Consider the following 70,354-nt stretch of genomic DNA (forward strand, 5'->3'; position numbering starts at 1 on the left):
ATGGTCCTGTCCACCATTAAAATCACCTTTCCAAGCACTCTCCATATTTCCAGTCTCTTTTCCCCCCACCTGGCACTGAACCCAGAAGGAGGAAATTTCTTCCAACAGGGGTCTTACGTACCCCTCCCCCCAAAAAACATCCCCCTCCCAATGAATAAGCACAGACCAAAGCCGAAGACGTGTAACTTTTTCCCCAATTCAACCTTGTTTAAAACCGGCTCCCTCCACCCAGCGCTCTCTGGCACCGGGGTAAAACGCTACGCCTCCCTTCGGGGCTCCGCCGGTTCCCCCTTTTCCGTCTCAAAAGGGATCGGAGGCTGGGAAGGCTCGGAAAACAGCTGTAGGCGTGCCGAAATAACCCCGGAGGGAGAAATCGCATGCAAAGGGGGCAGAGATTTGGGGGGTCCCGGGCGGGGTGGGGGTGGGAGGCTTGATTCTTCTCACCTGCTGTTTTCCCTTCTCCCCCTCCGACACCCCGCACTCAAAAGGCCTCCATGCATTGTCTCTCCAAGCGCAGCTGGACCGCGCCTGGCTTCCCCTCCGCCCTGCTTCGCAGATCGATCTATCCACCCCCCCAACTCTCCCCATCCCCCCCAAAGGCAAAGCTGAAGATCCGGACTTACCGGGGGGCCCCCGCCCTTCGGATGGGGAAACAAAGGCCCGGGGAGACGCTGAGCAGGTGGGCGGGTGGACCCCAAACCCAAACTCAGCCCCCAGGCCGGCTCCCACCTCGCCCCACCCTTTTCGCATCCGATTCGTCCTTCTTCGCTTGGATCCCTCTCTCCCTCCACCACCTCCCCGTCCGGCGCTGCTGCGAAGGATAGGCTCGCCAGTCCGGATGGGGAGGTGGCTTGGTCGTGGAGGGCCCCCCTCCCTTCCCCAAACTTTCCCTCCCTCCCTCCCTCTTTCTTTCCTTCCTTCCTTCTTCTCTAGGAATCCCCTTCCCACCATTCCTGTAACCCTTCAAAAGCCAAGAGGCAGATTTGGGCTGGGGGAGAAAGAGGGGGAGGGAAGAAGAGTGGGGAGAGAGGAAAGCGTGGACATTTACGCAGGTGGATGCGGAGATATGATGATATAAGATGAGATTAATACAATTGTATTAATGCAATTAATACAATTGAGAGGTGTTCCACGGGAAGAGTCCTCCGCTCCTCTGCTCACAATAGAGTCTCTTATGCCACCAGGCTTGAAATTTTTGGCCTTGGACAACCTTGAATTACGTCGCCTAGGTCACATTACACAAAATTGTCTGCTACAACGTCCTACCTGACAATGACTACTTCAGCTTCCACCTCAATAATAAGTATAATATTTATTGTCGTCATACTTAAATACAACGAAATTGGTTTTAACCTCACTGGTGCAAAATTATAACAGAAACGAAAAAAGAAAGAAAAAGAAAAAGAAAAACCTAGCGTGTGCATGGAGTGATTGTGGTTGTATTTAAAAGTCGCCCAAGGATAGAAACTATCTTCACACCTGTTTGTTGGGCTGGCTATGCTTTGATGTCTTCTGCCTGATAGTAGAAGTGCAAAGAGACACTGACCAGGGTGTGAATCATCTCCGAGTATCTTCCTTACTCTGCTAAAGCAGTGAGATCTGGCGATGTCATCCAGTGGTGTCAGAGGGCAACCAATGGTTTCTTGTGCCGAATTGATCACTCTCTGTAGGGCCTTCCTGTCCGCAGCTGTTAAACCAGCATACCATACTGTAATGCAATATGTGAGGACACTTTCTATGGTGGACCGATAGAAAGAGGTCATCGGCCGTTGTTCCACCTGATTTTTTCGCAGGACTCTTAAGGAAATGAAGTCTCTGTTGGGCCTTTCCAATCACCAGAGACGTGTTGTTTTTCCAGGTGAGATCTTGACTACCAAGAATTTAAAAGAGGAAACCCTCTCCACACAGCCCCCCTCAATATACAGTGGGGCAGGCAACTCTCTGTGCTTCCGGAAATCTAGCACCATCTCCTTTGTCTTACTAGTATTTAGATGTAGGTTGTTTCTAATACACGGGCAAACAATAGATAACAAACTCAAGGTTAACTGCTCTAATCTCGATTGCAGAAAATACGACTTCAGCACCAGAGTGGTCAACGCCTGGAATGCTCTACCTGACTCCGTTGTTACATCCTCAAATCCCCCACAGCTTCAACCTTAAACTGTCTACTGTGGACCTTACCTCATTCCTAAGAGGTCTGTAAAGGGGTGTGCATAAGGGCATCAGGGTGTCTACCATCCCTGTCCTACTGTCCCCCATTTATTTGTACTCATGTCCTTTGTTCATGTCCATGTTCATACTTATACCTGCTATCTTGTACATGTTTGACAAACCAAATATGGGGAGGGGGGGAAAAAGAGAGATGATGATAGAGATATGAGAGATGTAATGATGAAGTATTAGTACCACTTTATAAATCCTTAGTAAGGCCACACCTGGAATACTGCATCCAGTTCTGGTCACCACATTACAAAAAATATGTTGAGACTTTGGAGAAAGGGCAGAGAAGAGCAACTAAGAAGATTAAAGGCCTGGAGACCAAAACATATGAAGGAACTGTGGCAGGAATTGAGTATGGCTAGTCAAAAGAAGGACTAGGGGGGACACGATAGCAATATTCCAGTATTTGAGGGGTTGCCACAAAGAAGGGGAGGTCAACCTATTTTCCCAAACACCGGAAGGAAGACAAACAATGGTTGGAAACTAATCCAGGAGAGAAGCAACTTGGAATTAAGAAGTAGCTGTCTAACAGTGAGGACAATTAACCAGTGGAACAGCTTTGCCTTCAGAAATTGTGGGTGCTTCATCACTGAAGGCTTTTTAAAAAAAGGCTGGACAGCCACCAATCTGAAATGGTAGAGGGTCTCCTGCTTGAACAGGGGGTTGGACTAGAAGACCTCTGAAGGACCCACCCCTCTACTAGAAAAATGAAATATCCTAGGAAATATTAAAAAGTCAGAATATATTTTATTTCTCTGGATGAGAAATGGAGAAACATGTTTCTAGACAGGAAACAGACTCACTCTTAATAGCCCCCCCCATCTTTGTCACTGGGCCATTAAGGCTTGGGTCAGTCTATTCTACATAACAAAGATTTACCCCCTTCAGGCAGAGCCATTTCACTGCTTTTCATTGCCCCATCCACCAAACTTAGCACACAGACAACCTATTGTAGGAAATTAGCACCCAACCTTCTCCTAGAAAAATGAAATATCCTGGGAAATATTGAAAAGGCAGAATATTATATTTCCCTGGATCAAAAACGGAGAAAATGTTTTTAGGCAGGAAGCAGACTCACTCTTAATAGCCCCCATCTTTGTCAAAGGCATGACAGTATTAGCCCTTTACCCATCTCACCACAGGGCCCCTGAGAAGAAGCAAGGCTCAACCAAACTTGGACTCAAAACACAGCCTAGAGAGTTGCCCCTGCATGGTCCCATGGTGGTCTGACAACCAATCAGAATACAAGCTCAAGATCGAGAGGGCATAAAACCAGGAACTTTCAGCATCTCTCTCTCTCCCTCCCTCCCTCCCTCCCTCCCTCCCTCCCTCCCTCCCTCCCTCCCTCCCTCTCTCCTTCTTCTTCTTCTTCTTCTTCTTCTTCTTCTTCTTCTTCTTCTTCTTCTTCTTCTTCTTCTTCTTCTTCTTCTTCTCCTCCTCCTCCTCCTCCTCCTCCTCCTCCTCCTCCTCCTCCTCCTCCTCTTCCTCCTCCTCCTCCCAACATCTGGAAGCATGTGATCCCCCTTTTCTGTTCAGGACCTCAAACCATGTGATCCTGTCCACCATTAAACCATCTTTCCAAACAGCATCCATGTCTCCAGTGTCTTTTTTCCCACTTGGAAACTGAACCCAGAAGGACATTTCTTCCAACACTACAAACTTATCTGTGACCTCTGACAGTAACCAATCAGGATACTTTTTCTGTGCCCCAGGAAGTTCAAAGCCCAGAGAGGGCATAAAATCCAGGGACTCTCAGCATCTCTTCCCTTTTCACCCAGGAGCTCCAAGGCATGTGGTCCTGTCTACCATTAAGCCATCTTTCCAAACAGTCTCCATGTTTCCAGTGTCTTTCTCCCCACTTGGAACTGAACCCAGATAGGCATTTCTTCCAGCACCTCCAAGGTCCCTTCCAGCTCTATTCTGATTGCTTGATGGCTTTTCAATCTTGGTTAACTAAGATGTGTGGACTGCAACTCTTTTGCACCTGGCACCATCTATGGTTTCAATGTCTGGGATTCCAAGATTCCAACCCTCTCATCCTGCATAGTTTTGGACTACAAGTCCCATCAATCCAACCCTGCAGCTCAGCCTTGGGGCTGATGGGAAGTGCAAACCTGACATGCCTGCAGAGCACCCATTTGGAGGAAGTTCGCTGAGGACCTTGAAAGGCAGGTGGGGTCGTATTTTTCCTCCGTGCAGAAAAATCCTGATTCTGGGGTTATTGTTACAGTCAGCCAGATATCTGGATTGGATCTGTCATTTTCATTCACTGAGAGTCCTTCCCAAGCACCCTTTCTGGCTAAGAAACATTGGAAAATAACCACCCCCGGCTTTTATCCAAATTCTGGTATTCTGCTTGCAAGCTCCCAACATCCCAAAGATGCTTTAGAAGTGTGGGTTTTTTCTTTGAAGATGTTTCGCTTCTCATCCCAAAAGCTTCTTCAGCCCTGACTGAATAGCTCCCAATAAACCCAATTTGTGGCATTGTGCCCCCCTCATTTCCAGACCTGAATGGGGAGTTGTGTCTTGTCTGGTTTGGGCTGACCTCACCTTTCCTCCTCCTCCTCCTCCTCCCTTGCTTGGAGCTTCTATCCTTGTGCCCTCACCTTTCCTTTTGCCTGCTGTCCCAGAAGTGCTTTTTTCCAAGAGGCAACTGAACTTTCTAGTTTTTCTTTGAAGATGTTTCGATTCTCATGCAAGAAGCTTGTTCAGCTCTGACTGGACAGTAGGGAATGGAAGGACCAGCTACCTGCAAGAAGTATAAATCCTTCCATTCCCCACCATCCAGTCAGAGGTCTGTAGAGATTCTTAGTCATCCAGTTTATGGTTGTCCCAAAGGTACTTTTTCTGGACTTTCTTATTTTTCTCTTTGAAGACGCTTCTTAGGTGAGAAGCGAAATGTCTTCAAAAAGAAAAACAGGAAAGTCCCGTTGCCTCCTTTTTTCAGCACCTTTGTGACATCCAGTCAGAGCTGAAGAAGCTTCTTAGGTGAGAAGCAAAACGTCTTCAAAGAAACAAACAAGAAAGTCCAGTTGCCTCTTGATAAAGCATCTTTGGGATCACCATGACCTTGGATGACTGAGAATCTCCATAGACTTTTCCCTGCTGGCATATCCGCATATCCTGAACCTCAAGCCTCGCAGCCAGCAGGAACTTCCCTATTGCATCCCCGCTGTCCTTCCCCGGAGTAATTCTCTGAGTCCATTCACACGAGACATCTCTCTCCCCAACCTCCTGTTTTCCCTTCCTCTCTTGGCATCTTTCAACTTCACATCTTTTTAACCCATCTGGAGGGAGGATTGGTGTTACTGAAAGGTTTTGGAAGGAAGAAGGGAATTCGGGTCCAAAGGGGCAGGTAGGGGCTGGGTTCGTGGCTGGCGTGTCGCCAAGATGGCTTAAAAAAGTCAGAGGCTTGTATTCACCCGATGGTGTCTTAATTGAGGATTGGAGATGAATGGGTTGGATGAGTAACCAGTTATGCCCAGCAAACCCAGTGGTCTAGTCTGAATCTTACTCCCCGTGTAAAGTGGGTCAGCAGAGGGCTGCCCCTAATGTGGAAATCCAGCAAAGTGGCTTGAGTCATTGATAGCTGCCAATAGCCAAGCTTGGGTGATTCCTTACGGCAGTGCTTTTCAATCTTGGCTGCTTTAAGAAGGCTGGACTTCAACTCCCAGAATTCCCCAGTCAGCATGAGAATTGAAGTCCATCTGTCTTAAAGTGGCCAAGTTTAAAAAGCAAACCCCCCCCCCCCGAGTGATAGGAGCAGTGACGTGCAGTCAGGTGAGGCAAGTGAGGCACAGCCTAACCTCTCATCATCAGGGCAGCGAGTCATTCGATGGGAAACTTGCCTTTTGGGAGGAATGACCCAGCTTGGCTCCCGCTTTTGATCTGCCGCCCAACGACTGAACGGAGAAGCGAAGAGGCAGGAGAGACAAAGCAGGAGCCAAGCCGAGTCATTCCTTCCAAGAGGCAAGTTTCCTATCGAATGACTCACTGCCCTAGACTCGAGGGGGGGGGAGAGGCTTCTTCCGCTCTGTCCGCTCCCCATCTGCGCTGCCCTTGCCTGACAAGCGCGCCCCGGATTCTGCGCAGCTCTGGCAGGCGGTGCCGTGGCCGAATCCCAGGGCAGAGGGCGGCAGGTCGCAACTGAGCATGCCTGACTGTGGAATTCTGGGAGTTGAAGTCCACAAGTTTAAAAAAATTGCTGCCTCACCAGGTATAAACCTCACTGCACGTCACTGGATAGGAGATGGTGGGGAATTGGGGGAAAAAAGAATCTGGTGTCAGGGTTCTGACGGATGCCCTAATTAACTCATGAGCCTCGAGCCAAGTTTCAAAAGAAATCTAGTTATTTATTAGGAGTAACATGTCCGCACATATCCGAGTGAAGTCAGCTCTGCCCCACATAATTTACAGCTCAACTATGACCCTGTTTCCCCCCTCCCCTCAGGGTGTGTCATAAATAACATTCACTTTCCCGGGCTGTAGAAAACACGCCTCTCCAACTGGCTCTGGTAACCTGAGATACAGCCTTGAGAAAGATATGCGTGTAATGTGCTTCTGATTGTAGCTGCGGATTTGCTCCATCAGTTCTCCCACCTCCTGCCTATGGCAACTCGAGAGCAGGCCAGGAATGCTTTACGAGTTGACAGCTGGCTACTTCTGCATTGCTCCAAAGACAACTTCGGGGAGCTGTCCATGACGTCGCAGGCTGAAGTGACTTCAAATGAATTTTACTGCTCCTACTAATTGGTGATCTGACTTGGAAAGGCATTTCCCAGTTCGTTAGGTTCCTTATTTTAAAAACTTGGGTGTTTCTTATCTAAAAGAAAAAATTCTGACAATGAGGATGTTGAATGAATCAACTAGAGAAAACGATTTTTCTCATTTATTTACGAACACGCCCAAATACACAAGAATCATTTGAAATGTCAGTACAACAGTTATCTTGATAGCTCCACAGTCCAAGAGGGATGAAAATGTCACAATTAGTACTAACATTAATGACAGCAATTTCTATCTCACAGCGGCTTTAATAATTGGTTCAAGAGAATTCCTTCATATTATGATGTCTATGGAGATTCTCAGATATCCCAGGTCATGGTTGTCCCAAATGTGCTTTTTTTCAAGAGGCAACTGGACTTTCTGGTTTTTCTTTGAAGACGTTTCGCTTCTCATTAAAGAAGCTTCTTCAGCTCTGTTTTCTTTGAAGCCGTGTCACTTCTTATCGAAACGCTGACGAAGCTTCTTGGGTAAGAAGCGAAACGTCTTCCAAGAAAAATCAGAAAGTCCAATTGCCTCTTGAAAAAAAATCACCTTCATGTTATATTTAGATATGTATCCTAAATTCCACAATTCTTGTATTTGTCTCTTTAAGTGGATGCCACTCGCAAAGGTTGTTGTTTTAAAGCCACTGCTGAATGGAATTTATATGGAGTAGCAAAACTTCCATTAGTTCATTAGGAAAAACTCATGATATTTATCTATAATCAGAATAATTACGTTTTTGTCAACTCGTATTCCCAACATGCTTACCTATCCTAATTCATTTTGCTGTTGGTAACAGAAAAAAGCCTCTTTGTTATCTATTATTATTACCATATTTTTCAGAGTATAAGACGCACCGGAGTATAAGACGCACCAAGATTTTGAAGAGGCAAATTAAAAAAAAGGTTTTTACACTCTATAGACCTCCCCAAAACAGCCCGTTTTTCATGAATGCATAGCCTTTAGGAGGCTTATAGAGTACTCCTGGAGGCTGGGGGGGGGGGATGAGCAAAAAACAGCCAATTTGTCGCTCATTTTTGCCCTCCCCAGCCCCCAGGAGCACTCTGGAAGCCTCCTAAAGGCTATGCACGGCCCTTTTTGCAAAAGGGGCAGTGTTTCGGGAAGCCAAAAATGCTGTATTCAGTGTATAAGACGCACCCAGATTTTCACCCTTTTTTTTTGAGGGAAAAAGGTGCGTCTTATACTCAGAAAAATACGGTACATCATATAGCATGAAATCACAGCTGCCAGTTCTTTAGCTAGTGTTGGCCTTTATTCTCATTGAGTTATTCCCAAGAACCAAGAATGGCATAGTGCATCATATGTGTGCATGCAAGCAATGTAGCCTTTTGCAATTGACAGATGCAAATTTTGTCAATGCCAAGTGTCATCCCAAGAATATTTTTTTGCAGTGGCATCCAGTATACCGATATCCGCTGAGACCATGATGGCCAGTTTATGCCTTAATCTTTCAACCTTGATTTTCAGATCTTGATACTTCGTGATCTTCTCCACTTCTTTCTCTTCTCTTCTACTACCCCGTGGTATTGCCACATCCATTATCCACCCCTTCTTCTTTCAACCACAGTTACATCTAGTGTGTTATGTGCATAGTCAGTTTCTACTTGGGAATCCCACAATATTTTAATAACAACATTACGGCATTTATAACACACCCTGATTTTCGAGTGTTCATGTACAGTTCAGGGTAACTGGCAGCAACTTAAACCAGGGGTGTCAAACTCGCTGTGTCATGTTGTCGTCACGTGACTTATTGTGACAGCAGAACTTAATGCATTTGGTCTGCGGGCCGTGAGTTTAACACCCCTGATTTGAACTAATACAAGAGTCATCTTGAAAATGACAAAGGACTAGTGTTCTGTAGCAAACACAGGCAGATAAAACACAAAGCAAAACATCATCTAAAACTAAATCTACATGGAACGAATCACGCCATACATAAAGGTATAGTCACATTTGGTGAAAGAACATGAACAAAGGGCGCAGGGAATCCTATAGATGTACAGAAGGGCTTTCTTTTGGTTCTGTTCAACTGCAGGTCTGTTGTGGCCTGTCGGCTACCGCCCCCTCCAGCAGCCAATTGGAAGAGAAGGAGGCGTGGGAGTCAGGGTCAGCATCAAGGCAACCTGAGAGCTCCGAGGGGGAAGAGGGAAAGGAGCTGGCAGAGTGAGAAACAGAGGTGGAACCTATGCTGTCCGTCAGCCCTCAGTTGGAGAGTCAACAGACCCCAGGTCTGGAGGGGGATGATGAGGAAGAGGGGGAACAGCTGGGTCCAGTGCCTGACACGTGGATGTGCAGAAGGCAGAGGAGAGGAGAGCAGTGGAAATATGTGGGCCGATCCTTGGGACAGAAGAGCCACTGCTGCTAGCGAAGCCCCACCCTAGCTCTGGGGATAAAATGCAGGACCTGTTCCCAGTGGGCACAGCGGTGCCAGACGAAGGGAACAGCTAAAGAACAGGGGTCAACTTGGGAGTGAGGCCACAGGTGGACGGTGAGTGGCCCCTCCCAGAGGAAATAAAAGAGGAGCGAAGGGGGAGTGGAGTTTGCAGGAGACAATTAGTTCTCTTAATTGGTTCGTGACTCTGTGAGACTCTTTTGCAGATATCGGCCTGGCAGCTCTCCAAGCCAGATAAGGTCTGTGGTTGTAAATCCTCCCTTGAGAGACTTTGCTGGATGTGAATGAGCAGAATTCACAGTAAACCAATAAAAGGGGTTTTTTGTTGGGACAAGGAGTTTGCTTCATGCTCTCGAGAAGCCTCGGTGGAACATGGGTTTCTTGTCTGGATTGCAAGTAGACCTTGACACGCTTAGCGACCATTCAAAGTTACAATGGCACTAAAAGAAGTGACTTATGACTATTTTATACACTTTCATCCGATGCGGCATCCCCATAATCATGTGATCAAAATCCGGATGCTTGGCAACTGTTTCATATTTATGACCGTTGCAGTGTCCCGGGGTCATTGGATTCCACTTTTGCGACCTTCTGACCAGCAAAGTCCAGGGGAAGCCAGATTCTCTTAACAACTGGGTTACTAACTTAACAACTGCAGGGATCCAAACTGTGAAAGGAAAGGTTGTAAAAATGGGGCAAAAGTCCCTTAACAACGGTCTCACTTAGCCACATAAATTTTGGGCTCCATCATGTTCGTAAGTCGAGGACTGCCTGTACCTCAAAGAGAGGACTGTTATCCCTTCCGCTTCTCCTCTCAAGGAGGATTCACCAGTGAGTCCTTCGATGAATGTCGAGTTGCAACTTCCGGCGAAAGCTCTTCCCGCAGTCCAAGCACGCGTACTGTTTCTCTCCGGTGTGAATCTTCTGGTGGGAAAGGAGGTATTTGCTGCTGGTGAAGCATTTCCCACATTCGAGGCATTTATAGGGTTTCTCTCCCGTGTGGATCCTTTCGTGAGTGATGAGGTACACCTTCTGGCTGAAGGTCTTCCCGCACTCCAAGCAAGTGTACGGCTTCTCCCCGGTGTGGATTCTTTGATGGGAAATGAGATTTTTGCTACTGCTGAAGCTCTTCCCGCACTCCAGACATCCGTACGGCTTCTCCCCGGTGTGAAGTTGTTGATGGTGGGTGAGGCTCGCCCCGTGGCTGAACCTCTTCCCGCACTCCGGGCATTCGTAGGGTTTCTCTCCGGTGTGACTGATCTGGTGGGAGTTGAGGTTCGACTGCTGAGCGAATGCCTTCCCGCAGGTGGGGCATTGGTACGGCTTCTCCCCCGTGTGGATCCGGAGATGGGAAGTGAGGCTGGCGCTCTGACTGAAGCCTTTCCCGCACTCCTTGCATTTGTACGGTTTTTCTCCCGTGTGGATCCTTTTATGGGAGCTGAGGTATTTGATGTCGCTGAAGCACTTGCCGCACTTGAAACATTCGTAGGGTTTCTCGCCCGTGTGAGTTCGGTGGTGGGAAATCAGGATATCTCTCCGCTTGAAGCTCTTGCCACACACTTGGCACTGGAATGGTTTTTCCCCTGCGTGGGATCCCATGTGGAGATAAAAGGAGGATTTGCAACTGGAGATCTTCCCGCACACCACGCATTCGTTTTTGCCCATTGTTTTCTCTATTCGCCCTTCGCGGGCCTCACTGTTCAATTCAGAGTTTGTTATTTTCTTTTTTCTCTCTACTTCACTTCCAATTCCTTCAAAAACCAGATGGCTTGGCTCTCCTTTAGATTCACTCTGCTGTCTCTCAGCCTCTGGGGAAAAAAAAAAGAATTCAAATTAAGAGGTAAAAAATCAAAGAAGGTGCACAAAGAAGAATGACAAGGAGCCAGAGATGAGAGAGAATTTGACAGGTTTTTTTTAAGCAAATAGGCAAGTCTGGAATTGTGTAACTAATAATAACTCACAATAATAAGTCTTATACTCCGAAAAATACAGTAAATACAGGAAGTCTTTCTGGATAGGTTGTCTGGAACTCAGAGACAAATGGCTGACTGTTCAAAAAAATAAACAGGATGGCTTTGACACACTGATTTTGAGAAATAGCGTCGGAGCGGGGGGGAGGGCTGCTTACCGAGAGAAACCACGATTTCCTTAATCTCCTCCATCACTTCTTCATGCAAAGCTTTCTGCTCAGGATCCAGAAGCCCCCATTCCTCCTCCGTAAAGCCCAGAGCCACCTTCTCCAACATCAACAGGCCCTGAAAGGAAAGAAATGTTTCCCTTGTACCCATCGCCATGCCAGGCTTTTCCTACTGGGCAAAGTCTTGGTCAAGCTGCAGTGAGCATTATTCCACTAAGTTTCCTTCGGCAAATTCGGTGCCCGGCAGAGAGGCTGTGACTACAGCACCAATCGTTCAGAGCCGGTTTAGTTGCCAAATCTGAGGGGGTTCAGCCCCAACACATCAGTGGAGCTCTAGCTTGGTGAAAGGCTGCAAAAGAGAAGGTAGGGATAGCAATAGCCCTTGGACGTATATACCGCTTTACAGCTCTCTCTAAGCGGTTTACAGAGTCAGCCTATGGCCCCCAACAACAACCTGGGTCCTCATTTTAACCACCTCGGAAGGATGGAAGGCGGAGTCAACTTTGAGCCAGTGAGAATCGAACTGCCGGCATTGGGCAGAGTCAGCCTGCAATACAGGCAAGTCCTCAACTTACAACACTTCACTTGCTGACCAAAGTTACAACGGCCCTGAAAATAGTGACTTGTGACCATTTTTCACAGTTACGACCTTTGTCACGTGACATTGAGTTGGCCCACCCACTGAGATCTTGTGGCTCCCGGTGTTTTGTTTTCTGTGGGAAACAGGTCCAAATGGCTCTTTTGAGTGCTTAAGGTTGCAGATCTTAATGGGAGCTAAGAGAGTGGGCGGGACAGATAAGAGAAGAAGCATTCTAGCAACTGCTGGACATCTCTCCAGTTGTTTATCACGTACCTGATTGTGTGACGAAGGACAGCTTTCTATCAAACCACCAAGAGAAAAACTAGAGCACGGCAGCTTTGGTGAACTTCCTAGAAAGGGCAAAAATATAAGAGGTATTTATTTTAATTAGGGTCAAATCTTCTCACATGCCTCCTATTTTTAGACAAAACGGCCAACATTTCCTATGATATGGGTAGTCCTTGACTCATGGTTGGTCACTTTATGACCTTTTGAAATTACGATGGATGTTATGCACCTTTGTAAAGAGTCCCAGAATTTTGATTACGGGATCCTGGGGACGCTGGAATGAGCGTAAGTGTGAAAATAGCAATAGCACTTTACAGTGCTTTACAATGCTTTACAGCACTCTCTAAGTGGTTTACAGAGTCAGCCTCTTGGCCCCCCCAACAATCTGGATCCTCATTTTACCGACCTCGGAAGGATGGAAGGCTGAATCAACCTTGAGCCTGGTGAGATTCGATCTGCCAAAATTGCAGGCAGCTGGCAGTTAGCACAAGTAGCCTGCAGCACTGCGCGCAGGGCCGGATTTTCCTATAGGCTAACTAGGCTTCAGCCTAGGGCCTCAAGATCAAGAGGGGCCTTTTATTTTTATTTATTATCCATGCCACATTTTTTATAAAGGTTAGTACCAATTACAACATGTTTCATTTAATATATTGATATATATCACAGTAATGATGTATTTTATTATCTCTCATGTAATTTACAAACTTAAAAATGGGAGGTGAAAGGGCCCCATAAGTAGAATAGCCTAGGGCAGTGGTGGGCAACCTTTTTTTTCAACTGAGCCAAATCTCGCCAAAACCACGATTGAAATTTATTTTGAGAGCCGCATTTTTAAAACCGAAAATACATAGGATGGTACACTGTTTTTAGTTTCAAGAAGTTTTTATTGAGAATATTCTGCATGCAAGTATCCACATAGGTCGGGAGGATACAAATAACACAACTAATAAAACAAAAACTTTAGAACGATATTATTTATCGATAACGTTAAATTCCATAAAATTTGCCTTACAATGTAGAGAAAATTACATCCTGACAATGACTGACAAAGTCACAACCACTAATGTGAACATTGGCCTTGCATTTCCTTGGATAGTTTGAGTAAGTCAGGTTTGTATGTTGTTGTTTTTCATTTCATCTCTCTCTCCCACTTTCTTTCTTTTTTTTCTTTTTCTTTCTCTCTCTCTCTCTGGCTCTTTGACTCTCTCTCCCTCCCTCCCTCTCTGTCTCCCTCTGACATTTTCTCTGGGTGTCTATTTGTCTGTCTGTCTCTGTATCTCTGTCTCTCTCTCCTCCTTCCCCCATCTCTGTCACTCTGTGTGTGTGTGTGTGGGTCTGTCTGTCTCTCACTCACTCTGTGTGTGTGTGTGTGTCTGTCTCTCCCTCTGTCTCTCTCCCCTCCCTTCCTCTCTCTCTGTCATTCTGTGTATGTGGATGTGTCTGTCTCTCACTCATTCACTTAATCACTCACTCTGTGTGTGTGTCTCTCTCTGTCTGTCTATCTTTCTCTCCCTCCCTCCCCCTCTCTGTCTGTGTGTGTGTGTGTGTCAGTCTCTCTCTGATTCCCTCCCTCACTCCCTCTCTGTTCCTCTCTCTGTCTGTCTGTCTCATTCACACACACACACACACACACACACACACACACACACACTGTGGTCACCTTGTTGAGTGTTCCAATCACATTTGAAACACTCAACAACTGGCCTGCATTTATGCTGCAAAATACCATAAATGCAGGCCAGTTGTTGAGTGTTTCAAATGTGATTGGAACACTCAACAAGGTGACCACAGTGTGTGTGTGTGTGTGCGTGTGTGAGTGAGACAGACAGACAGAGAGAGAAACAGAGAGAGGGAGTGAGAGAGGGAATCAGAGAGAGACTGACAGAGCTGTACGCGCGCGCCTGTTTTCCACAGCGTGGAGCAGCGGCGAGATTCTGCGCGGCGAGTGATGATTCTGGGGGCCATCAGTGGGGGGGCAGGGTCTCCCCTCGCGTTCCTCATCTTCCCGGATGGCCCCTGGAATCATCGCTCGCCACGCAGAATCTCGCCGCTGCTCCACGCCGTGGAAAACAAGCGCATGCGCACAGCTCGGAAAATTACAGCCTGGGAGACTTCTCACTCGGCTTTTGCAGAAGCTTCCCTCCGAAGCGCGGCTCCCCTCCCTCCTCTCGGGCTTCGGAGGGAAGCTTCTGCAAAAGCCGAGTGAGAAGTCTCCCAGGCAGTAATTTTCCGAGCTGTGCGCGCGCGCCTGTTTTTCACAGCGTGGAGCAGCGGCGAGATTCTGCGTGGCGAGCGATGATTCCAGGGGCCATCCGGGAAGATGAGGAACGCGAGGGGGGACCCTGCCCCCCCCCACTGATGGCCCCTGGAATCATCGCTCGCCGCGCAGAATCTCACCGCTGCTCCACGCCGTGGAAAACAGGCGCGCGTGTACAGCTCGGCAAATTACAGCCTGGGAGACTTGTCACTCGGCTTTTGCAGAAGCTTCCCTCCGAAGCCCGAGAGGAGGGAGCAGAGGGGGCGCCCGGCACACTGAAGAGCCGCATTAAAATGTGTAAAGAGCCGCATTTGGCTCGCGAGCCGCGGCTTGCCGACCACTGGCCTAGGGCCTCTTTTCATCTGAATCCGGCTCTGACTGCGCCATCGTGTTTCAAAATGCTCGTCATTTTTTTCAGTGGCGTTGTAACTTGGAATGGTGACACTGAACTGTTGTAAGTCGAGGACTACCTGTATTTCAATCCAACGGGAAAAGAGGTCAACAAAATCTTTCTCTTCATTTAAACTCTTTTGAATGCGGTGGTATGGGTAGACAAAATCCTAACAGTATTTCCCGGAAGTCAACACCACCAAATATAACAGTTATTTTTAAAGAAAGTCTAGGAAGGGGGGGGGGAGAGTGAGTTAGAAAATTGCTCCATATTCCTTACCCAGTGATGTATCATCTTGGTGGTCTCCTTCTAAAATCCACTGTGGAGCCACTTCAGCAACATGGATCTGCACCCAAGAACAGAGATTAGAAAGAGGACAAGATTGGGGGAAAGGATCTTCACAATCTCCTCCAAAGGCAAAGTTTTTTTCCAGAAAAAAACTGATGGAATTAAGGAAGGGGTGACTGTTCTGACCGAGGCTTCCCGAGAGCATGAAGCAAACTCCTAGTCCCCCCCCACAAAAAAACACCTTGTATTAATTTACTGTGACTTCTGCCCTTTCACATCCAGCAAAGTCTCTCAAGGAAGGATTTATAGTCACAGACCTTATCTGTGCTCCCGTTACTTGTCCCAGCTCCTGCCAACCTAGCAGTTCGAGAGCATGTAGAAATGCAAGTAGAAAAATAGGGACCACCTTTGGTGGGAAGGTAACAGCGTTCTGTGCGCCTTCGGTCTTTAGTCTGCTGGCCACATGACCACAGAGGACGTCTTTGGACAGCGCTGGCTCTTCGGCTTTGAAACGGGGATGAGCACCGCCCCCTTGAGTTGGGAACGACTAGCGCACATGTGCGATGGGAACCTTTGCCTTTACCTATAGTGTTAAAAAAGACACCTAAGAATACATAGACAGCCATGAAAAGACCCAGAAGGCACCGCCTCCCACCTGGACCAGGATGCATTGAGCTGCTCTGCAAGCTGGTGCTTACCAGATGCTCGTCGGAGAAGCAATCAGAGGCTGCTGCTGCTGCTGCTGCTGCCTGTCAGAGTTTGCAGGCAAAGGGTGCAACCTGCACCGAGCAGTGACACCGCCCTCGCCCCTCCTGTATTTCTGCCAGAAGCAGGGCGGGCCTTCGCTGGAAAGATCCAGTCCTCCACTTCCCTCCGACCCTATTTCCTTCCTCTCTAGGAATCCATCTTTTGTTCCCTTAACCCCTCCACCACCGAAGAGTTCTAGGGTGCAATATCCAGTATCCTATGCATGCTTAAGGCAAGCTCCATCTCAAGAATCGGTGGCCGCAAGGAATTACAGAATGGCAGAGTTGGCAGGGACCTTGGAGGTCTTCTAGTCCAACCCCCTGCTCAAGCAGGAGACCCAATACCATTCCAGAGAGAGTCTCCTGCTTGAGCAGGGGATTGAACTAGAAGACCTCCAAGGTCCCTGCCAACTTTGCTATTCTGTAATTCTGTTATTTTTAGACAAATAGCTGTTCTTTAAAAATCTTCAATGATGATTGTATTTTATGATTATCCCCTGCTGCTCACATGAGAGCTTATGCATCAGAGACAAATTGCTCATATGTGTCCAATCACACTTGGCCAATAAAAATTCTGTTCTGTTCTGTTCTGTTCTGTTCTGTTCTGTTCTATTCTATTCTATTCTATTCTATTCTATTCTATTCTATTCTATTCTATTCTATTCTATTCTATTCTATTCTATTCTATTCTATCCTATCCTATCCTATCCTATCCTATCCTATCCTATCCTATCCTATCCTATTATTTCTATTCTATTCAGTTATTCTGTAACTGAGTCCTTGCTGCTGGTCATCCTCTTCTTTGTTTTCCCTTCCATCTTTCCCAGCATCCGAGTCTTCTCCAGAGAGCTGAGTCTTCCCATGATGTGTCCAAAGTAGATTAAATTGAATCTGACTGTTTGTGCCTTGCCTAACTCTTGCTATCCCTTTGTTTGTTTTCATGGTTGTCTATGTGTTCTCAGGCATTGCACAGCAGATTTGGAAGGGACCTTGGACCAACCTCCTGCTCAGGCAGGAAACCCTATATCATTTCGAACAAATGGTTCTTCAATCTCTTCTGAAAAACTTCCAGTGTTGGAGCATTCACAACCTCTGGAGACAAGCTGTTCCACTGGTTAAATGTCCTTATTATCAGGGAATTTCTCCTTAGTTCTAGGTTGTTTTCTCTTCTTGATTAGTTTCCACTCATTGCTTCTTGTCCTGCCCTCAGGTGCTTTGGGGAATAGCTTGACCCCCTCTTCTTTGTGGAAATTTGCCTGAAGTGGTCTCCTGCTTGGATGGGAGATTGGACTAGAAGACCTCCAAGGTCCCTTCCAACTCTGCCATTCTATTCCATTCAGAATTAAAAGTGTAGCAGGGGTAGGCTGCTACGGGTTTGCCCAGGTTCGGGAGAACACGTAGTTAACATTATGGCTGGTTCGGAGAACCTCCAAATTCCACCCCTGGCTGGCCCCGCCCTCAAGGAAAGCCTCAGGAGCCTGGGGCGGCAAAATGGCCTCCCCGCCATGGTGCAGGAGGCTGGCCATGCCCACCATGGCCACGCCCACTCAGCAACCTGGCACTGAAATTTCTGAAGCCCACCCCTGTAGATCTTTAAGTGGCTTTAAGAGGGATGGTTGGTGTTAGATCTGGGCAACGAGAGAACAGACTGCGGACACGAAGTGACTTAACAGCTCTTTATTAGTAGTAGCAGTAGTAGTGATCCAGCTTACTCTGTGGTCGGAGGGTTCCCCTTTTATAGGGATCGGGTACACCCCTCGACCAATCAGAACGATACCTGTTTCCCGCTGTAGCAGCGGACCAGAGAGGAGACTTCCTACGATATATGCTAATATCTAACACCCCTCCCCTCTTAGACGGAACATTGCGGTTGGTTATGTAGTCCTTAAGGTATGTTGGAGTTTGCCTTACTCGAGTGGAGCGTCGCAGTTCGGGTTGGTCAGGAGTAGTTGCAGGATCAGTTGCTTTCTTTGCTTCGAGTTCTGGTGTTTTCAGATTTTCGTTGCTTGGGCGTTCGGGGGTCTGCTCGCTTACGTTGCTTGGGGGTTGTTCTGTTTCGCGCTCAACCTCTTGCTCTGTCCTGGGCTCGCAGGTGTCGTAGTTCTCTGTGTTGGGCCTCTCGAGTGGCTGACTTTGCATTGGTAGGTAGCTCTCGTCCTCGGCTCGTAGGTCTGAGTGCGCCAGGCGACCCCGAAGTTGATCGATGTGCCTCTTCCAATTCCGCCCATCTTCCAGTTCTAACAGATACGATCGTGGACCCGTGATGCCAATGACCGTTGCCGGCATCCACAATGTTCCCCCTGCATAGTTGTGGGCGTATACCGAATCCCCTATGCTGAAACTCCGAATTTTGCTTGTGGAGTCTGGGGGTGCTGTGGCAGAGTAGTTGGGGTGAAGACGGTCCAGGTGAGACCGTAGACGGCGGCCCATGAGCATTTCAGCGGGGCTCCTTCCCGTCGTTGCACTGGGGGTAATGTGCTGAATGAGGAGGTAATGGTCTATGCGTGTTTGCCAATCACCTGGACCCATCCTAGCGAGGGCCTCTTTTGCGGATCGCACCATTCTCTCTGCCTGTCCGTTTGATGCCGGATGGAATGGCGCGACAAGGGCATGCCGAATTCCCTGACCTGCTAAAAACGTTTCGAAATGCATGGCCGTGAATTGGGGCCCGTTATCGGAGACCAGGAGGTCGGGCAGGCCATGAGTGGCGAAAAGTCGCCGTAGAACCTTAATGACTGCCTCTGCCGTGGTTGAAGTCATTAGGACTACTTCTAGCCATTTGGAATATGCATCCACAACTATAAGGAAAGTCTGACCTTGAACTGGCCCTGCGAAGTCGATGTGTATTCTCGACCAGGGTGCTTTCGGCTTTTCCCATTCCGTGGTGGGCGCTTCCGGGGGTGCTGGTCTCGATTCTTGGCATGGATCGCAAGTGGCCACCCACTCCTCTATCTCTTTGTCCATGTTTGGCCACCAAACGTAACTTCTCGCTAAAGCCTTCATCCTAACGATCCCCGGATGCCCAACATGTAATGCATCTAACACATTTTTACGTAAAGCATAAGGAATAACAACTCGATCCCCCCACAATAAGCAACCTTGTAACACTGAGAGTTCGTCCCGTTTTGACCAAAACACTTTGAATTCTGGGCCCACGTTTCCCTTCGGCCACCCCCTCCAAACCCAAGTTTGAACTTGCTTTATTAAACTGTCTTTAGAGGAGAACCTTGCAACGTCGCAGGAAGAAACCGGTCCAGAGTCCAAACAGTCAATGAGCAACACCGGTACTTCGGGAGTGGGGTCTGGCAAAAGGTCCGGTAGTGGGCAACGGCTGAGTGCGTCTGCGTGTCCTAGAGTGGAGCCCGGTCGATGAATTAACTTGTAGGAGTACGCAGCCAGGAAAACAGTCCACCTGGTCATGCGTGGAGAAAGGGAGACCGGGGTGGGGCGGTTTCCCGCCAAAAGTCCCAACAGCGGTTTGTGATCAGTAATTAGTTCAAAATCGCGGCCGTAGAGGTATTCATGGAAATGTTTTACTCCAGCTACTGCAGCTAACGCTTCCCTGTCCATCTGGCTGTAGTTCCTCTCAGCCGATGAAAGAGTTCTAGAGTAGAAAGCGATGGGTGCTTCTTTTCCGTCTGGCATCCTGTGGCTAAGGACTGCGCCGACTCCAAAAGGTGATGCATCGCAGGTCAATACTAGCGGTAGTGTCTGGCTGTATTGGACTAACAGCGAGTCAGTGGTGAGCAGGCGCTTTACCCCGGCAAAAACTGCTGCTTCGGATCGTCCCCATCTCCATGGTGCATTTCGCTGGAGTAGTCGATGTAGCGGCTCAGCAACGGTTGCCTTCTGTCTCAGAAAAACGCTGTAGAAGTTAAGTAGTCCGAGGAAGGCCTGCAGCTCGGTCTGGTTACGTGGTGTGGGGGCGTCCTGGATCGCTTTAATTTTCTTTGAAGTGGAGTGTATTCCCTGACCATCGATTCTATATCCCAGGAATTCTACGCTAGGCACGTTAATTTGGCATTTTTCCTTTTTAAGGCGGAGACCCTTCTCTCTGATTCTGGCCAATTTTATTTAATTGCTCCTCGTTTGCAGTGGACACCAAGATGTCGTCGAAATAGGGGACGACTCCCGGTATCTCTTGCAAAAGCCATTCCATGACACTCTGGAACAAACCTGGAGCAATGCTCACACCGAATTGCAGCCGGTTGCATTTGAATGCCCCTCTATGCGTCACTATAGTTTGGGCCTCCGCTGTGGCGCTATCTACGGGCAGCTGCTGGTAAGCTTGTGCCATGTCTAATTTAGCAAATACCTTTCCTGGCCCCAACGAGTGCAATAAGTGCTGTACTACAGGCACAGGATATGCGCTTTGTTGTAGCGCGACATTAATTGTGCATTTATAGTCCGCGCAGATGCGGACTGATCCGTCTGGTTTGACTGGGGTCACAATGGGAGTTTCCCAACGCGCGTGATCCACCGGCTCAAGGACTCCTTGCTCTACTAATTTATCTATCTCCTTGTCTATTTTTGGGCGGAGTGCAAAAGGCACTCGTCTCGGCTTAAGTCGGATTGGCGCCACTTTGGGATCTAAATTAAATGATATTGGTTTACCCACATACTTACCAAGACCGGGGCTGAACACATCCTCGAACTCCTTAAATATCTGCTCAGCGCTGCTGTTCTCCACCGCGTTTATTCCGGTGACTTCTAACCCCCAGGCTTCAAACCAGTCTAGTCCCAGAAGGTTCTGTAATGGCGCGCTGGCGATGGTCACGGGCAGCTGGGCTACGATGTCCTTGAAACGGATTTGGAATGTGCCTTGGCCCACGATGGGGACTTGGTTCCCCTGGTAGTCTCGTAGCAGGATGTCTGGGACGCGTAGTTGGCTCTTTTTGAGGCTAGGGATAGCCTGTTTCATGGATGCCCATGAAATGATCGTTAGGGACGATCCCGTGTCAACTTCCAGCTCGCAAGGTGAGCCCTCCAAGAGGACTGTGACTTTCAGCTTTTTGGGCCGCTTGGTGCGGACCTGACTTATTGTGGTGAGATACGTTCGCAACTCCTCTCTCTGGGTCAACTCTATCTCAGCATCTGTATCCTGAAAATACTCCCGTTGAGTGTCTTGATAGAACGCTCTTTCAGCTCTTTGTGTGTAATCTCTCTGGGGATACGCTCGCTCAGCTCCTTGTGTGTAATCTCTCTGGGGATACGCTCGCTCAGCTCTTTGGGAATTTTCTCTCTGAGTAAACACTTGTGGATTTCTCTCTGAGCGCCCTTTTTGGTTTCGCCAAGCCCCTGGGTTGGGCTTCTGTTGGCGGTACATGGGTGGCTGCCGTGAGACAGGGACTTCGCTCCGGCACACTCGTGCGATGTGCCCAAGTTTGTTGCAGTGCGAACAAACAACGTTCCTGAACCTACAGGTAGACCGGGGGTGATTCCCTCCGCAGCTTGCGCAGGGCGGCAAACGGAATCCGGGTCTCCCCCCAGGTCTCACGTGACTGCTCCTCATCAGGTGACTTTCCTCGAGCTCGGGATCCTCGAAATCTGGAATGGTGTCCTTGTAGTGGACTCTGGTGTGTCTTGGCGCTGGCTGGCCTGTGTTGAATCCGCGTTGAATTGTCTCCGCTGATCTGTCTGCTGCTTCTGAAGCTCTTGCCTCGTCGAGTACAATCTGTAGGCTTAAATTGGTTTTGGCTAACAGCCGTTTTTGTAGGGAAATGTCTCTCAGCCCGCTAACGAGTCGATCCATAATCTGCTCATCCAGGTCTCTGAATCCACAATGTGTGGCTGCTTTTCGTAGAGCTGCAACATATTGGTTGATAGATTCTCCCGCCTTCTGGTTCCTCGTGTTGAATGCTTGGCGGCAAACATGGCGGGAAGGTTTTGGCGCGTAATGAGTCTGTAGAGCTTGTTGCAACGCCGTCCATGATACTGCCTGTATTGGAGTAGGCGCGGTGAGGTCTCTGGCCGTGTTGAAGACTTCTTTTCCGCAGTAGCCAAGGAAGATGTTTTTCTTCCGGGCGTCGGTGATCCCCGTGTATTCGTTCGCTTCGAGAAAACACTCGAAACGAATCATGAAGGCTTCCCATTCGTCGTTCGCTGGGTCGAATGGAGCGGGGGGAGCGTGCATCGCCATCTTCTCTTGTTTGAATTTGCCGCGCTGTGTGGCCTAAGATGGCTGCCGGAATTTCCGCCGAATTCCTAGGCTGGATCAAATCCAGAGATTCTGGAGGTAGCGTTCTTCGTCCTATCTGTCTCTCGATCCCATCCTCGTCGCCAATGTTAGATCTGGGCAACGAGAGAACAGACTGCGGACACGAAGTGACTTAACAGCTCTTTATTAGTAGTAGCAGTAGTAGTGATCCAGCTTACTCTGTGGTCGGAGGGTTCCCCTTTTATAGGGATCGGGTACGCCCCTCGACCAATCAGAACGATACCTGTTTCCCGCTGTCGCAGCGGACCAGAGAGGAGACTTCCTACGATATATGCTAATATCTAACAGTTGGGTCCTATAGTTCTAAGTGGAAGGCCCATCTCTCCACTGGTGTTGTTGCTGCTGGTTGTGGTGCTAAAAGCAGCCTCTGTATATATAGTCTCAAAATCCCCATTTCCCCAGTACAGATAAGTCTTCAATTTACAACAGCTCATTTAATGCAGGGGTGTCCAAACTTGAGAACTTTAAGACTTGTGGACTTCAACTCCCAGAATTCCCCAGCCAGCATGGCTGGCTGGGGAATCCTGGGAGTTGAAGTCCACAAGTCTTAAAGTTCCCAAGTTTGGACACCCCTGATTTAATGACCATTCAAAGTTACTGAAAATAATGACTTATGGCCACTTTTCACACGTACGACCGCCATTGCATCCTCATGGTCCCGTGATTGGCAACTGCTTGGCAACTGGTTCATATTTATGACGGTTGCAATGTTCCCTGGTCACGGGATCCCTTTTTGCGACCGTCTGAGAAGGAAAGACAATTGGGGAAGATGCACATAACAACCTTGGGACTCACTTAACCACTGCAGCGATTCACTTAAGCCAGGGGTGTCCAAACTTGGCAACTTTAAGACTTGTGGACTTCAACTCCCAGAATTCCCCAGCCAGCAGAGCTGGGGAATTCTGGGAGTTGAAGTCCACAAGTCTTAAAGTTGCCAAGTTTGGACACCCCTGGCTTAAGCGCTCTGGCGAGGAGGGTTGTAAAAATGGGGCAACTCTCACAATAATTGTCTCGCTTAGCGGCATCAATTGTGGGCTCAATTGTGGTCATAAGACGAGGACGACCTGTATCCATGCCTTGAAATTCTGCAAAGCATTAATTTAGAGAACAAGAGAAAAAAAAATTCAGCAGAAAAGAAGTATAAACAAGCCACTGCCCTCCAAAAGGTTTCCTAAATGTGTAATCATTCAAAACACAACACAATTCCATCCTGAGGGACTCAGAGACCTGTGTTTTTTTTTAAAAAGGCATAATTTTAATATGGATGACATCTTTTGTGTTTTATTGAAATATAGGTTGGGGACTCACCAACTCAGTCACCAACTCATTGTTAATACAAACTATGGATTAAATGGGATACACCAATGTGTTCTGACCCCCCCCCCCTCTTCATACACCAAAGCACTCTGAAACAAGGATTCTGCAAGATGATTTATTAACACATAGACTAGACCTTGGCAGCAATCCAGCACAGACTAGACCTTGGCAGCAATCCATCCTGCCAAGATAGGACACAGACCCGATAGCGTCTCCAGCTCTGGTAAACACGTTGATTCCTGCAAACAGCTTCCGGAAAGTCATTCCTTATATACAGTCTTGAGAGGAGCCTAATTGCAACCACCTGGGTCCAATTATCTCCTGTAACTGCGTAGCTGTTCTCTGCGTCTATCAGCGCTCCGCTGCCGAGCATCCAGGATCCACTCCCTTGTCTCCTCCTCACTGCTCCAAGGCATGACGTCTGGAGCACACTCCCTTTGGCTTTCACCACTGCTCCATGCCTCAGACGCCTCCTGGTGGTCAACCAGCCTCTCTGATCCCTGCTCAGAGTCGGAACCCTGTCCAGGGTCCTCCACATCTTCCAGAGCCGACTCATAGGGCCCCTCACTGTCGGAGTCTGGTGGCAGCTTCAACGGCTCCTGCTGGCCCACAACACCAATGTACTTCTACATTTAGTGGAGGGATATTAGTATTAATATCCACGCTAAGGGGACAGGTCCCAAAGGTGGTTTTTGAAGAGGCAACTGGACTTCCATTGTTTTTCCTTGGAGACATTTTGCTTGCCCTGAAGAAGCTTCTTGAATGAGAGGCGAAACGTCTTCAAAGAAAAACAAAGGAAGTCCAGTTGCCTCTTGAAAAAAAAGCACCCTTTGGGATAACCATTACCTGAATGACTGAGAAACTCCATAGATATTAAGGGGAGGGGGTGGATGGGAAATTTCTTGTTTTTTCCTTCTACAATTGAGTGGGGAGATTTCTTCATGAATTCTAATAAACTTCAAAACATCCTTAGAGAGAAACCTTTTCTGTACGCCAGTGTCAGGCCTGGAAGCCATCTTTTGCATTGGGCCTTGGGGCCTGCCACAATTTCTACTGGGAAAATGGGAGGGGGGAATTATGTGGCGTATGGGAGATATATAGTCTAAATAACATTCCTTTCTCACAGAATCAAGGACATCTTGCTCTCCACCTGGAGTGGTGTGACTGGGAGGCATCACCAGTTGGGACGGTGCTTGATTGGATCATGTGATGGACAAGTCGGTTCTGGGCAGGGACTTGAACTTTCACTTGGGTGGGGAAAACCTAGAACCGGGATGGCGAACCTATGGTAGCTGTGCCCTAGATGGCACGTGGAGCCGTTTGTCAGGGCATGCGAGGCGTTTCCCTGTCAGCTGTCCAGTGTGCATGCGCGCGCTGGCCAGCTGAGTTCAGCCTTTTTAAAAGCCATTTTTTGCCCTCCCCAGGCTCCAGAGGCTTCATAGGAGCCTGGGAAGGGTGAAAACACCCTCCACCATCACCCCGGAAGCCCTCGGGAGGCTTCAGGAGCTTCCCTGAAGCCTCCAGAGTGCAAAAAAAAAAAGGGCCCTACTGGCAAACCGGAAGTTCAGGAACGGACTTCCGGTTTGCTCGTAGGGCTGGTTTAAGCCCTCCGGAGCCTTCAGGGGCCTTCCGGAGGCTTCCCTGAAGGCTCCGGAGGATGAAAAACAACCCAACGGACAAACCGGAAGTCACTTCTGGGATTTCTGCCCTCCGGAGCCTTCAGGGAAGCCTCCTGAAGGCTCTGGAGGGCTTAAACTGACCCTACGAGCAAACTGGAAGTCTGTTGCTGAACTTCCGGTTTGCCTGTAGGGCCGGTTTTTGTGCTCCGGAGGCTTCAGGGAAGTTCCTGAAGCCTCTGGAGGGCCTCTGGGGGGGGCTGTTTTTGCCCTCCCCAGGCTCCTATAAAGCGAAAAAAGCATGCAAAAATGGGGGGGGGGTGTTTGTGCCTGTTTGTGCTGGGGGAGATTGTGCATTGCATTATGGTGCGGCAAGACCGTGCACAACCCCCCTGCACTCCCCCCACTTATGGCACGCGAGCCAAAAAAGGTTTGCCGTCGCTGATCTAGAAACTTTCAGATTTGGGTTTTCCCAGATGTGTCAATATGATATCTGTAATCAATAATACAATAATACAATAGTAGAGTTGGAAGGGACCTTGGAGGTCTTCTAGTCCAACCCCCTGCCTAGGCAGGAAACCCTATACCGTTTCAGACAAATAGCTATCCAACATCTTCTTAAAGACTTCCAGTGTTGGGGCATTCACAACTTCTGGAGGCAAGCTGTTCCACTGATTAATTGTTCTAACTGTCAGGAAATTTCTCCTCAGTTCTAAGTTGCTTCTCTCCTTGATTAGTTTCCACCCATTGCTTCTTGTTCTACCCTCAGGTGCCTTGGAGAATAGTTTGACTCCCTCTTCTTTGTGGCAACCCCTGAGATATTGGAACACTGCTATCATGTCTCCCCTAGTCCTTCTTTCTCTTAAGCTAGACATACCTAGTTCCTGCAACCGTTCTTCATATGTTTTAGTCTCCAGTCCCCTAATCATCTTTGTTGCTCTTCTCTGCACTCTTTCTAGAGTCTCCACATCTTTTTTACATCGTGGCGACCAGAACTGAATGCAGTATTCCAAGTGTGGCCTTACCAAGGCATTATAAAGCGGTATTAACACTTCACGTGATCTTGATTCTATCCCTCTGTTTATGCAGCCTAGAACTGTGTTAGCTTTTTTGGCAGCTGCTGCACACTGCTGGCTCATATATAAATGGTTGTCCACTGGGACTCCAAGATCCCTTTCACAGTTACTACTACTGAGCAAGGTACCACCTATACTGTACCTGTGCATTCCATTTTTGTTGCCTAAATGTAGAACCTTACTCTTTTCACCATTGAATTTCATTTTATTAGATAGTGCCCAATATTTAAGTTTGTCAAGATCCTTCTGTATCTTAAGCCTATCTTCTGGAGTGTTGGCTATTCCTGCCAGCTTGGTGTCATCTGCAAATTTGATGAGTTCCCCAAACGGAACTTTGAGGAAACTCAAGCCTCAGAGTCTTCTTTCGTTGGGGGTATTACTGTCAGAAGACTTCTCCTTATTTCCAGGTTGAATCTCTCCTTGGTCAGTTTCCATCCATATTCCTTGTCTGCCCTTCAGGTGCTTTGGAAAATAGCTTGACCCCCTCCTCTCTGTGGCAGCCCCTCAATATTGGAAGACTGCTATCATGCCTCCCCTGGTCCTTCTCTTCACTAAACTAGCCATGCCCAGTTCCTGCAACCATTCATTGTATGTTTTAGCCCCCTAATCATCCTGGTTGCTCTTCTCTGCACTTCTAGAGTCTCAACATCTTTTTTTATAGTGTGGTGAGCAAAACTGGATGCAGTACTCTAGGTGTGGTCTTACTAGGGCTTTATAAAGTGGTATAAATACAGAGGTGGTATTCACCTGGTTCTGACTAGTTCTGGAGAACTGGTAGCAGAAATTTTGAGTAGTTCGGAGAACCGGTAAATACCATCTCTGACTGGCCTACCCCCATCTATTCTCTGCCTCCCGAGTCCCAGTGGATCGGGAGGAAATGGAGATTTTGCAGTAACCTTCCCCTGGAGTGGGGAGGGATTGGGGATTTTACAGTATCCTTCCCCTGTCACTCCCACCAAGCCACGCCCACAGAACCAGTAGCTAAAAGTTTTTGAATCCCACCACTGAATACCTCACTTGATCTTGATCATACGTGATTAATGTCTTTTCTCTGAAAAAAAAAAAACACCCCAATAGCAGAGCTTTCAATGATACAAACAACTTTTTATTGAAAGGTAAAAAGTTTGCATTTGGCATGCTTTTGATTAATGTGACTTTTGCTGTTGCATGCCCACTGATAATTTTTCTAACCTTGGCTCATACTTTGTAAGTTTGAGAGCAACACATGCAGCACTCAGGTCATCTGTTATTCTGTTTCTGGTGTCAGATTTGATGTAATTCAAAGCTGAAAACAGCTGCTCACAAGCATAAGATGATCCAAACAAGGTAAGGAAAGCAATCCCAAGTGCTTTCATTGACTTGAAATTATTTGGCAGAGAATTCCACACTTTAAGGATTTTATTTTCAGAAGCACCGGTAACTTTGTCAGAACTAACTGTGCTCTCCTTTGTCATCCTTTCTATCTTCTCAAGTGTTTCACGCAGATCGTAGAATTTATTTTTCCACATGGAGTTCTCTTGAAATTCCAATAGCTCCATTTCCAGATTTTCTAAATCTAACCAGTGTAAGCAGGAAAGATCAAGTTCTTCAAATTTGGCTTTATCTGGAGAAGTAAGGAAACACAAGGTGGTCTCCATCTTACGGAACTGTAAAAACATGTTACTTAAATTCACCTTTGCAGCTGCTACAATGCTAGAAAATTCCTTGTAGATTTCCCGATGGCTTGTAGGATTGCCTGCAAACGTGATAGAATTTTCTAAATGCAATTTTAGATTTGGGAAATATTTCAGCTGCCCACTTCCAAGGTCTCTTTCAAAAACCTGCAGTTTTCTCTCAAACGTTTTGATATCACAAAACATCCTTTCTGCTGTTTTCCCTACACCTTGTAGTTGTTTGTTCAATACACTGAAGTGTGCTGTAAAATCTGTAAAAAACATGAGGTTGGTAAGCCAGGCCATATCAGTGAGCTGTGGATATTCCTGCCCTTTTTCATTCATAAACAACCTAATTTCATCCAAGCAGGCTACAAATCTCTCCAGGACTCGTCCTCTGCTCAGCCACCGGACATTATTGTACATAAGTAAACCATTATACTGTGCCTCAACCTCCTCAAGAAGTGCTTTAAACTGTAGAAAATCCAGAGAATGAGCCATGATGTAATTCACCATTTTTGTGACATCTTTGAGGACAACGTCAAAATTTTTGCTGCTTTCCCTCACGCAAAGAGCTTCTTGATGTATAATGCAAGGGAACTGAATGACTTGATGCTTTGTTTGTTTAACAAACAACTGTATGAAACCAGATGCTGCCCCTACCATAGAAGGTGCCCCATCGCTAGTAATTGAAACCACTTTTTCTGGTTTTATGTCTTGTGACGAAAAAGCCTCCATCACAGCATTGTAGATATCTATCCCTTGTGTTCGTTCAGGCAAAGACACCAGTTTCACCAGCTCTTCTCTCATGATGTCACCAACAGCGTAACGCAAAATTACTGCTAGCCTTGCGTGATTATTTACATCTGTGCTTTCATCCAAGCACACGGAGTAACAGGCTGCCTTTTGTAAGTCAGTGGTGAGCTGCTGACTAACATCGCTTGCCATGCGCTGGACTCGATCTTTAACGGTATTTCTGCTCAGTGGCACTTCAGAGATGCGTTTAATGATTTTATCCTTGTTTGGGAAATCCTGAAAAAGGGAATTGCACCGAGACAACATGGCCGTTTTGATAATATCCCCATCCGAGAGGGGCTTGCCATGTTTTGCTATGCACAGTGAAATTTGAAAACTGGCAGCGGTCAGGTGATTTGTCCTGGAAAGATAGTTGGAACAACTAAGAGACTGGGAACGATATTTTCTCAATTTCCTTTCAAGAAATGCTCTTCTTTCAGTGGCACCAAGTTCGGCCACACTTTTGTGTTTGGTGTCCAAGTGCCGCCTGACACTTGATGTGCGACACACAACACTTTCGTTACACAAAGTACATAGCGCCTTCCCACTGCGTTCAATCACTCCAAACGACTCTGTCCAGGCCTCTTGGAATGGTCTTCCACTACCTGTCTTGGCTTTTTTTGCTGCACTCATTTTTGGGTGTTCAAGACTTGGAGTCTACAAAAAACACAAAATTAAAAAAAAATTAAGCGTTCAATACAAATTTATCCTTGTACTAAAAATAGTTATTAGTTAGCACTACAGAAATGGATATTCCCCGAATCAACAATCTATGGCAGTGATTCTCAGCTGGGATTTCTTTTAAATTTGCTGACCCCCCCCCAAGGGGGTAATGTTCCAGTGACCACCAGCTTTTGGCCAGTTCTGAAAAAGTCATCTGAGTGTATTTCTGTTCTGACTGAAGCTTCCCAAGAGCAGGAAGCAAACTCCCTTGTCCCGACCAAAAAAAAAACTTTTATTAATTTACTGTGAATTCTGCTCATTCACATCTGGCAAAGTCTTTCAAAGGAGGATTTACAGTCACAGACCTTATCTGGCTTGGAGAACTGACAGGTCTATATCTGCCGAACTTGGCAAGGAGCCTCGGAGAGTCACAAACCAATTAAGCTAACTAATTGTCTCCTGCAAACTCCACTCCCCTTTCGCTCCTCTTTTATTTCCTCCGGGAGGGGCCACTCATTGTCCACCTGTGGCTCTACTCCCAAGTTGGCCCCTGTTCTTTAGCTGTTCCCTTCGTCTGGCGACTCTGCGCATGCGCACACTGGGAACAGGCTCCAGCTGTTCCTCTGCCTCACTGATGTCTGACTCCAAAGGCAGCTGATAACTGGCATATGGCTCTGGCCCCCTCTCTGCCTCTGACACAGAGCCTTCCCCAGCCTCCAGGACTGGCCCATCTTCCTCCCCAACCTCCTCACTGTCTAAATCTCCTGCCAGCTCCACTGGCTGCTGGCGGGCCACAACAATTTCCTACCTTTGATTCATCTCCTTCACGAAGAAGTTGGACCTACTTCTTGGGGAATTTGCATAAATAAGATGAAGTGGATGTGTAAGTAACAAGGCAGGGCCAATGGAACGTGCAGAGGGGGTGGTCGTGGCAAGGAAAGATTTTTCGGTGTAGGAGCATCATTCAGGTAAGCAGAACAGGACGCAGTGGGGAAGCCTTGTGCAAAAGCACACAAGCCAGAGAGGCGAGTTGATGATGGTGTGTGTGTGTGTGTGTGTGTGTGTGTGTGTGAGAGAGAGAGAGAGAGAGAAAGAGAGAGGGAGAGAGAGAGGGAGAGAGACAGACTGCCTGCCTGCCTTTTGGGCCCAGCTCATACATAGCCCTCCCTGGGGAGCAAAGCCATGGACAGATCATCCCAAAGGCCTCGAGGGGCTCTAGAGTTTCCACCTGCCTCCACCAGCCCAAGCTTGGCCCAGGTGAGCGGCGATGGCAAGCAAGCGAGGGTGTGTGTATGCGGTTACACAGTCCCTGTACTCACAGCAGCTGGGCCCGATCGGCGATGGCAAGCAAGTGGGCGAGGTCCGGGAGTAGCTGGGCATGTCTCTGGCAAGCGGCAAAGGCGGGCGAGGCAAGATAAGGAGTGGCTGGGCGGGGTGGGGCCAGCCAGTGGTGCGATTAGCTGGTCCGCCGAACTGGGCAAAAAGTTAACAAACGGTTCAGCCCTTTTTTTTTGTAAATGGGAATTCTGCTGTCAGCCATAAAACATCTTGGCGTGGCGACGTGTGCCCACAGAGAGGACTCTGTGTGCCCCCCCTGGCACATGTGCCATTGGTTCGCCATGGCGGCTATATACCATTTCAGACAAGTGTCTATGGAGATTCTCAGACATCTGGGTCAAGGTGCTTTTTTTCAAGAGGCAAATGGACTTTCTGGTTTTTCTTTGAAGATGTTTCGCTTCTCATCCAAGAAGCTTCTTCAGCTTTGACTGGATGGTGGGCACTGGAAGGATTTATACTCCTTGCATGTAGGAATAGAGGAAAGGTTATGTAAAGGCATGCGCAGCACACTGCCATGATCTCAGTGGCTGATTACCTCTTAACCTATGAGCTCACCTAATTAACAACAACAGGCACTACCAGGAACTATTGAGTGATGTGAAGCCTCTGCCCTGGCTGGGATGGTCTTAGAGATTGACAAGGAGAATGAGCCAATAATAATACAGTTGCTATATGCTTATTGCTTTGCTTGTAAAAACTGTACAAAAAGAATAAACCCTCCAAAGGGAGGGAGGCATTTTTGGAATGAACCCTGTGATGTCTGGACTTTGAATCCATCACTTGCAGACAGCTGGACATTTGCATTCTTCTTCAGTCAGAGCTGAAGAAGCTTCTTGGATGAGAAGCAAAACGTCTTCAAAGAAAAACCAGAAAGTCCAGTTGCCATTTGAAAAAAAAGCACCTTTGGGCTTTCAGGCAAGTCCAGTCTCTCCTTAAAAACCTCCAGCGGTGAAGCCTCCACAACTTCTGAAGGCAAGAAGCAATGGGTGGAAACTAATCAAGGGAAGAAGCAACTTAGAACTGATGAGAAATTTCCTGATAGCCAGAACAATTAATCAGTGAAACGACTCACCTCCAGAAGTTGCAGGAGCTCCAATATTGGAAATTTTAAAGAAGAGGCTCAACAGACATTTGTCTGAAATAGTACAGGGTCTCCTGCCTGAAGAGGGGGAGTTGGACTGGAAGACCTCCAAGGTCCCTTCCAATTCTATTATTATTCCGTTATTCTCATTAGGTTGCCAAAGTATTTGAGCCTCAGCTTCAGAATCTGTCCTTCCAAAGAACAGTCAGGGTTGATTTCCTTTAGGGTTCACTGATTACATCTCCTTGCGGTCCCAGGGACTCCCTAGAAGAGTCTTCTCCAGCACCCCGATTGGAAAGCAATATCAGAGGGCGACATGCCAGCCTCTGTTCTTCCAGCCATCTGTGGCAAGACTGGTTGGCTCTGCAGCTTGGAGCCCAGAGATATGTGTGTTTGTGTGTGTGTGTGTGTGTGTGTGTGTGTGTGTGTGTGTGTGTGTGTGTGTGTAATCTTTCCTGGTGACAAGGACCTAGGAGTACTCATCTCAAATGATCTAAGCCCCCAGAGCTCACTGTAAACAGCATTGCAAAAAAAGACATTAAGAGTTGTTAGCCTAATTTTGCAAAGCTTCTTCTCCGGCAACATTGCACTGGGTGTGCAAAACCTTTTCGAGACCAATTCTCAAACACAGCTCGTCTGCCTGGAATCCACACTGTATATCGGACATTACCAGGATTGAGCAGGGTCCAGAGGTATTTCACGAGAAGAGTCCTCCACTCCTCTGCTCACAATTCAAATCCCTTATGCCACCAGTCTCGCAATTTTGAGTTTGGACAATCTGCGCTGCCTGCGGTCGGTGGGAACTAAGCACAGTACACAAAATTGCCTGCTACAACATCCTACCTGTCAACGACTACTTCGGTTTCAATCACAACGGCACACAATCGATACAAACTCAAGGTTAGCCGCTCCAAACCCGATTGCAGAAAATGCGATTTCGGCACCAGAGTGGTCAACGCCTGGAATGCTCTACCTGACTCCGTTGTTACATCCTCAAACCCTCCCAGTGTTCAGTCTGAAACTGTCTACCTTGGACCTCACCCCATTCCTAAGAGGTCCGTAAAGGGGGGCGTGCATAAGCGCACCAGCCTGCCTACCGTCCCCGTCCTACTATCCCCATTTATTTGTACTCATTTCCTTTATTCACTGCTATCTGGTACATGTTTGACAAACCAAATCAAATCAAAAATAAAATAAAAGAATCACCTCCCCGGTCGGATTTCTGCCAAGCCCCCTTTTTATTCCTGCCGGCAGAGGTCCTGAGACTGAAGAGTTAAACTGACCGAGATCCACTTCCCAGAAAGGGAGGAGAGAAGCCATTGGAAGAAGGTGCGCGCTTGTCACTTTGGGCGGCGTTTCCTCTTCCTCTCCAGTTGGGGTTGGGGGAAGCGTGCAGCTGGGCTTCCAGAAGCCGAGGGGGGAATCCCCCCCTCTCGAGCCGTGACGCCGGAAAGCCCGGGTAAACGACAGCGGTTGGAGGGGTAGGTGGTGGGAGAGATGCCCTTTGCAGCGCGCCTTTGCCAAACCAACCAACAAACCCCGGGGGTGAAAAAAGCGGCGCGCGAGACCCTTGCAAGCGTTGGAAGGGAGAGGGGGAGCCCTTCTTGGCCCTTTTACACCTCCCCACGCACACCTTTGCACCTTCAGACGTCCACCTACCCATCCCAGCCACACGTTGCACACAAGCCGGCGTTCTTCTCCGGAGGCCATTTAGCAAAGGTTAGGCAGCAACCCTGACGGGCGCGATCCGCCAAGCCGCAGCTCGCCAGAGGTGGCTGTTAATCACATCACCCATCATCCCCGGCCGGGGATCAGGTGCTGAGAACCGTGCGGGAGCAAATAAAAAAATATATTAAAAAACCAGGAGCCGGTCAGTTGCCCTGCTCTGGATTTGGCTGCATGGCAGGTGTCACAGGGAGGGGTTGGACTAGCTGACATTTACAGTCCCCTTTCGAATTCATTTCCTGTATTTGGTCGCCAGGCTGCAGGGAGAAATCTGAAATACTAAGTAGGCAGGTGAGGCTGTTGGTAAAAGGTCTTCCTTGCCTCAATCCAAAATTAAAACTTTCAAGATTTGCTTTTTTGTTTTTTTAGGAAACAGCTCCCAAACATATCCTTAACCTGGTGCCCTAACCAATAATAGGCTCCAAGCCTCTCTTATCTAGTTAGGATTAGAGGAATTAAAGAAGGCGACTGGAGGGTATTATAAACCTAAAATCTTTGGGTATCCTTTGGCACCTGGAAGATTAAAATGATTTTTTTTAATCCTTTGGTGAACCAAAATGTTCCTTTTGGTCCCTCTCTGTGAACGTGGGCAATAAAGTCGGTAATTCTTTGGGGTATTACTTATTTTGTCTGTTGCAACCATTGCCAAGGGGGAAAACTCATTCTATTGTGGTAGACAAGGTGGCCCCGCCCAAGGGGAAAATAATAAAAGAGCGGGTTGTATTAATAAAAGTTTGGGTAATAACAGCTGGAAGTAACCGCAAAGAGTGGCTTCACGGGATGGCTGAATTCATTTTTAGCCCGGTTTTTCTCAACCTTGGCAATTTGGAGATGTATGGACATCATCTCCCAGAATTCCCCAGCCAGCAAATTTGCCAAGGTTAAGAAGCACTTACTTGCCTGTTCTCTTCTTGTTTGAAAAGAACTGAAAAGATGTTACTAAATACACTTACAACCTCTGTAATCCTTTACAAAGATAAAACTTTAGGTTCCGTTTTTACAAGCATTAACACCACTTTGGCAAGAAGCAATACTGCTGCTGAACCTGGAAGCTTGATTTTATTAGCAGGAACATTAGGCATGTTTTTTGCTTTGAATCCCCCTCCTCTCTCTTTCTCCATCTCTCTCTCTCTCCAGCTGTCTGTCTGTCTGTCTCTCTCTCCATCTCTCTCTCTCTCTCTCTCTCTCTCCATCTCTCTCTCTCTCTCTCTCCATCTCTCTCTCTTCCTCTCTCTCCCTCCCCATCTCTCTCTCTCCATCTCTCTCTCTCTCTCTCTCTCTCTCCATCTCTCTCTCTCTCCATCTCTCTCTCTCTCTCTTCATTTATCTCTCTCTATATTCCAGGTTTAGCAGCAGCATTGCACTAAGCATCTATTGCTTCTTGTCAAAGTTGTGTTAATCCTTGTGTGTGTGTGTGTGTATCTCTAATATATAATTTTAAAAGACAATATAGCCTAATACAGGTAGTCCACAACTCACAAGCACAATTGAGTCCAAAATTTCTGTCGTTGAGTGAGATACTTGTTGAGCTTTGCCCCTTTTATGATCTTTATTGCTACCGTTGTTAAGTGAATCCCTGCAGTTGTTAAGTTAGTAACATGGTTGTGAAGTGAATCTGGCTCCCACATTTGCTTTGCTTGTCATAAGATTGCTTGTCATAAGGTGATCACATGATCCCAGACCAGGACACTGTCACCGTCATAAATACGAGTCAGTTGCCAAGTGTCTGAATTTGATGACATGATCATGGGGATGCTGCAGTGGTCGTAGGTGTGAAAGATGGTCATAAGTCACTTCCCCCCCTCCCCGCTGCTGTTGTAACCTCAAACATTAAATGAACTGCGGATTACCTGTAATATTAGCTAGCAATTTGTGCTTACGCACTCTGGCTGTGATTAGAGCTGATAAATTGCGGGTGGATAATTTGGCCTAGACATATGTACATGTTTTTTTCTTTTCTTTTAATGATCTTGTAATCCCTTGCCTCAGTGTGGAATCAAGGCACCTCGATGGAGCTGAGCTGGCTGAATTCCCTTCCCGACGCCTGTGTGGAGTTCACAGCAGATATTTTCTCTTTGAGCCCAGAGACAGAAATATCTGCCTAGGATTACCTAGGCTGGCTCTTACAGTCTCCTAACTGTGTGTAGAGAGCTCCACCTATAGGTCACTGTGCCACTCGGAGATACATACATGTTTATTTCACACTTATTTACCTACGCTGGACTTTCCAATTAAAAATGCTTCCAAACTTGTGTTTCTCTAGGAGGCGAAGGAAGCTGGTCATGAGACATAAAATAATGACGGAGAAGGGGAAAAATCCAGATGCAAAACCGGAAGGAGAATTGCAAGAAGGGCTCAAAGCTGGGGTGACCCAAGGGAAGGCAGGGAGAACGATGAAAGACCTCCAAGCTGGGAATGCAGAAGGCTTTGCAAAAATGGGGGGCTCCAGATCAGCCAAGAGCGAGGCAGGAGATCGGCGGTTGAAATATTTGGATCCCCGGGCTGCTTTGAAGGCAATGCAGTCCTCCAAGCAGGAGGAACCGGTTTCTGAACCGTGGGAGAACGCCAAGGCCTGCCTGGCTTCCTTGGAAGGAGCAGCTGAAACCTACTGGAGATACAAAGGATTGGTGGATCTCAGCAGAGAAACTCAGAGGGAGAATGAGCAGACCAACGCTGGCAAGATGGACGACTACTGGAAGGTGGGCGAGGATGTCCTGAGAGAGGATTCGGCGGCCACCGACACCCAGCGAGCCCTTTTCAGAGAGTTCTGTTACCGGGACGCTGAGGGTCCCCGTGAGGCCTGCAGCCGTCTCTGGTACCTCTGCCACCGGTGGCTGAAGCCGGAGAGGCACACCAAGGAGCAGATCCTGGAGCTGGTGATCCTGGAGCAGTTCCTGGCCATCCTGCCCTCCCATCTCCAGAGGTGGGTCAAAGCCGCCTGGCCTCACACCTGTGACCAAGCGGTGGCCCTGGCTGAAGGCTTTCCCTCAGGACGGCCACAGGAGGTGAGACTTTAGAGAAAGCGAACTTTGCAATGGGAATATGCTAGGACTGGGGAGGGGTCCAAGAATATGGAGGGAGGGGGAAGTTATCTGTTCCAGGAAGACCAGACTAGGAAACCAAAGTCATGCAGGCCAATATGACTTTTATTATAGATCTGGTAATAGAATCTTGCAAGTCTTGAGCGTGCCTTCTTCTCTCTTCCTTTCACTTTGTGAGGGTCAGAGTTCCAAGTGAAACACCCATAGCAAACAGAACTCTGAGGCAGGTAGATTCCTCAAAGGACAGTTTGATTGGATACCATGTTTCCCTGAAAACAAGACCTCCCCGGATAATAAGTCCAATCGGGCTTTTGAGCGCATGCGTTAAAATAAGCCCTCCGCGAAAATATTGCAACACAGCAGCAGCAGCCATGAGGTGACGACGCTTGCCGCCTCCTGCACTTCAAAAATAATAAGACCTCCCCGAAAATAAGGCCAAGTGCTTATTTCGGGGGGGGGGAGGAGAGAAAACAAGACCCTGTCTTATTTTCGGGGAAACACGACATATCATATTGGCACAGACATATTGGCACAGACACGGCATATCATATTGGCACAGACTCTAAAGGTCCCCACAGTTTTCACCTAATTAAAAGTAAAAGTTTTCCCCTTTTCCCAAACAAACTGTCACATGGTCCAATCAGGGTGCTGTCCAGTTGCTTGGCAACATTACTCCTCCTTTCTTCAGCCACTCGTTGGAATGTCCTTGGTTCCCAGGGGAAAGTATTTTGTTTTGGCTACAAACCCCCAGCTATCTCTATTCCCCCTTCCCTAATCCTCGTCTCCATTGGGACAACACTGAAGCCTCAAAGATGACCTCAGTCACGCCAGCTTCAGAGTTGACAGTGAGAATTAGAGAGAGTGTTGTCTGAGATGCTTTCTCAGGTTACACTTCTGGCCTGGACTTCAGTTTCTTTTATCGGACTGTTGCCTTGGTAGCGGCTGTTCCTCAAGCTTATTCCTTTTCTCCATTACAGGTAGTCCTCGACTTAACAACCATTTAGTGACCATTTGATGTTGCAATGGCATTGAAAAAAGTGACTTATGACCATTTCCCCCACTTAACAACAATTGCTGCATCCCCATAGTCACATGATCCAAATTTGGGCGCTTAGCAACTGGCATGGATTAATGACAGTTGCACTGCCCCGGTGTCATGTAATTAGCAATAGCAATAGCACTTAGACTTATATACTGCTTCACAGTGCTTTCCAGACCTCTCTAAGCAGTTTACAGAGTCAGCATATTGTCCCTAACAATCTGGGTCCTCATTTTACCCACTTTGGAAGGATGGAAGGTTGAGTCAATCTTGAGCTGGTGAGATTTGAACTGCCGAACTGCAGCTAGCAGTCAGCTGAAGTAGCCTGCAGTACTGCACTCTAACCACTGCGCCACTGCAGCTCTTCATAAGGTTTATTTATAATCTTCCCAGCTGGGCTCCGACAAGCAATTTCAATGGAGAAAACTGGACTCACTTAACGACAGTGTGACTCACCTAAGCACTGCAGTGATTCGCTTAACAACTGTGCCAAAAAAAGGTGTAAGATGGGGCAGAATTCACTTAACAATAGCTTTGCTTGGCAACAGACATTTCAGGCTCAATTGTGTTTGTTAACTCAAGGATTAATTGTAAATGGGAAGGCAACCTAAGAGAGCTACAATTCTTTTAGCCTTTGGTGTCACTTTAGATGTCAGTAAAATCTTCTATATATATAAAAATGGCTGTGTGTGTGTGTATGTGTGTGTGTGTGTTTGTATATGTTCCAGCATAATTCTGGAACGCCTCTAGCAATTTCAACCAAACTTGGTAAACAGATGACTTACTCTCTGACAAACAATATTGTGGGCATAAGACACCCCTAACAGTGTGTGTTCTGTTAAGATACAGCCTGTTGTGCCTTAAAATGGCTTCTATTGTACAACATAGTGGAGTTGCCAGGGTAATAGCTTCACAGTACTCCACAAGGGGGGCCCATCTGGTAAAGGGGAAAATCCAACATTAGAAATTACGTTTGATCTGGACATTTTTAACACGGTGGTATCATTTTTCTTGGGGCACAGGGAAAACATTTTTAACTAATTTAATTGTCGCCAAAATCAGGGCTCAGGGAAAAGTTGCTCTTGCCATTGCCTCTTCACGAATTGCGGCAACGTTAATGGAAGGAGGCAGGACAGCCCATTCCGCACTTACGTTGCCACTTATACAATACAATACAATACAATACAATAGTAGAGTTGGAAGGGACCTTGGAGGCCTTCTAGTCCAACCCCCTGCCTAGGCAGGAAACCCTACACCGTTTCAGACAGATCGCTATCCAACATCTTCTTAAAGACTTCCAGTGTTGGGGCATTCACAACTTCTGGAGGCAAGCTGTTCCACTGATTAATTGTTCTAACTGTCAGGAAATTTCTCCTCAGTTCTAAGTTGCTTCTCTCCTTGATTAGTTTCCACCCCTTGCTTCTTGTTCTACCCTCAGGTGCTTTGGAGGATAGTTTGACTCCCTCTTCTTTGTGGCAACCCCTGAGATATTGGAACACTGCTATCATGTCTCCCCTAGTCCTTCTTTCTCTTTCTCTTAAGCTAGACATACCCAGTACCCATTATAACTCATCCCTTTTCCTGTCTATTACAGGATTGGGATAAATAAACATCTGGGCAATGCCGGTTATCAGTTAATGTGATATTAAAAAAAAATAGGTGGGGAACTTTGACTTGTGGACTTCAACTCCCAGAACCCCTGAGCCAGCCTTGCTGGAATTCTGGGAGTTGAAGTCTTCCTACCTCTGTTTTAAGGAATGTGAGCCCCCTTTTCTTTTTGAGGAACATGTGTGATCTCCGGATGAGACGTGTCTTTTTGTGGGGCAAGAAACTGGCATCCTCGCTTTGCGAAATCTCCCCAACCTATTTTCTGCTCTGTTTCTTGTTGCTAAAGATAAATTTTGGGGTTCTTTCAGGGACCAGGTTTGGTGCAGGAGGTGGCTGTGGGGTTTTCCACGGCCGAGCGGCCTCCGTCAGGGGCTGGAGAGAGACAACCCAGTTCCATCGGGGTCAAGGAGGAGCAGGACAGTGACTCAGAAGGTAAGGGCTTGTGATATGCTGCTGTCTCCAAGATTCCTGGATTTTCAGAAGTTGGTTCAAGTTGAACATCAGCCCTTTGGAGTAAGCAAAGAAACAAATTGCAGGATTCTTGTAGGTGTTTTGATCGAGGCTTCTCAAGAGCATGAAGCAAACTCCTTGTCCCGGCAAAAAACCCTTTTATTAATTTACTGTGAATTCTCCTCATTCACATCTAGCAAAATCTCTCAAGGGAGGATTTGCGGTCACAGACTTTGCCTTGGAGAGTTGACAGGCTAATATCTGCAGAACTTGGCAAGGAGTCTCGGAGAGTCACGAACCAACTAAGTGAACTAATTGTCTCCTGCAAACTCCCCTCCCCTTTCTCTCCTCTTTTATTTCCTCTGGGAGGGGCCATTCATCGTCCACTTGTGGCCTTACTCCCAAATCGACTCCTGTTCTTCAGCTGTTCCCTTTGTCTGGCAACTCCACACATGCACACACTGGGAACAGGCTCCAGCTGTTCCTCTGCCTCACTGATGTCTGACTCTGAAGGCAGCTGATAACTGGCATACGGCTCTGTCCCTCTCTCTGCCTCCGACACAGAGCCCTCATCAGAGCCTTCCCCAGACTTCAGGACTGGCCCATCTTCCTCCCCAACCTCCTCACTGTCTGAACCTGCTGCCAGTTCTGCTGGCGGGCCACAATGTTAGGCTAAATTGACAGAACCATGGAAGCCTGTTCCAAACCTTTACTGCTCTTTTATAAGGATAACAAGGTAGGCCGTTGTAAGTCTTTCTCCTGCTTTCTACTTATTTAGGGCTGAGCAAATGTTTCTATTTTCCAACCTGTTTCTCAGAGTTAAATTATTCTGGAAATTTTACCAGTTAAGTGTACAGATAGTTCTTGAGTTACAACCATTCATTTGGTCAGCACTCCAAGTTACAACAGCACTGAGTTACGACTTTTTGTCACACTTCTGACCATTGCAGCATCCCCCAAATTTCGGGCACTGGACAACTAGTTCATATTCATGACGGTTGCAGTATCCCAGTGTCATGTGATCACCTTTTGCAAGCTTCTGAGAAGCAAAGTCAATGGAGAAGCCCCATTCAGTTCGCCTCTATCTATAAACCACTGTAACTATCGCAACCGCAATTGCACTTTAGACTTATATACCGCTTCACAGTGCTTTTACAGCCCTCTCTAAGCAGTTTAGAGCCTATTGCCCCCAATAACCTGGCTCCTCATTTTACCCACCTCAGAAGGACGGAAGGCTGAGTCAACCTTGATCGGGTGAGAATCGAACTTGTTAGGGATATAACCCTAGGCTTGGCTTGCCAATGTATATTAAGCTATGATTATGTTAATGTTACTTTAAATGCTTAAGAGATTAATTGGTTAATTACCTCAAGCAGCTATAAGAGGGAGCCAGAATGGTTGTTAGATCTCTCTCTCTCTCTGTTTTGTTAGACGCTGATGGGATACCGGACTCTGTATCATGAGTTACTGAGTCTTGCTAGTGTTAGCAACTTTGTGGGTTAAACTGAGAATATTGATAACTGAATTACTGAACTGTGTATGACTTGGACTGTTAACTGGACTCTGAATACCTCTATATTTCTACATAGTAAACTACCATATTTTTATACTATTCAGTGTCTCTGTATGCTGGTTTGTGCGTGTTATTCCATATCACTCTCATTACGCTTCTCTGCATACTCGCTCTTCTAACGGGGAGCTTAATTACTCAACAGAACTGTCAAACTGCTGGCAGTTGGCAGCCAGCAGAATTAGCCTGCAATACTGCATTCTAACCACTGTGCCACCACGGCTCTTAACAACTGCAGAGAACTAACTTAACAACTGCAGTGATTCACCTAACAATTGTGGCAAGAAGGGTCGTAAAACGAGGCCAACTTCATTTGACAATTGTCTCGCTGAGCACTGGAAATTTTGAGTTCAATTGTCATAGTTCGGGGTCTACCAATACATTTGTGATTGCTTCACTCTTCATGCATGTGGGTGAAGAGAATAATTCTGAAATCGGACAGGAGGTTATGACCATTTATTGCAGCTTCATAAAAAGCCAGGTTTCAGCCCCTTTACCATCATTAATTTCATGCAATTGGTTCTTTGTCATATTCTAGTGTGGGGCTTCTCAACTTTGCCAATTTGAAAACGGGTGGACGGCAAATCCATGGCTAGCTGGGGGAATGCTGGGAGTTGAAGTCCACCCAGCTACAAGTTGCCAAGGTTGAGAAACATGTTCTAACGCAGGGCTCTCCAAACTTGGCAATCTTAAGACTTATGGACTTCAACTCCTAGAATTTCTCAGCCAACCATGTTGGCTGGGGAATTCTGGGAACTGAAGTCGACAAGACTTAAAAGTTGCCATGTTTGGAGACCCTGGTTCTAATGGAACGGAATAGGTGGGATTTTATTTTTTTGTCATCTGAGCTTGGAACAAAATATTTCCTACGTCATAGTTGAGAAACTGCTTGGAACCATCTGATTGGGTAATTTGGAAATGGGCTACTGGGATAATACTTTGCTCTGATGTGGCAGCCATGCTCTGCTTGGATGCTTGAGTAATATTTTTTCCTCTATGCTCCCCACAGATGACAAGTGGGTGATTGAGACGAGGCAAGGGGATCCCCAGTTGGAAGACACCGAGCCAGTGAAATTGTGTGGGCCCTCCTTGCAAGAACCTTATTGGTCCAAAGAAGATGGAGGTGGTTCTGCAGCTCTTGGGGCTGACCAGAAGGATGAGGACAAACCAAGTCAACACAGACCTGAAGTGTTTCCTCCAGCAGAAGAAGATGGGGACTCAAGTCAACCTGTTGTGATCCAAAGACGGCACCGAAGTCGAGAAAAGAAGACCTGTGCCGTGTGTGGCAAGACTTTCAGCCGGAGCACAGTGCTCGCTGCCCATCAGAGGACCCACACGGGTGAGAAGCCGTTCATGTGCCAGAATTGTGGGAAATGCTTCAGCTTCAAGTCCACTCTGGTTGCCCACGAGAGGACCCACACGGGAGAGAGGCCCTACACCTGTGATCTGTGTGGGAAGAGCTTCACCGTCAGCTCGGTCCTCACCAGGCACTACCGAGTCCATGTCGAAAAGAAACTCTTCAGCTGCTCTGAGTGCGACAAGAGCTTCACTCAGAAGTCTCAGCTGCTCAACCACCAGAAGGTCCACATGAGGGAGAAGCCGTTCAAATGTGGCCAGTGTGGGGAAGGTTTCAGCCGCAGCTCCAGCCTCAAGAAACACGAGGGCTCCCACACGGGAGAGAAACCCTTCAAATGCCCCGATTGCGAGAAATCCTTCAACACGTCTTCTCAGCTGGTCAAGCACCACCGAGTCCACACCGGGGAGAGGCCCTACACCTGTTCGGAGTGCGGGAAGAGCTTCAGCCAGTGGCAAATCCTGATGGTGCACCAAAGGACCCACACGGGCGAGAAGCCCTTCAAGTGCGCCACCTGCGGGAAATGCTTCTCCGATCGGGCCGTCCACATCCGCCACCAGAAGGTCCACACAGGGGAGAGGCCTCACCAGTGCCCCACTTGTGGCAAGAGGTTCACCCACCGCACTGTCTTGGTTAAGCACCAGAAGATCCACGCCCGAGAAGCTCTGAACCTAGCCAAATTGCAAGAGGAGCAGCCACGATATGAGGAAACGCCATAAAAGTTTGCAACACGGACGAGTGCTCAACTTTGGAAGGGTGCCGACGGGCGAATCTCTTCCCCGAGACTTCCCTAACTTTTTCGGCTTCCAGATGTGTCAAGACCCATGGTCTTCCTGTCTAAAACAGATGGGAGTTGCAGTCCGGGTTGGCCTGAAAGCACAGGACTCCGCCATATTGTACAAGGGTGTATATGTATCAGACAATCAATGTTTACAATCACACTGTGGCAAGCGGTCACTTTCCCAGGGCTGAGCATGATGGGATAGGCAACACTTTCTTTGATACATGCGGGGATCCTGCAGTGAGTCTGCTACACCCCCCCTCCCCCCCCGTCCCCTTATCTTCCATGTTGTGACTGTCTCTTGTGTATGCACTTTTGTCTTCCTGATAAAAGTTGCCGGTGTTGTTGTCGAAGTCTTGGCAAGTCAACCTTTTCAAGATCTACTTTAGCTATGCACTACAGTGATGACGGAAGCCGTTCATGAGGACAGATTAAGCCCTTCCCATTTGTACACAGGCATCAATGAGTAGAAGAGAAGGTGTCCAACAGAGAAACAACCTCATTAGTTTTCATTCAATTCCCCATCACAGTGTTGTTGTTGTTTTGCCAGTGTTCTTTGGTGGTTGGTCTCCACGTTTCTGATTTTGGACACTAACATGCAGTTGTGTTTCTGTATTATAAGGAGAAGAGGATAATGTATATCACAGGAACAGATTAAAGCAAAAATTAGAAGTGCCTCATAATTAGCCTCTCTCTCTAAGCTTGGCTTTTGTTTGCTAATGCGGTTGCTGTCGAATAAAATGCTTTTGTTGTCTGTCAACTGCAGGATGACGGCTTCTTCCGCACTTTTCCAGCCAATACAGTCCTGAGTGAGGCCCACTTTTGAGATTGTGGAAGGAATAGATCATAATCTGCTATGCTGGTCCAATGCGGGTTGCCAGATGTGAGGTGTTAATCTGGGGTATCCATCATGGCCTGTTCACCTTGGGAGACCCTTCTGGATACATACATGTCTGACAATATAATCCACAATTTCATTTACCCACACAAGCCCCTTCACCTCATCAAGGCCCTGATCATAGGAGGAATATAAATATATTTGTTAGTTGCGAAGTCGTGTCTGATCCATCGCGACCCCATGGACCACGTTCCTCCAGGCCTTCCTGTCCTCTACCGTCCTCTGGAGTCCATTTAAGCTCACGCCTACTGCTTCGGTGACTCCATCCAGCCACCACATTTTCTGTCATCCCCTTCTTCTTTTGCCCTCAGTCTTTCCCAGCATGAGGCTCTTCTCCAATGAGTCCTTCCTTCTCATTAGGTGGCCAAAGTACTTGAGTCTCCTCTTCAGGATCCGGCCTTCTAAAGAGCTGTCAGGGTTGATCTCCTCTAGGACTGACAGATTTGATTGCCTTGCAGTCCAAGGGACTCGCAGGAGTCTTCTCCAGCACCACAGTTCAAAGGCCTCCATTCTTTGGCGTTCAGCCTTTCTTTTTTTTAAAAAAAGAATTTTATTGGTTTTTACAAATATTTATAGGAAGGGGTGGGTAGGTATAAAAATTTTTGACAGCTACATCGTGCGAAAGGTAGAAATACCCCCAAATCTCACAACTTTTACAGAAAAAAAAAACAAAGATCAAAAATTAAAAGATAAAAGACTTCCGGTTCCGGCGGCTACGGCGACAGGCAGATTGCTGCCTGCTCCAGCTCTCCCGGTGGGCTTCCCCCGCTTCTGGGGGGGCACAAGACGCCTTGGAGGGGCGTCTTGCCGAAGGAACGGCTCGCGGAGGGTCCTGGCGTCGGCGGCGGCTGGCGGGGGCTCCTCCGCTTCGTTCTAGGCATCGGGGAGCAGTTTTGGAGGACGTGCGTGCGCACGCGTCTCGCCCCATGCCGATCGGAGAACACACTTCCGAACGAAGCAGCGGCAGTATGGTGAGAGGCTTCCTTTCTGCATTCCTTTGCTTTTGAATTGATGAACTTTTCAGCACTTTTAAAAAGTTAAACTTTCGGATCCCTGCTGGAGGTGCGGCTAGAGGGAGGGGGATTTCCCCCCCTCCCTCGGACAAGCGGCTTGAAAAGACTTTCCTTCCATCCCCAGAGAGGAGGAGGGGGGAGAGCCAACTAATGATGCCTCACCCCTATAAAAGTGATTTTCATTCGACCTAGCTCCAGAACTAATGGATGAACTGAGAACTTTTTGAACTTTTAAAAATTTTACTATGCCTCTGAGCCCAAAGCTGGCAGGGCAAGATGGCACACTTCCGTTGTCTTCATGAACTGTGAAACCTGACTCCACCTTTAAAATTCAGGCTTCCGGTCTTTGTCTCCGAGTCACCCAGAGGAATTCCTTGTGGATTGCTACTTTTTGAACTCTTTGGAGAAAAAAAACTTTCATCTACTGCTAGAGTGACTAAAGAAATCCCCATCTGTTTGGATCCTCTGCCTTCTGAATTCGCCTGCCTGCTCTACCTCTCCAGCTGCCCAGTCTCTACTTTGACTGATCTCCTTGCTTCATAAACCATGTCTCCAAAAAGACCACCTCCTGGAAAGCCTGGCTTTGCTACTTCTGCTCCAACGTCTGCAACGTCTAGTCCAGCTACACAGTCAAAGATATCAGAATTGATGCAACCCAAGACTACAGAGATAGACTTCCAACAAATGCTTCAACAAATTTTACAAGGCCAGGAGGAAATTAAGAAACAGTTAAGGGAAATGAAAGATGAAATTAAACAGAATCAAGCCCAAATCTTTAAGAACTCACAGAGACTGGACCTTGTGGAGGGTGGGGTGGCGGAGGCGAGGGGGGGGGTAGAGGCCTTACAGAAGGGGAACAAAGAACTTGATATCCAACAAATGAAAGCAGAGTTTGAAAGAATGTCCTTTTATCTTAGATTTCAAAATGTAATAGAAGCAGATGGGGAAAATATAAGGGACATTATGACTAACATTCTAGCTGAATACATATACAAAGATAAACAGCAGATGGAATGGGAGATAGATCTAGCTTATAGAGTGAATTCAGCATATGCCAGAACACATAATGTACCCAGGGAGGTTCATATTAAATTTCTTAGGAAAACCACAAGAGATGAAATTCTGGGTGTACAAAGGGGGCAAACACTGACATACCACGATAGGGAGATAACCATTCTAAAGCAGATTCCCAAAAAAATTAGGGAAAAAAGGAAAAGTTATTCGCAATTGGCGAATAAATTATACCAGAAGGGGGTGTGGTTTAGATGGTTGATGCCTGAAGGTATGCTGATATTCTGGGAGGAGACAAGAATCAGAATCAACACACCCATAGAGGCACAGGCCTTTATGGAAAAAAACAAAGCGAACCTAGAAAAAACAGATGACACTACAACAGTTATACAGGACACGGGAGGGGCCGGAGCTCTGCCAGCGGGGGGTGAAGGGGCAACACCAAGAAAGCTCAGATCACAAAAATAAATAAGAAAACCACAATGTTATAAACAGACCGAAAGTATTAATGAATTTACAACTAGACTATATATTATAATTATATAAACTGATTGAAAAGTATTTTTTCTAGAATTAATATGCTGATTTTTTTTATGACTATGTAATAAGGTTTGATATTTTGATGTAACCTAGGAGTCTGGAGGGAGGGGGCGTCTGCCATACTTGCAACTGCCAAAATTTGTAACTATTCCACTTACCCTTTTCCGCATAAATGTTTTTAAAAAAACCAATAAAACTTCTTGAAAAAAAAAAAAAAAAAAAAAATTAAAAGATAAACATTGGCAGCTTTTGGTTTTACATTATATCAAGGCGCTCAGCCTTTCTTATGGTCCAACTTTCACAGCCATCCATTGCAACTGGGAAAACCATAGACTATATGCACCTTTATTGGCAGGATGATCTCTCTGCTTTTTAGTAGGCCGTCTAGATTTGCCATAGCTATCCTCCCCAGGAGCAAGCATCTTTTAATTTCTTGGCTGCAGTCCCCATCTGCGGTGATCTTGCAGCCCAAGAAATAAATATATATATAAACATATAAAATGAAGTAAATAAAAACAAGGCAAGCAAAATAAGAGTACTTTAATGAATATTCCACATGCCAATACAGCTTCAAAAATGGCCCCTCACTCAGGAATTTATTGGCTGGAAACGTGTGGAAGTGGCTGCCATCCTGCAGTGGATAGACAATGGCTAAAATGATGCTATATTTATATTCATTATTTGATTTACTTGCCTAATTTTTATTCACCTAGTCAACTGACTGCTTCGGTTCACGGCTCCAAATCTTTTTAAGTGAGCGGACGACCACAAGGTCATACAACACAAATGTGTCACAAGGCTAAATCATTAAGAGCCCATGAAATATAAAATAGTGGGAATATCTGGTAAGGAAGTTGTGGCTTAGTGTGGGTCTGAATCCTGTCAATACAATACAATACAATACAATACAATACAATACAATACAATACAATACAATACAATACAATACAATACAATACAATACAATACAATACAATACAATAGCAGAGTTGGAAGGGGCCTTGGAGGTCTTCTAGTCCAACCCCCTGCCTAGGCAGGAAACCCTATACCGTTCCAGACAAATGGCTATCCAACATCTTCTGGCTACAAATGGCTATCCAACATGGCTATCCAACATCCAACATTCCAGACAAATGGCTATCCAACATCTTCTTCTTGCAACATCTGTCAAGAACGGGTCATTCTACCCAGAGCCCTTCCTTTTCTGAGGGAAATGGGCGATTTAAAAAATATGAAAAACAAATATTCAATAAACTGAGATCCAGAATTGGCACTTCTGTGCTTCCACTGCCTAGACCTGCAGGATAAAGCAGGGAGCATCATTGAACCGTGTTGCCCTGCTGAACCTGTTCAAAAGGATCCAGTGGGGGAAAAAAGCAAGATTCCCCGTCACCAGTTGGCCAGGCAGGCAGGCCTGCTTGGCATCTGCTTTGTGCCCGCTTTGCTTCTATTTACAATACAATACAATAGTAGAGTTGGAAGGGACCTTGGAGGTCTTGTAGTCCAACCCCCTGCCTAGGCAGGAAACCCTATACCGTTTCAGGCAAATGGCTATCTAACATCTTCTTAAAGACTTCCAGTGTTGGGGCATTCACAACTTCTGGAGGCAACTTCTGTTCCACTGATTAATTGTTCTAACTGTCAGGAAGTTTCTCCTCAGTTCTAAGTTGCTTCTCTCCTTGATTAGTTTCCACCCATTGCTTCTTGTTCTACCCTCAGGTGCCTTAGAGAATAGTTTGACTCCCTCTTCTTTGTGGCAACCCCTGAGATATTGGAACACTGCTATCATGTCTCCCCTATTTTGTGAAGCTGCTCAGAACGGTTAAGCTGACCCAGTTGTGTTGTGCAGAGTGGAGTGTGGGAAAAGAGGTGTGGACGTTGCTGTTCTGACCGAGGCTTCCCAAGAGCATGAAACAAACTCCTTGTCCCAACAAAAAACCCTTTTATGAATTTACTGTGGATTCTGCTCATTCACATCCAGCAAAGTCTTTCAAGGGAGGATTTACAGTCACAGACCTGATCTGGCTTGGAGAGCTGCCAGGCTGATATCTGCAAAACTTGGCAAGGAGTCTCAGAGAGTCACAACCAATTAAGCGAACTAATTGTGTCCTGCAAACTGCACTCCCCTTTCACTCCTCTTTTATTTCCTCTGGGAGGGGCCATTCATTGTCCACCTACTCCCAAGTCGACCCGTTCTTTAGCTGTGCCCTTCGTCTGGCAACTCTGTGCATGCTCACACTGGGAACAGGCTCCAGCTGTTCCTCTGCCTCACTGATGTCTGACTCTGAAGGCAGCTGATAACTGGCCTACGGCCCTGGCCCCCTCTCTGCCTCCAACACAGAGCCCTCGTCAGAGCCTTCCCCAGACTCCAGGACTGGCCCATATTCCTCCCCAACCTCCTCACTGTCTGAATCTCCTGCCAGCTCTGCTGGCTGCTGGCGGGCCACAACATTTGGTGAGGTTTTATTTAAAGGCGAGGCACATGAAAAGGCAAAGAAAATATTAAAAACATTGAAGAACATTTTATGCAGGTAGTCCTCGACTTACAACAGTTCGTTTAGTGACTGTTCAAAGGTACAACGGCACTGGAAAAAGTAACTTGGGACCGTTTTTCACACTTGCCACCGTTGCAGCATCCCCATAATCACAGGACAAAAGATTCAGACACTTGGCAGTCGGTTCAGAGTAACGATGGTGGCAGAGTCCTGGGGTCATGTGATCAGCTTCTGCTACCTTCTGATAAGCAAAGTCAATGGGGAATCCAGAGTCATTTAACAACCATGTAATGTAACAACAAATGTAATGATTCACTTAACCACTGCGGTAAGAAAAGTTGAAAAATGGGACAAAACTCGTTTCACTTAGCAGCATATGTTTTGGGCTCAATTATGGTCGTAACTCAAGGACTACCTGTATAGAATCCACCCTGGCTGGATGCTGAACGCCCCCCCCCCCAATAAATTCTCCCCTTTACAGTGTCATATTGTCTGAATTGCGATGTAATGTTTCAGAGTGGGGGCAGCCATTGGAAGATAACACAGAAGTGCAGACTGAATTTATACAACAAAAGTATTTTTTTTAAAAAAAGCACGTGTTATGGATAGAATAACAGAATTGGAAGGGAACTTGGAGGTCTTCTAATACAACCCCCTGCTTAGGCAGGAAACCCAACACTACTTGAGGCAAATGGATATCTAATTTCTTCTTAAAAACACCAGTGTTGGAGCATTTACAACTTCTGCAGTCAAGTTGTTCCACTGATTAATTGTTCTCACTGACAGGAAATTTCTCCTCAGTTCTAAGTTGCTTCTCTCCTTGATTAGTTTCCACCCATTGCTTCTTGTTCTACCCTCAGGTGCTTTGGAGAATAGTTTGACTCCCTCTTCTTTGTGGCAACCTCTGAGATATTGGAACACTGCTATCATGTCTCCCCTAGTCCTTCTTTCTCTTAAGCTAAACATACCCAGTTCCTGCAACCGTTCTTCCTGTGTTTAGCCTCCAGTCCCCTAATCATCTTTGTTGCTCTTCTCTGCACTCTTTCTAGAGTCTCCACATCTTTTCTACATCGTGGCAACCAGAACTGAATGCAGTATTCCAAGTGTGGCCTTACCAAGGCATTATAAAGTGGTATTAACACTTCACGTGATCTTGATTCTATCCCTCTGTTGATGCAGCCTAGAACTGTGTTGCCTTTTTTGTCAGCTGCCCCACATTGCTGGCTCATATTTAAGTGGTGTAGAATCTTGCGTAACCAGGTTTTAGTAAATCCTGACAGTATTACAGATTCAATCTCATTTCTTTGTTCTTGCCACCCGTATAATCATCTCCCACCTGGGCTATACGAATGGTGCTGTAGAAGTGACTACTCAGTGCATGCAGACTGTGAAAGCCTGAGTGGAGATGGTACTGTAGATTGTATCTCTGTCCTAGCTGGAAATGAGTGTCTCTCAGGCATTATAAAGTGGTATTAACACTTCACATGGTCTTGATTCTATCCCTCTGTTTATGCAGCCTAGAACGGTGTTGGCTTTTTTGGCAGCTGCTGCACATGGCTGACTCATATTTAAATGGTTGTCTAGGAGTTAATTTAATTGCTACTCCATTGTGACTCTAGGAGGCACGGCTAGAACAAGAATTTAAAATGGCCCACCCATATAACATGAAATAAAATAAAACCCAGAGAAAAACAGTCCAATCTCACAAATCACCACAACCCACAACATATGAGAAGCAGTCAGGTTTTAAGGATTTATTTAAATCAGTGTTTCTCAATCTCAGCAACTCTTAAGATGTCGTGGATACTTTAACTTTCAGAATTCCCCAAGCCAAGATGGAGGTCACATGGATTCTTAGGAGAATATCTTGATATGCTGGTTTCTTGGGTCTCATTAAAGGCCATTGCTTAATAATTGGTGGAACCTGGAACATGTTGATTCTGCTGGATTATTTTTATTTATTTATTAAATTTATACACTGCCCATCTTACTATTGGGAGTAACTTGTAAGGGGTGGGCAGGCAGTCCCTCCAACAACCAGGTCTTCCCTAGATCATGACATTATAGATCAGTGTTTTCTTCAAACTTGGCAACTTTAAGGATAGGTGGACTTCAGCTCCCAGAATTCCTCACAGGCAGCAGGACCTCACCCTTCCTGTTGTGACTTTTTTTTAAAAAAAAAGTCAGGCATTGAAATAAACGATGTTTCCGGGCATCACAAACATTTTTGTATATAAAAAAAAAAGGCCATAGATTTCTCTTTAAAAAAAAAAAAGAAATCTGGTTGACTTTTATCGAATTAAGTCTCATTTTTACAACTTTGGAGCTTTGCTACTTGAAGATGCAGCGACCCGTAAATGTGGATAACCAAAAGGTGGTTTTTTCCCCCCTGCACTTTCTACCTGCCTTGAAATTGTTTCCCTAAAAATATAGACGCAGAACCCAAAGAAGGGTGGAATTTTAGGATCCTTAACCATCTTAAGAAATGGCTAGCACTGTCCAAATATAAAGGTTAGGGACTCACTATGAGAAGCAACAGAATATCTATTGCAAAATGTTTAGTGTAAACCAAGCGTCTCCAAATTTGGCAACTTTTAAGACTTGTGAAATTCTGGGAGGAGAATTTGGGGAGTTGAAGTCCACATGTCTGAATGTTGCCAAGTTTGGGGACCTCTGATGTAAAGTTTTCCAGTAGATTCCGGCTCCTCTCCACCAATTTGATCAACCCCATCCTACATAGTTTATTTGGTAATTAATGGATTTAGAATCAACGTTGCTTCCGGCTGTTTTCGTATTTACAGCATCCGAGTGCTTGGCTTTATGATGCTCTACAAAATGTGGCCTTGTATAGAAACTTTCCCCGCAGTAAATGCATTTATAGGGCTTCCCTCCAGCGTGGGTTTTTTGATGGACGACCAGATTCGAATTTAGATTGAACCTTTTCCCACACTCTGAGCACTGATACGGTTTCTCTCCCGTGTGGATCCTCAGATGTCTAATAAGAGCGGAGTTACACGTGAAGCTCTTGCTGCAATGGGGACACGCATACGGTTTTTCCCCCGTGTGGGTTCTCTGGTGGACGCTGAGCTGCGAACTCACGCTGAAGAATTTGCCACATTCCGAGCACGGGTACGGCTTTTCTCCCGTGTGAGTTCGCTGGTGGGCGATAAGGTTGGAGCTCAAGATGAAGCTTTTCCCACAGTCTCCGCAACGGAAGGGTTTTCCCCCCGTGTGAATTCTCTGGTGGCGAATGAGCCCAGAGCTGCAAGTGAAGGCTTTGCCACACTCTAGGCAATCAAATGACTTTTCTCCGTGCCTTTTCTTGTGAGCTGTGAGACTCGACCTTAGATAAACGCTTTTGGGACAGTCGGAACATTTATAAGGCTTTGTACCAGCGTGCATTCTCTGGTGGGTGTTAAGGCTCGCCATCACACTGAAGCTTTTCCCACACTCTGAGCATTCATAGGGCTTCTCTCTCGTGTGGGTCGTCCGATGCACACTGAGTTGGGAGCTCACATTGAAGGTTTTGCCACAATCGGGGCATTCGTGGGGTTTCTCCCCCGTGTGGGTCCGTCGGTGCCTGCTGAGGCTCGAATTACAGCTGAAGGTTTTCCCGCAGGCCGCACATCTGTACGGTTTGTCTTCCGTGTGGATCCTCTGATGCCGAACGAGGCTGGAGCTGCAGGCGAAATTTCTCCCACAGCGAGGGCAGAGATATGGTTTTTCCCCAGTATGGATTCTCTTGTGAACAATGAGGTTGGAGCTCTGGCTAAAACTTTTCCCGCAGGCCAAGCAAACGTAGGGTTTCTCACCTTTGTGGGTTCGCCTGTGTGCAACCAGAGCCGATTTCTGGCTGAAACGTCTCCCGCATTCAGAGCACGCGTAAGGTTTTTCTCCCGTGTGGATTCTTCGGTGGGCCACCAAGCTCGATTTCAGACTGAAGTTCCTCCCGCACTCCGGGCAAGCGTAGGGTTTTTCTGCGGTATGGATTCGCTGGTGGGCGACGCGGCTCGAGAACTGCCGAAAGGTCTCCCCACACACGCGGCATCTGTACGGTCTCTCCTCCAGGTGGATTCTCCGATGAGCAACGAGAGTCGATTTCTTGCCAAAGCTTTTCCCGCAACAACGACACTTATATGGTTTCGCTCCGGTGTGGATTCTCTCGTGAGCAGTATGGTTGGAGGTACTGGTGAAGCTTTTTCTGCATCGGCTGCGCACAGGTTGTCTCTTGCCTTTATCTGCATTGCTTATATCGCCTGGAAGGGGCTGAGTTATAGTTTTACTTGTCTGTTCTTCATTGTTTGGCTTGCTTTCCAAATTCTCTTCCTCCTTCAGAGTGTGGACATTGGAATTGCTGAACAGTTTCTCCCGTAAGCAGAATGGTTCAGAGTTATCCGAACTGGAAATGGCTTCCTTCTCTTCCTCCTGAGCCTTCGGCCTTTGAACTACTGAAACAACAAGTTAAGTCAAGTGATTATCCCATATAGATGAGGAGAAAGATTTTTCCCCACTCTGATAACAAAATTGAAACCCCTTAGATACAACACCACCATACCAATCAGGCATATTGGTGACTTTTTCAAAAGATGGGTGCTGTTACACAATGGCATGCAGGTAGTCCTTGACTTATGACTGCAAATGAACCTCACATTTCTGTTGCTAAGCGAGACAGTTGTTAAGTGAGTTTTGCCCCATTCTTGCCACAGTTGTTAAGTGAACCACTGTGGTTGTTAGTAACACGGTTGTTAAGTGAATAGCAATAGACTTATACAGGTGAAACTCAAAAAATTAGAATATCGTGCAAAAGTTCATTTATTTCAGTAATGCAACTTAAAAGGTGAAACTAATATATGAGATAGACTCATTACATGCAAAGCAAGATAGTTCAAGCCATGATTTGTCGTAATTGTGATGATTATGGCGTACAGCTCATGAAAACCCCAAATCCACCATCTCAGAAAATTAGAATATTACATGCAATCAATAAAACAAGGATTGTACATAGAACAATATCGGACCTCTGAAAAGTATAAGCATGCATATGTACTCAGTACTTGGTTTGGGCCCCTTTTGCAGCAATTACTGCCTCAATGCGGTGTGGCATGGAAGCTATCAGCCTATTAGAATCAGATATTCTAATTTTTCGAGTTTCACCTGTATAATACTTCATAGTGCTTTACAGCTCTCTCTAAGCGGTTTACAGAGCCAGCCTCTTGTCCCCCAACAACCTGGCTCCTCATTTCACCCACCTCGGAAGGATGGAAGGCTGAGACAACCTGGAGCTTGGTGAGATTCCCACTGCCAAATTGCAGGCAGCCGGCAGTCAGCAGTAGCAGCCTGCAGTACTGCACTCTAACCACTGCGCCACTTCTCCACTGACTTTGCTTGTCAGAAGGTCGCAAAAGGCGATCACATGGCCCTGAGGCACTGCAACCGTCATAAACATGGGTCAATTGCCAAGGGTCTGCATTGTGATCTCTTGACCATGGGAGATGCTTCAACTGTCGTGAAGTGTGAAAAAGTGGTCATAAGTCACTTTTGTCAGTGCGGTCGTAACTTCAAACGGTCACTAAATGAACTGCTGTAAGTCGAGGACTGCCTGTACAATGTTGCTGGGGGCCTATATTTTTAAAGAGTGCAACTAGATAGTGGCTTCTGCTGGGAATGGTAAAAAAAACCCACAGTGTTGTGACCCGCCAGCGGCAGAAGATTCGGACAGCGAGAAGGTTGGGAAGGTACATGGGCCAGTCTTGGGAGTCTGGGGAAGGCTCTGATGAGGGCTCTGCATCGGAGGCAGAAAGGGGGCCAGGGTCGTATGCCAGTTATCAGCTGCCTTCAGAGTCAGACATCAGTGAGGCAGATGAACAGCTGGAGCCTGTTCCCAGTGTGTGCATGCACAGAGTTGCCAGAAGAAGGGAACAGCTAAAGAACAGTGGTTAATTTGGGAGTAAGGCCACAGGTGGACGATGAGTGGCCCCTCCCAGAGGAAATAAAAGAGGAGCGAAAGGGGAGTGGAGTTTGCAGGAGACAATTAGTTCACTTAGTTGGTTCGTGACTCTTCGAGACTCCTTGCCATGTTTTGCAGATATCGGCCTGTCAGCTCTCCAAGTCAGATAAGGTCTGTGACTGCAAATCCTCCCTTGAGAGACTTTGCTGGATGTGAATAAGCAGAATTCACAGTAAATCAGTAAAAGGGTTTTTTGATGGGACAAGGAGTTTGCTTCGTGCTCTTGGGAAGCCTTGGTCAGAACAAGCAGGATCTGGAAGTTGAGCAGTGAATTGTAAAGACTTGGGTCACAATAATTGAAAGACAATCCAATTTACCTTGGCACTCTGGATCTGTATTCTGGAGGACGGGACTTTGCTCCGTTAAAGACTCAGGAATCTCTCCTAGCTCCATCAAACGTGGCTGTTTGGGAAACCACAATGCCTTCACAGCTAGAAAAAAAGAATATTAAAAGAGATTTTAAGAATGCTGGCTACTAAGCTGTCCATTCCGGCAGAGGGATTCTGGGAGTTGAAGTCCACACTTCTTAAGAGTTGCCAAAGTTGACCAATACTAGTTTAGATCTATGCTCCCATCTACACCTTTCCTAACTGCCCCACAATCTCTTTACACACAGCCTGCACAAAATGATCCTTTTTTTAAATAAAATAAATGGAAAAATAAAAAAATCATGTCAAACAGAGGCCCAATTCACCCTTTTCTTTGGCTTCTGACAATTTGGAAGAAATTTTTAATAGCGGGGAAAGCTTTTAACAAAATAAACTAAAAACAAATATTCAAACGGTCAAATAGTATGGGAATTTATGTCAGAACACCAGTAACTTGTAAGGCTAGATCAGAGCCTGATGGTGCTGCTATTTTAAATTACAGAGATATGGATATTGAAAAGCATTTAATTCTGTGTGCCCCATCTGCATCAGAATAAAAAAAATATGAGAACCTATATTAACATACAGTATGTTAGATTTGTTATTGTTGTTAGTTGTGAAGTCGTGACCCTATAGACAACGTTCCTCCAGGCCTTCCTGTCCTCTACCATCCTCTGGAGTCCATTTAAGCTCACGCCTACTGCTTCGGTGACTCCATCCAGCCACCTCCTTCTCTGTCGTCCCTTTCTTCTTTTGCCCTCAATTGTTCCCAGATCTTAGGCTCTTCTCCAGGGAGTCCTTCCTGCTCATTAAGTGGCCAAAGTACTTGAGTTTCATCTTCAGGATCTGAGTTCCTTCTAAAGAGCAGTCAGGGTTGATCTCCTCTAGGACTGACAGGTTTGATCTCCTTGCAGTCCAAGGGACTCGCAGGAGTCTTCTCCAGCACCAGAGTTCAAAGGCCTCCATTCTTTGGCGCTCAGCCTTCCTTATGGTCCAACTTTCACAGCCTTACATTGCAACTGGGAAAACCACAGCCTTGACTATACGCACTTTTATGTTAGATTACATATTGTCTTTTATGAAGGTGGTTAATGCAGCATACATAGCATTCCCTCCTCTTTCCCCCCCACAACCACCACCACCACCATGCTACAGAGTTGAAGAAGCTTCTTGGATGAGAAGCGAAATGTCTTCAAGGAAAAACCAAAAAGTCCAGTTGCCTCTTGAAAAAAAAAAAAGCACCTTTGGGACAACCACCATACAGGATAGGCTGAAACGGAAAAGAGACATTGGCCCCAAAGGTACCAAATAGAGCGATGGCCTTCATGCCATCCAGATCATCCTAAGACTACGAATTCCAAAAAAACGGGCACATTTTATCATATGTGGTGGACTTGTGTTAAAGCAAAAAAAAAAAATGGGCAAAGATATACAGATGGCTAGAAAAGATGATGGGGAAACATGTAGATTTTAAACCCGAACTGTTTTTATTAGGTATAATATCAGAAAAATTAGATAAGAAAAATATGTATTTAAAATTACATGCTGTACACAGCAGCGAGGATTATTATTCGCACAATATTGGAAAAATGAAGAAAGACTGCAAGATGAAGAGATAATTAGACTGTGCAGAAATGGATAGACTGACATTGAAAATGAAACAGAAAGAAGACATAGAGTCCTATCAAACGTGGAATCTATTTTACCAGTGGTTGGAAAAAGGGGTTGGAGATTAAGAATATAATCAGTATTGTTAAGCAAATTAAATACCCAAACAACATGATGGTTATTAAGCACTAAAATGTAATTAAAAAATCAGTAACATTATACATACATATATATATACATACATACATACATACACACTATACATACGTACATACATGCATACATACACTACAATTTCCACAGTGCCCAGCTAGAGAGCTGTGATCCAAAATTGCTCCATGATTTCAGCCAGGGACATGTCTATGGAGATTCTCAGTCATCCTTTAACTTTAACTTTTATTTAATTTATAAACCGCGCCCTCTCCCAGAAGGGACTCTACATACAGAGATAGGTAAATATAGATAAATATAGATATAGATGGAGGAGGTAACATATAAACTGTACAGTAATAATTAAAATTAAAGATACATTAAAAACTACCCCTAAAAAACTACCCCAGAATAAAATGTTTGCCAGGAGGTTTAAAAATGGGACTATAAATGGGCTAGGCCAGCTAATTGGAACAGGTGGGTCTTGAGTTTCTGTCGGAAGGAGCGGAGGTCGGTAGTGGTTCTGATATGGGGGGGGGAGGTCATTCCAAGGTCATGGTTGTCCCCAAAGATGCTTTTTCAAGAGGCCGCTGGACTTTTTTTTCTTTCTTTGAAGGCGTTTCGCTTCTCATCCAAGAAGCTTCCTTCAGCTCTGAAGAAGCTTCTTGGATCTTCTGAACTGAAGAAGCTTCTTGGATGAGAAGCGAAAGGTCTTAAAAAGCAAAGAGACAGGAAGTCCAGTGGCTTCTTGAAAAAGCACCTTTGAGTCAGCCAGGGACAGTTCCCCTGAGCTTATACGGAGCGCTTTTGTTGTTTTGTTTTGGCTCTCATAAGGTCTCCCGAGCCAAGTAACCAAAGGGTTACTTTGGGGGAATTTGAGGCTCACCTCCTGCTCGGAAAGGCGATTCCCAATCCCGCGGCCGGCGACCGATGGGGGGCTGTAGTCGAGATCCTGGAATGTATGTGTGTGTGTGAAGGCTGAAAAGCTGACTTCAGCGCTCCTCCCCTTTCGAAGCTTCGGAATTCTTCTGCCGCCTGACTTCAAAGGAATCCCCTCGGAATTCTTCTGACGTCACGTTCGAAGTTGCTTGCATGGTCGCTTTCTCCTTTGATGTTTGCGGCGATCATTTGAAAATTACACGCGGGAAGGGCCGGCAGTTTCGGGGGTGGGGTGTTTATTGAACCCCGTGGGGTGGGATCTGGGAAGGGTAGGTTTGAAAAGATCCCTCCCAGCAGCGAAACAAAACCGGATACCCCCACTAGGCCTGCTTACCTCTCTCCGGATACAAAGCTCGCCGTCCGGCTGGAAGATCGGCCTCTTCCTCCCCAGATCAGTAGCGTCAAGCGAGCGAAGCCGGCCCCGGTTCAGCAAACCGAGCCGCGGTCCAGAGCCCTCTGCCGGTCGCCGGCCTCCATTGCGGCTTGTTTTGCCGCTGGGTGAGCCGACGGTCCTCTGAGCATGTGCAGATGCCTTTCTCCGGGGACATATTTTTCCCTGTGGCCGATCGGGTCTTTAGCGCAAAATCGAAGGCTCCTGAATTTGTGCGAAGAAGAGCTGTTTCTGAATCAGAATCGAGCTGGGAGGGACCTTGGAGGTCTTCTAGTCCAGCCCCCTGCTCAAGCAAGAGTCCTTATCCCATTTCAGACAGGTGGCTGTCCGGTCTTTTCTTAAAAATCTACTGTGTGTGTGAAGCACACATAACTTCTGGTGGCAAGATAATAAGGAAATATCATAATTCAACAAAACCTGTGTATTATTATTATTAGAATTATATAACTTGTCAAATATAACTAAGATGAACATTGTTTTACTACTTTCCGACATTACTACTTGGTATGGAATATACGGTATAAATGGCTAGAGGAAAGATGTAAAGAATAAGAAAGCATTAAGGGAAGAAAGATTAACAAATCAGAAAATAATTACAAAGCTGCATTAATAAGCAAGATAAAAAAAGTAAGATATATTGTATATAAAATAGTAAACTAATTAAAATGTATAAGAGGAATATATGTATTGTATATATATTAAGTACATTGGTAGAATACTATGTATAAAAGAAATATATGTATATATGTACTGATAAAAATGGTATAATGGAGGTATACCAATGTGGAAATGTTGCAAAGATGATAATTGTTGTTAAAAGTTTGGAAAGAACACTTTAATTAAAGTATTTTTTTTTAAAAAGAAAAGGGATATTTTAAAAAAATATAACAGTGGCATAACTATAAATCAGAAAGGGGAACAAGGGAAGATTAACAAATCAGAAAATAATTACAAAGCTGCATTAATAAGCAAGATAAAAAAGTAAGATATATTGTATATAAAATAGTACACTAAAATGTATAAGAGGAATATATGTATTGTATATAAATTAAGTACATTGGTAGAATACTATGTATAAAAGAAATATAAGGAAATATAAGGAATTATGTATGGATATTAGATGTATTGTAAATAAATTAGTATATTAGTAGATGAAAATGTATAAAAGAAATATATGTATATATGTACTGATAAAAATGGTATAATGGAGGTATGCCAATGTGGAAATGTTGCAAAGATGATAATTGTTGTTAAAAGTTTGGAAAAAACACTTTAATTAAAGTATTTTTTTAAAAAAGAAAAGGGATATTTTAAAAAAATATAACAGTGGCATAACTATAAATCAGAAAGGGGAACAAGGGAAGATTATAATTCAATGTAAATCGATGTATTACTATTGGAATTATATAAATTTGTTAAGCAGAACAAATATGATTATTGGTATTTTATCTGTAGTAAAAGGAGTAATATCAAGAATATGGCGATTGGCATAAAATATATGGAATATGGAATAATTAAGGAAAGATGATAATTCAACAAAATCTGTGTATTACTACTAAGAGTTTATAAGATTGTTAATTGTGTTAAATATGAAGAGTATTTTTTTATTTGTATTAAAATGTAACTGGTTCCACACTGTTCACACAACGATATGTTTGTAGAAAAATAAAAATAAAACATTAAAAAAAACTTCTGGTGGCAATCTGTTCCACTGGTTAATTGCTCTCACTTGGAGAATTAGAATAACTTTATTGTCACTTTGAATTCCTCACTGTTAGGAAGTTTCCTTTTAAGCTGCTGAATTATCTTTGACAAAAATTCTTCCAGTGTCCTGCGAATTAGGAGCTGTTTGTTTGCTCTTAAGCTGTTGAACAGGTTATTCCCGACTTACAACAGTTCATTTAGTGACTGTTCAAAGCTACAACGGCACGGAGAACAGTGACATGACCTTTTTTCACGGTTTGCAGCATCTCTGTGATCTTGTGATCAAAATTTGAATGCTTGGCAACTGGTTCATATTTATGACCGTTGCTGTATCTCAAGGCCATGTGATCCCCTTTTACGATCGTCTGACAAGCAAAGTCAACGGGCAAGCCAGATACACTTAACTTACTAACTTATCAATGGCAGTCCTTTTTTAAAAAAATTAAAAAATATTTTTTATTTATATATAAATATTTTGAAAATAGTTTATTGTCCAGGCACTATTTTATCAACAAACAACAGATATGCTAGTAGTAGTAGTAGTAGTAGTAGTAGTAGTAGTAGTAGTAATATACATAGTAATTATAGCAATAATTAGTTACGTTAGTTTATTTGTAATCATACTAATTATATTAGCATGCTTATAGTCATAAATAACATTCATCTTTTACACATGCATAACAATAATCATTCCACTTTTTAACTGCAGTCCTGATACAGGTAACTTTGGAGAGTTAGCCAGGTCATGTTGCCCCGAAGGTGCTTTTTTCCACGAGTCAACTGGACTTTCTGGTTTTTTTATACAATACAATACAATAGTAGAGTTGGAAGGGACCTTGGAGGTCTTCTAGTCCAACCCCCTGCCTAGGCAGGAAACCCTATACCGTTTCAGACAGATGGCTATCCAACATCCTCTTAAAGACTTCCAGTGTTGGGGCATTCACAACTTCTGGAGGCAAGCTGTTCCACTGATTAATTGTTCTCACTGTCAGGAAATTTCTCCTCAGTTCTAAGTTGCTTCTCTCCTTGATTAGTTTCCACCCATTGCTTCTTGTACTGCCCTCGGGTGATTTGGAGAATAGTTTGACTCCCTCTTCTTTCTGGCAACCCCTGAGATATTGGAACACTGCTATCATGTCTCCCCTAGTCCTTCTTTCTCTTAAGCTAGACATACCCAGTTCCTGCAACCATTCTTTATATGTTTTAGTCTCCAGTCCCCTAATCATCTTTGTTGCTCTTCTCTGCACTCTTTCTAGAGTCTCCACATCTTTTTTACATCGTGGCGACCAGAACTGAATGCAGTATTTTCTTCGAAGATGTTTCACTTCTCATCCAAGAAGCTTCTTCAGCTCTGACTGGATGGTGGCGAATGGAAGGATTTATGACCAGCTCTCTGCGAGGAATATAAATCCTTCCATTCTCCACCATCCGGTCAGAGCTGAAGAAGCTTCTTGGATGAGAGGCGAAAGGTCTTCAAAAGAAAAACCAGAAAGTCCAGTTGCCTCTTGAAAAAAAGCACATTTGGGACTATCTGATACAGGAGGATCTGGCTAGAGTTACTCAAATGTGCATCACCATTCATATAGACTACTACAATTCCTTTTCTCCCAGGTGGCTTTTAGAGACCACTCAGGATTTACAATTATCCCCAAACATAAAAGTCATGTTAACAGGCTCCCATCGTTATTGTTGTTCAGTCATTAAGTCATGTCCGACTCTGTTACCTCATGAACTATAGCATGCCAGGACCTCTGTCTTCTACTATGTCCCGGAGAGGTCTACGGCAACTTTCCCCAGTCAATTTGCCGTGGCCAACTTTCCGCGAGATGACTTGCCATGGCCAACTTGCCATAGGTCAATTCGCCGTGGGACAAGAGTTACACTAAAATTGAAGACATAGTGGAATAGATGTTGTAAGAAGAAATTGCCCTGGTTTGTTCCCCAGCTGGGAAGCAGTCACTGATGCTGAGAAGGAATAGACACGGAAGCAAGCTGCCATAAAGCAGGATTCTTTAATTTGGGAGGGCAAAGAGAAGTAGTGACACATCTCAAGTGTTCCTGGCCTGCAAGCAAATTTTGATTGCGAGTCTTTGTTTTTTATACTTATTTTCCCTTTGAAGCTTGTGTAGTTTGATGGGTTTATTTGTGTGCCTCTGGTGAAAGCGATTGCACTGAGTTTGGTCTTCCTACCTTAATAGGTTAATCCTGTCCCTGGATTTTTGTCTTCCCTATCCTGGGGGTTAATCCTGTCAGGGAAGAGGAAAAAGGGAGTTCTTGGTGAGTTATTTTTAGCTGGGTTTAAATACTTTCTGCTTCATGGTTAGGCTTTGTTATTTCTGGTAATAGCTTTTGGCAGTACGCTCAGACTTCCAATTTACTTTGTTTCTAGTAATCGTTGTTAATGGCTTTTGGCAGCATGCCCAGACTTTCAATTTGGTCTGAGTTCTTGCTTTGATTTCCCTAAAGGAAAAGGAAAAGGTATAGAGGCTGGTTTTATTCTCTGTGCTGTTTTGGTGGCACTGTCTTTTTGGGGTATACCTCCCACAGAATCATTAAAGAAAGGATGCCAAGGGAGGGACAAAAATGAAATATGAATGGCAAAAATTTAAATATTTTAAAAATTATTTTAAATAATCAAATTGAATCGTTGAATTGTCCTGCAGCAAGCTGTCCCATGGAGACCTGGCCATAATGAATCATCTCACAGCAAATTGGCCATGGCGAATTAGCCGTAGCAAGTTGGTTGCAGTGAGTTGTCTAATTCCATCCTGGGGTTTGTACAAACTCATATCCACTGCATTGATGACCCTATCTAACCATCTCATTCTCCTTTTTGCCTTCGATCTCTCCTGACATTGGATGTGGTTTATTTCCATCTTCACAGGGAAGAAAAAACAAATCCCCCTTCAATCTATATATATATAAATGGCTGTGTGTTCCACCATAACTCTGCAACACCTTGAGCAATTTCAACCAAACTTGGTACACAGATGACTTACTCTCTGGAAAAAAAATACTGTGAGGGTAAGACACCCCTAACACCCCTTGGGGTGTGTGTTCTGTTAGGATACAGCCGGTTGTGCCTTAAAATGGCTTCTACTGTACAGCGTAGTGGACTTGCCATAGTAATGACTTTACAGTACTCCACAAGGGAGCTCCCTCTGGTAAGGGGGAAAATCCAACATTAGAAACTACATTTAGTCCGGACATTTTCCCCCTATAAATAAATACCTGGGCAATGCCGGGTTATAATGATTGTTCTTAAAACTGGGAAAAGCTAAACAGGAACGCTGAAACTAAAACTATTGATCTATAGAATCGATAGAATCAATTCTCAAGATGTTTACTGTGGGTTGGCCAGCTGTATAAAAGAAATAAAAGAAAAAAGGAAGGTGTTTCCAATACTTTAGTTGTTGTCCTTGTTCTCAAAAGGACCAACCATTAATATAACACAGATCCTTGACTGATTTAACAGTATAGCCAAAGTCCAGCACAAACAGAGACCAACTATATCCAGAACAATGTGTGACACACATTCTAACACTCTCTTTTGACACTAGTTTGCACTAGGACTCATTAGAGAAGTTTGGAGTCAGGGCACCCTGTCTCACTCAGTGGCTCATCTCGAAAGGTTTGGGATCTCATTTGTGACTTCTCTCCCCCTTGGCCATTATCCAAATTATAGTGATTTAATAGTTGCCTTGGTGCTAATTCTCTAGAAACCTTTCAGAAGATTTGACACAAACATCTCAATAATATGTTTCCTTCTTGATTTCACACAAAAGCGTTGTCGACTGGTGCACAAAGGGCATCGGAAATCTGTGGGTGCATAAATGGTTCTAGAGAGAAAGAAAGGGGCAGCTGGGGAGGGGTGCCCCCCCTCCAACGAGGTTCAGAAATGAAGCTTTGTCTGGATTCTGTGTGAAATAAAAAAGTTTTCTTCCATTCCTTTTTCTCACTCTGTGTAATTTACGCAGTGACGTGCAGTCAGGTGAGGCAAGTGAGGCATAGCCTCACCACTCTCATCATGAAAAAAAAAAGTAAAAGGAAAAAGCTGAGCTGTCAGACCTGTAGTTATGTTCTTTTTAGGATCTTTGGCCTGCCACACTTTCTTATAATTTTCTATGCTGTTTCAATAGTGTAGTAGTTGGGAGGGGGGAATAGAAAGGAGTAGGATTGTAGAATGGATTGTTGACATTCTTTTGTAGAAGCCAAGGTCATCTTTTGTCTCAGCACCTCGACACCTGGCCGGAAGAAGATGGGTGTACATGCCAGCGTGGAAGATGATGATTGGAACATGTGATGGATTTGTGGGTGTGGGGAGAGATCATGAACTTTCAACTGGGTGAACCCAGAGCATGTACTTCCAGAGTTGGAATTTCCATAGCCGTGCTAAATTGCCTGCGGAATAAATTGGACCTTAAAGGATGTTTTGCCTTGGACAATGATTTATTTCTGCATGGTATTTAGAACCCTAACATTATTCCAACTCTCTCTCTCAAAATAATTCACTAGCACCTCCCCTCGCAGGGGGGGGCTGGTGATGTGGGTCTCGGCATTCCCAACGCTGACCGGGACAGCGTAAATATCAGCGAAGAATAAATGAGAAGCTTTTGGTGATAAGAAGCTGAGTGCGGAACTTCAAAGGCAATGGAATGCTGCTTCCAGTTTAATTGCATCAGGAGGAATGCAGGAGGAGACACGACAAGACGAAGGAAGGTCGCAGAAATATTTCTTCAGCAAATTGTGAGTGCATGCTCCCCCTCCTTCCCCCCAGCTTGGAAACAAGGCTTGGGAAAAAAACCCCTAGAACAGAGGTTTGGGCTCCTTCCAGACGGCAATAAATGAAATGGCTTTACACCCTGCAACTAGCTGGGAGAAAGATTCCCTTTCAAAATGGGAATTTCAAAGGAGGCAGGAAGAAGGGATTTTTCCAGCATCTGTCACTTGCAAGCCACCACAAATGGGGCTGCAACCAGTAAATGAAGCAAATTGGGCAGTAAATTGGGCTTTCCTCCCAGGACTTACAAACTCCTTTGCCATCAGCATGGGGAAATGCTCCAAGCCAGCAGAGGGCACCTACTTGGCCCATAACTCATCCAAACCAGCAAAGGGCACCTACTTGGCCCATAACTCCTCCAAGCCAGCAGGAGGGTCCTTGGCACGTAAAACCCCCTAGCCAGCCATCATTGGTTGAGCTGCAACCTGTGAAGCAGGCAACCCCGGGATGGGTCTTAACCCCAGGTCATGGATGGGAGGGATGCCAGTGGGCACCTGCCCTCCCTCAGCAGATGGCACCATGGCAGAAAGCTGGGCAGTGGCCAACCGAGGGATTGACCTCCCCACCGGTTCCAGTCTCCCCTGCAAGGCCAAAAAGGGTTCTTACCAGACCTTCCTACAGAGAAGAAATCTCCATGGAAGAAGGGATTACCAAACAGAGGCCTGCATTGTGAATGGCGGGAAAATGTGCGCCTGCAAGGCCCCAAGTGTTCTTACCCCACCTTCCTACAGAGTAGCAATCACCAACATGGAAGAAGGGATTACCAAAGCCAGGCCTGCAAGATGGGAAGCGGGACAAGGTGCATCTGCAATGCCCCAAAAGGTTCTTACTCCACCTTCCTACAGAGAAGCAATCTCCACCATGGAAGAAGGGTTTACCAAGGGGGCAGCTGCAAGTTGGAGAGCAAGGCAGTGTGATGAAACGGTTCCTGAGTTTAGAGATGTAACTAGGTTCCATTCCTCGGGGAGGCCAATTAAATGCCACCATTGTTGTCAACTTGGCCACAGAGCGTCAGAGTGCTTGGCTCCAGCCCCAATGCCACAAACGTGCGCACCAACCACCACGGCGGTAAAGAGAGGGTCCCAGATGCCACCACAGAACAGTCATCTGGGCCAACAACCTCTGGAAGAGGATCCCCAACTTAAGGTGAGGAAGTGTCCTACCAAGGGGGAGGCCTCGGAAGAGGAAAAGGGCAGACATTCTCCGGAGGAGGATCCTCAACTTAAGGTGACAAAGAGTCCAACTAAGGGGGAGGCCTCGGAGTGGGAAAAGCCTAAACGACCTCTGGAAGAGGATCCCCAACTTATGGTGACGAAGAGTCCTACCAAGGGGGAGGCCTCGGAGGAGGGAATTGCCGAAGAACAAATGTGTGTACCAGTCGCCATGGTGGTAAAGAGAGGGCCCCAGATGCCAGCACAGAAAAGTCATCTGGGCAAACGACCTCTGGAAGAGGATCCCCAGCTTAAGGTGACAAAGAGGGGGAGGCCTCGGAGGAGGGAATTGCCAAAGAACAAACGTGTGTACCAATTGCCACGGTGGTTAAGAGAGGGCCCCAGATGCCCGCACAGAAAAGTCATCTGGGCCAACAGCCTCTGGAAGAGGATCTCCAACTTAAGGTGACGAAGTGTCCTACCAAGGGGGAGGCCTCGGAAGAGGAAAAGGGCAAACAATCTCCAGAGGAGGATCCCCAACTGAAGGTGACAAAGAGTCCAACTAAGGGGGAGGCCTCGGAGGGGGAAATGCCCAACCGACCTCTGGAAGAGGACCCCCAACTTCAGGTGACGAAAAGTCCTACCAAAGGGGAGGCCTCGGAGGAGGAACAAGGCCAGCCGTGGATGATTGGATCCAAGAGCCCAGAACCTACAGCACCTGCAGCAGAGAGCCCGAAACGGCCATGGGAAGAGGTCGCAATGGACTTCATCATGGAACTCCCAGACAGCAGTGGGCATAAAGTAATTTGGACTGTTATTGATTTGTTTTCTAAGCAGGCACACTTCATTGCTTGCTCAGGATTGCCATCCGCAAACGAATTAGCGAAAATGTTTGTGAAACACATTTATCGCCTGCATGGAGTATCCAAGAGGATCATTTCAGACCGCGGAGTCCAGTTCACAGCCAAGTTCTGGAGAGTGGTCCTGAGATCTATTGGGTCCACACAAGAACTGAGCTCAGAGGTTCATCCCAGCATGAACGGCGCAGCAGAGGGAGCCAATGCGGTGGTGGAACAATACATCAGGTGTTTTGTGGACTATCAGCACGACAACTGGTCGGACTTGCTACCCTTCGCCGAAGTGGCGTACAACGATGTAGTCCACAGCAGCAGAGGATTAGTGGGTTTCCAGATTACCAGTGGCATGGAAGTTGTTGCCATGCCTGAGTTGCCTAGAGAACCTCCTTCTTTCATGTCTTTGAGTGAATGGATGGACATGCTAAAGAAAGGATGGGAGAATACGAAGAAGGCTCTAGCAGTTGCGGCAGAAGCCTACCAGAAGCAAGATGATCAACGTCGCTCACTCCTAAACCCCTACCGTGTGGGGGACAATGTTTTTGTATCTACCAAATACATAAGATTAGAAATGCTTAGCAAGGAATTGGGTCCAAAATTTCTAGGTCCATTCCCAATAGTGAAGGTAGTTAACTCAGTTACAGTTCAACTCAGTCTACCCAGAAGTCTAGGGGAAATTGACCCAGAATTTCATTGTAGCTTGTTGAAACCAGTAATTGGGTCTAACAGAAGAGCATCCACCCAAGCTCAATCTCCTCCTTTAGTGATGGAAGGGGAAACACAATCTGAGGTGGAAAAAATTGTAGATTTCAGGCTGAATAGGGATTGCTTACAGTACTTAGTGCATTGGAAGGGTTACCCTTGGTCTGAAGCTAATTGGGTGAACAGTGGGAACCTAAAAGTGGAGAAGTTAGTAAAGCAATTCAATGGGAAGTTTCCCGAGAAGTCAAAGGGTTCCCCTGGGTGGAGAAGAGGTGGTTAATTTTGTTATATTAACTTTTATGTTATTCTCTTTGCAGGAAACGTTTTTCTTTTGAGGAGAGGCCGCCTGTCAGGCCTGTAGTTATGTTCTTTTTAGGATCTTTGGCCTGCCACACTTTCTTATAATTTTCTATGCTGTTTCAATAGTGTAGTAGTTGGGAGGGGGGAATAGAAAGGAGTAGGATTGTAGAATGGATTGTTGACATTCTTTTGTAGAAGCCAAGGTCATCTTTTGTCTCAGCACCTCGACACCTGGCCGGAAGAAGATGGGTGTACATGCCAGCGTGGAAGATGATGATTGGAACATGTGATGGATTTGTGGGTGTGGGGAGAGATCATGAACTTTCAACTGGGTGAACCCAGAGCATGTACTTCCAGAGTTGGAATTTCCATAGCCGTGCTAAATTGCCTGCGGAATAAATTGGACCTTAAAGGATGTTTTGCCTTGGACAATGATTTATTTCTGCATGGTATTTAGAACCCTAACACATTATGAAGTGAAAAAAAATTAGATTCCAGGCGGTATAGAGGTCGTTTACAATATTTAGTGCATTGGAAGGGATACCCTTTGTCAGAAGCTACGTGGGTGAAAAGTTTGCAAATCCAAGGTATAGAGGTCGTTTACAATATTTAGTGCATTGGAAGGGATACCCTTTGTCAGAAGCTACGTGGGTGAAAAGTTTGCAAATCCAAGGAAGCTTTGTAATTGTTTGCGAGTGCTTGGAGGTTTCCAATCTAACACCGCTTTCACTTTTTCTGGGTCCATTTCTACTCCTTCATTGGAGATACGATATCCCAGATAATCTAGCGAGGTCTTGTGGAATTCACACTTTGACAATTTCGCATAAAGTTTGGCAGCTAGAAGTTTTTTCAGGACTTGCCGTACCAGTTTCACATGTTCTTCCATGGTCTCAGAGAAGATCAAGATGTCATCTAAATAAACGAGTACTCCGCGGTACAGGTGGTCATATAGCACTTCATTTATGTACTGCATGAATACTGCGGGTGCTCCTTGTAGTCCGAAAGGCATGACTTTATATTGGAAGCTGCCTAAGGGAGTATTAAAAGCGGTCTTCCACTCATCCCCTTTCCGGATTCGTATACGGTAATACGCCTCTCTCAAATCCAGCTTGGTGAAGATCTTGCCCTTAGCCAAGTGGTTCAACATATCTTTCATGAGAGGGAGGGGATAGGTATTCTTTTCGCATACCGCATTCAAAGCTCGTAAGTCCACACAGAGGCGAACCCCCCCATCTTTCTTTTCCCTGAAGAGCACTGGGGCCGCTACTTTTGATTTTGCTGGTTCAATAAACCCTCTTTTCAAATTGGTGTCGATGTACTTCCTCAATTCTATCATCTTTTTAGGCGTCATAGAGTACATTTTGGGCTTTGGTAAGGTTACCCCAGGTTTGAACTCTATGGCACAATCTGTGGCGCGGTGAGGTGGAAGGTAGTTTCCGTCTTCCTCACTGAACACCTCCGCCAGATCCCAATAGATCTTTGGGACTCGTTGGATTCCCGGAAGTTTAGTGTCTGCTGCGGTTGCTGCAGGTTCTGGATGGGTTGGGCTGTTAGGTTCCAATGTTCCTGGGTGGCCTTTTGGTTCCACTGGTGGTAACGGCCCAAGTCCAATAGTCACCTTTCTAACACCATCCTCCCACTTTATGGTAGGTTCCCACTTGTCCAACCATGCAAGTCCTAGGATAACTGACTCCTGCATTCCGGGGGCCACGATGAATCTGAGGAACTCATAGTGGCGGCCTATCACCAGTTTTACTAACTCAGTGATCTTTGTAGCCGGAGCTCCTCCAATTAGGGTTCCATCCACTTGTTCAAATGGTGGAGAATGCGGGCATCGATCCCGCTACCTCTCGCATAAGTAGCATATAATAATGCGGTTCACAGCAGTACCGGATTAACTCCTTTCCAGATTACCAGTGGCATGGAATTCGTTCCCATCCCTGAACTACCTAAGGAACCTCCCTCATCCATGTCCCTGAATGAATGGCTGGAGGCACTAAAGAAGGGATGGGAGAATACCAAAAAGGTGC

General features: G+C 46.0%; 3 protein-coding genes across 10 annotated transcripts; 1 reads left to right on the top strand and 2 right to left on the bottom strand.

The window, feature by feature from the left end:
• Window positions 1–7,259: 7,259 nt before the first annotated feature.
• Window positions 7,260–15,918, bottom strand: LOC309384672 (uncharacterized protein). Of its 3 annotated transcripts, XM_081938391.1 has the most exons (5): window positions 15,751–15,918; window positions 15,336–15,402; window positions 12,394–12,470; window positions 11,532–11,658; window positions 7,260–11,211 (listed from the first exon to the last, which is right to left on the bottom strand). In XM_081938391.1, exons 4-5 carry the CDS (start codon window positions 11,647–11,649, stop codon window positions 10,229–10,231), a joined length of 1,101 nt encoding a protein of 366 aa, XP_081794517.1. In that variant the 5' UTR covers window positions 11,650–11,658; window positions 12,394–12,470; window positions 15,336–15,402; window positions 15,751–15,918; the 3' UTR covers window positions 7,260–10,228. The 3 variants fall into 3 exon arrangements, with proteins under 3 accessions (XP_081794517.1, XP_081794515.1, XP_081794516.1); XM_081938389.1 differs by having other exon boundaries at window positions 15,336–15,918; XM_081938390.1 differs by lacking the exons at window positions 15,336–15,402; window positions 15,751–15,918 and adding an exon at window positions 12,815–12,915.
• An 11,528-nt stretch (window positions 15,919–27,446) lies between these two features.
• On the bottom strand, window positions 27,447–58,890 carry LOC309397766 (general transcription factor II-I repeat domain-containing protein 2A-like). 6 transcript variants are annotated; one of them, XM_081964081.1, is made up of 3 exons: window positions 58,777–58,890; window positions 55,695–55,808; window positions 51,257–53,818 (listed from the first exon to the last, which is right to left on the bottom strand). In XM_081964081.1, exons 2-3 carry the CDS (start codon window positions 55,768–55,770, stop codon window positions 52,092–52,094), a joined length of 1,803 nt encoding a protein of 600 aa, XP_081820207.1. In that variant the 5' UTR covers window positions 55,771–55,808; window positions 58,777–58,890; the 3' UTR covers window positions 51,257–52,091. The 6 variants fall into 6 exon arrangements, with proteins under 6 accessions (XP_081820204.1, XP_081820203.1, XP_081820205.1 ...); XM_081964082.1 differs by lacking the exon at window positions 58,777–58,890 and adding an exon at window positions 58,390–58,747 and having other exon boundaries at window positions 51,257–53,815; XM_081964080.1 differs by lacking the exon at window positions 58,777–58,890 and adding an exon at window positions 58,390–58,747.
• LOC309397862 (uncharacterized protein) lies at window positions 33,163–44,173 on the top strand. The gene is made up of 4 exons (XM_081964266.1): window positions 33,163–33,326; window positions 35,834–36,575; window positions 39,567–39,690; window positions 42,288–44,173. Exons 2-4 carry the CDS (start codon window positions 35,853–35,855, stop codon window positions 43,349–43,351), a joined length of 1,911 nt encoding a protein of 636 aa, XP_081820392.1. The 5' UTR covers window positions 33,163–33,326; window positions 35,834–35,852; the 3' UTR covers window positions 43,352–44,173.
• Window positions 58,891–70,354: the final 11,464 nt, after the last annotated feature.

The sequence above is a fragment of the Natrix helvetica genome, assembly GCF_964273705.1.
Source record: "Natrix helvetica genome assembly, chromosome: 1".
NCBI lineage: Eukaryota > Metazoa > Chordata > Lepidosauria > Squamata > Natricidae > Natrix > Natrix helvetica.

Bases quoted from the DNA above. Each gene is read 5' to 3' on its own strand.
- LOC309397766 (XM_081964077.1), bottom strand. From the start codon at position 33,555: ATGGCCTCCGGAGAAGAACGCCGGCTTGTGTGCAACGTGTGGCTGGGA. The intron at 29,421-33,504 runs GTAGGTGGACGT...TGTTTTTTGTAG, and splicing joins GCAACGTGTGGCTGGGATGG to ACTCCAAGTCTTGAACACCC.
- LOC309397862 (XM_081964266.1), top strand. From the start codon at position 35,853: ATGAGACATAAAATAATGACGGAGAAGGGGAAAAATCCAGATGCAAAA. The intron at 36,576-39,566 runs GTGAGACTTTAG...GGGTTCTTTCAG, and splicing joins CCTCAGGACGGCCACAGGAG to GGACCAGGTTTGGTGCAGGA. The intron at 39,691-42,287 runs GTAAGGGCTTGT...TGCTCCCCACAG, and splicing joins GCAGGACAGTGACTCAGAAG to ATGACAAGTGGGTGATTGAG.
- LOC309384672 (XM_081938389.1), bottom strand. From the start codon at position 15,549: ATGCTCTCGGGAAGCCTCGGTCAGAACAGTCACCCCTTCCTTAATTCC. The intron at 12,471-15,335 runs GTAAGGAATATG...TGCCCTTTCTAG, and splicing joins CCAAGATGATACATCACTGG to GAAGTTCACCAAAGCTGCCG. The intron at 11,212-11,531 runs GTAAGCAGCCCT...TTTTTTCCCCAG, and splicing joins GGAAATCGTGGTTTCTCTCG to AGGCTGAGAGACAGCAGAGT.